Genomic DNA, 72,089 nt, shown 5'->3' on the forward strand with positions numbered 1-72,089 from the left:
AAGAATCACCGAGATCAAGAACGATCTCCTATCTATTGGGCAAACCATTACTGATAGAGAAATGGCACTCACAACTCTCGGAGGATTACCATCTGAATGGTATGTGTTCAGGACTACTCTTCTGAACAATAATGTAATTCCTAGTTTCGAGGAATTAATGGCTAGATGCATTCAAGAACAAACAAGGGTAGAATAGCAGGAAATGCCCTTGCCTAAAGGTCCTCCTGCTGCTTTTTCTTCTCATGCTAAGAAAAGAAATAATTCTGGGTCTAAATCGAAAAGAAAGGCTGGATTTAAGGGTGGAAGAAAAGGACGATGTTTCATTTGCAATAAAGCAGGTCACTATGCAAGGGAATGCCCTGATAGAAAGGACTCTCACCGTGACGATGATCAAAATCCCTCTCATGGTAATTGAAGGAATGGAAAATTCAACAACAAAGGTAAGAGGAGAGCTGGGAATCAAGGAAGAGGACAAGCATTCAAGAAGGCCAGAAATTCCAGGATGTATTAAATGCACCTGACCTCAAAAAGAACCTAGTGTCCATCTCGGGAACGGAAGACAAAGGCTACAAGGTAACCTTCAGTGATGGCAAGGTATGTATATGGAAAAATAATGTTAAAGATGCCTTTACTCTTGCGTTTAGTGTTGATTCATTATATCAGGTCGATGGAAGTCTGCTAGGTGTCATGTCTTATGACACATCTCTTCAGTCCGAACTTTGGCATTAGAGGTTTTCCCCCCTTCATTATAAAGCTATACTCGGTATAAGACAAACGGTGATAGGGATGCCTGAATTCTGAATAGAGAATGAAGGTGTATGTCCAGGATGTGCTGAAGGAAAGCTCAAAAGGGGACCATTCCCCTCAAGCCAAAGCAAGACCTCTGATATATTACAATTGGTTCACTCAGGCATACCTGAGGTTGGCATTAAGAGGGAGACTACTACACCACATACTCCTGAGCAGAATGGTGTGGTGGGAAGGAAGAACCGCACAATTATGGAAGCTGTCCGGGCCATGCTACATGATCAAAGTCTTCCTAAGTTTCTATGGGCTGAAGCTGCAAACACTGCCGTATATGTACAAAATCGATGCCCTCATCAAGCATTGGGTTCCAAGACTCCTGAAGAAAAATTCACCGGTAAGAAACCTGATGTTTCTCATTTTAAAATTTTTGGAAGCCCTGTATACTTTCATGTGCCGAAAGAGAAAAGAAATAAATTGGGAGAATCTGGAAAGAACGGAATTTTCGTGGGCTATGGTGAAAATAATAAAGGCTATAGAATCTATGTAGCTGGTCAAAGGGAAGTCATAATTAGTCATGATGTCACCTTTGACGAAGATATGGCTCTCAGCAAGGTGATCAATCTTTCGACTTTGAGGAGCTCTCAAGAAGCCAACACCAGGGAACCGAAAGAAAAGGATGATGAATCAATGCCTGATGTAGAAGAACCCATGGATCTGATAGATTCTCATCCACATGAGCCTTCCTCTTCTAGGAAGAGGCCTTCATGACTTAGGGGGATACTTGATGATGCTAAAGGACATGCTGCACCTGAGGAACCTTCCGTCAAAGTAAGAAACTTAATAGGTATCAAGGATACCTGACCATCATGAGCACGATCATACAAAATGAGCCTTCGTCATTCTTAGATGCCGTCAAGCATCAAGTATGGAAGGATGCTATGATACTTGATGATGCTAAAGGACATGCTGCACCTGAGGAACCTTCCGTCAAAGTAAGAAACTTAATAGGTATCAAGGATACCTGACCATCATGAGCACGATCATACAAAATGAGCCTTCGTCATTCTTAGATGCCGTCAAGCATCAAGTATGGAAGGATGCATCAAGGAGAATGATGTCTGGGAAGTAGTTCCCAGACCCTGGACAAGACAATTGTTACTTCAAAATGGCTTTACAAGATAAAGCATGCAGTAGATGGAAGCACGGAAAAGTATAAGGCTCGTTTTGTTGCTCGAGGTTTCTCCCAAAAGGAAGGTATAGACTATGATGAGGTATTTGCACATGTTGCTAGATATACGACCATCCGCTCAATCATAGCCCTTGCCGCTTCACAAGGATGGAACCTACATCAGATGGATGTCAAGACTGCGTTCTTGCATGGATCGATCAAAGAAGAGGTCTACGTGGAGCAACCCAAAGGATTTGAGATTTATGATCGAAAATATCATGTATACAGGTTGAAGAAAGCTCTCTATGGGCTAAAGCAAGCACCCCGAGCATGGTATGAGAGGATCGATAGCTACTTGATGAAGCTGGGATTCACTAGGAGTGAAGCCGATCCTAACCTTTACTTTAAGGTTGAAGATGACAAGCCTCTCATACTGGTATTGTATGTGGATGACCTCTTTCTAACAGGTGCAGACACTCTCATTCACAAATGTAAGAGGGAGTTGGCCTCTGAATTTGAAATGAAGGACCAAGGACTTGAAGTGTGGCAGAAGCCAAGGGAATTTTTCCTATCTCAAAGAAAATATGTGGTAAATATATTGGAAAGATTCGGTATGATCGACTGCAAGCTTGTGACTACCTCGAGGATATTAACTTTTAGAAGTTATATGGTAGTGATGTCGAACTAGACTTGGGAAATGCCTCTGAGCTTCAAAAACTCATTCGCATTGATGTTCTTGGTGAACCTCCGTCTGAACATATGTTTTGCAGTTAGCATTGTGAGCTCATATTTGGTTGAGCCTCACTGGATTGATGCCATGAATCTTCTGAGATGTCTTCAGGACACAATCTCTCATGGATTAAGATACACTGCCGGAGATGTGAGACTACTTGGATAGACTGATGTTGATTGGGCAAGCAGTGTGGTGGACCGTAAGAGCACTTCCGGGTACTGTTTCATCTTGGGATCTGCTTCGATATCCTGGATGAGCAGGAAGCAGAAGTCGGTGGCTTTGAGCACTGCCGAAGCAGGATATATTGTTGCTAGCATAACCTCGTGTGAGGCAGTCTGGTTGCGAAATCTCTTCAGTGAGCTGTTTGGATTTACATTGGATACCACTGTGATTCTCTGTAACAACCAGAGGTGGGATTCGATTATTGAGGAATCCAGTATTCGTCAATTGCTCTAGCAGATAGACATCATCTGGGATATGCTAAGTTGATGAGCAAGGAAGCTCCATCACATTAAGATGATGTATAGGTTGACACACCTTGTCAAAGCCCCGAGGAAAGATCCAATCTGTGATTTTCCAAAACGACTTGGAGTCGGCAAGAAACCTTTGTACAAGGGTCCTGCATGTTGCATACATTGAGCTCTGGGAGCTCTAAGGGCTTGCGGTTCCTACTGGAGCAACATACGACCACAGGGTGACTCGCCCTCCCCTGGTGGTGCACACTGGAACAAGATGATTCGCTCTCTTGTGGGACAAGATAATTCGCTCTCTTGTGGAATAGGATGATTCGCTCTGCTGTGTAGCAGGATGATTAGTTCTCCTGTGAGGCCTGGATTGATGTGTTCTCCATGGCGGCCTGGATTAATGTGTTCTCCATGGCAATTGTAGCAGGATTGATGTGTTCTCCTGTGAGGCCTGGATTGATGTGTTCTCCATGGCGGCCTGGATTGATGTGTTCTCCATGGCAATTGTAGCAGGATTGATGTGTTCTCCTGTGAGGCCTGGATTGATGTATTCTCCATGGCAATTGTAGCAGGATTGATGTGTTCTCCTGTGAGGACAGGATTGATTAGTTCTCCTATCGAGGCATCCTACCCATGCAGTCTGGGACTCATGGGAAGTACCTCTCATCTGATCAATGAGTAGGGAAATGAAGTTAGGGACCATAGTAGTACCGATGGACGCATCATTGTAACTACCGTACTCCCTACGCTAGGATGACCTCCATTGATCTGGGATCAATGATACTGGTCTGGAACCAGTGGTAGGAGTTGTACCATACTATGACGCTAACTTCGGGTCGGTTGAGACTGGTCTGTGATCAGTGGTACATACTCTGAGACTGCCTTTGAGTCAGTGGAGGATGATATTGGTCTGGGACCATTGGAGTTGTACTCACTATGACGCTGACTTTGGGTTGGTTGAGACTGGTCTGGGACTAGTGGTACATACTCTGAGACTAACTTTGAGTCAGTATGATACATCCTCGATCATTTCTTCTTCTTCATAATTCAGACAAAAGCAGAGTAGAACAGAACAATGCAAGAGCAGAGCAGAACAGAACAAAACAATACAGATCAGTGCAGGGCAGAACAAGACAAAGCAGAACAGGCAAAATAGAGCAGAGCAGGGCAACGGTCAGGCTGTACAAGGCAGTGCATTTGATGGATGAATAGTAACGACTGATAGACAGATTGCAGATGAAGTTCTCCATGGTTGAGAGGGAGTGTTAAAATTGGAAACCAGGGTAAAACTTCATGTGGGTCATCTTATTCATGGCTAATAATATTTTTATTAGATTCCTCTCATCGAGAGGTGTAGGATTGATATAAAGATCATCTAATTCTGATAAGTATTCATGGAGATATGAGTTTATTTTGATTATGGAATTATTATCAAGCCGACCTAAAACTCATGTAGGCTCAGAAGCCCAACAGTCGCATCTATTCACCCACCAACGTTGTGTATAAATATAAGAGGAGTTTTCCTCATTTAGACTCACTCATCTCATCACATATCTCTCTCTCTACTGCGCAGATATGAGTCTCTTCTCTACTGCGCTGAAATGGGTCTCTCTCTCTCACACATGTGAAGTCGGAAGCTGTTGAAATTGAAGCTACAACTGTAGAAGTAAAGATTGACTTGCGTGGCCTAGAAGATCTACTCATCTAAACTACACTGTAGGTTCATCTGAACCTCCTTTGAAAGCCGCAACTTTTGGTGGTGGAATGAAGTCAATTCGACGAACGGTTTGCAAGATATCGACTACCCTAGTTTGAAGCCGGAAACTGCTGAAACTGAAGCTGCAACTACAGAAGTAAAGATTGACTTGCGTGGCCTAGAATATCTCCTCATCTGAACCTCCTCTGGAAGCCGAAACTTTTGGTGGTGGAATGAAGTCAATCCGACTGTCGGTTTGTGAGATATGGTCTGCCCTAGTTTGATAATGAAGCCGCTAATGCTAATGCTACTGATCTAGGGTTTGCTACTGCTGATATGAATAAGATTTATTGTACTATTTCTCTCTGCTGAATTATTGAAGATAAAAGAAGATTTGATCAAAGGGTTTCCCCACACATTGTGGGGTTTGTCCCTGGTTAGCCGCCACATCTTGTGTCTCTTGTCTTGGCTTGTTTTCTGTCGATCGTTTAATGTTCTATCTGCACTTTACTTTATGTACATGTGATTGATAATCGGTGGAATATAATAAGAAAAAGAAGTAAACTGTTATAAGCATAGAACATACCATAACTTAACAGTTGTGTTGTTCCATTCACTGGTCATATCACCATTGGTCCATCACACCATCCACATTTGGGGTTAACGCTACCAATCCATCATGTTAGTGTCGCCGATATGTTCAAGAGAAGTCGCTCAGAGAATTCACTTGTGTCTCATCCACTACAATACATTTACGCTCCATTCTTTCATGACCGTCACCCTGAACCTTATGTCATCAGATCGTTTTCACCTCCATTAAAATCATTTTCTCCGTTCCGTGTCATTGATGTGGGATTCAATAAGGCCCTCCTATGACGGATCGATTCTTGTTGACATCAACTTATTATCCAAGAAGTCGATCTAGGAAAAACCCTTTCAGTACTTTGAAGCTTTCATGCCTCAATGGCAAGTTTCTCACTTTCGGTGACAGGTTTACATCAATGGCCTTCGACCGAAAGATTTTATGTGGTTTTTGACACCAAGTCCCTTATTCACACCACGTGAATTGTACTGTAGTACCTTGAGGGTCATCATCATTATCGGTGATTCCTCTTGCACCTGTTAACAGCGTACATCATTGGCTGGTAATTAGGTGATGTCTTTCCATGTTTGACTCCAGAACATCTCTCACATGGATCGACTTGTTTTTTGAGTGAAGGTCGAACGAGATTGAAGACCCCGGATCTAGTTTCATCCATCCGGGCTGCGATATATATTCAGGAGAATAAAGACATCAAATGTACATCATTGCTACACAGATAATCATCCAATCAAAGGGATGATGGCTCTACCAGAATCATCAGTATGCACTCAAACGATTGTCTGCTTATGTACATGTAAATTAATTTATAAAGCTGAGCATGGGAATGCCCGCCTCAGCTAGATCATGAAAATATTATGAAGATAATGTATTGTATTTTATCTTATTACAGGTCTCCTTCCAGCTTGAAAAAACTTCGGATCCTCATGATAAAGAATTTCACCTGACATCAAAAGATTAACGACCTCATGCTTTAGGGGGCAACTGTTATAGACATTTTTGGGCACTACAACCCCAATCATAAATGTCCATAAACCAAGAGCTCCTAAGTCCCTAAAAGTGTTGTTCCAACCCCTAAAAGAACAAGGTCAACTGATTACATCATCTCCCAGAAGTTCTCCATGAAAAACTACTCAGAACTGGTCAAAACTAGACCATCTCACCTGCTCCATGGTTAAAGTGCGCTGCATCCCACCTAAATGCACACGAGAGGTGTGATGCATACTAAAAAGCCCTTCTATGGGGTGCGATTAGCAAGAGTGGACAAATGGTAGAGTCAATTTGCGAGGTGGAGGATCATGGAATCTTCCAGAAACTTCTCCTGTGACACTTGCCTCTCTGTATTCGCCCAGGGATGAGTAAGAGATCATAAATCTCCAAGTGGAATCAAGAACTATCAGAGAGAGGACACTAATCAAATCTCAGAAGCTGACTCACCCCCCTTGCAAACATCTATATATGGATCCCTCATCCAGAGATCCAGAGGCTGGAATTTTGTATCTTGTAAGGAAGTGCTGCTGGTTTCTTGGTGTAACATCATAGTGTTGGGTGATCTAAGCTTTTCATGAGGTGAAGAAGGGCTTTCTTGCTGAGAGGATGACACTGGGTCAAAACAATTGGTTGTAATCCTTTTTGCTATTCTTGATATTAATAAAGATATTCAAGTTTTCCTCCACATTCTTGTATGATTGATGATATATGCATTTGTGTGGTCAATATATTTCTGGTCCTATATTGTTTATGATAGTAGATCTCTGTTCTTGGATAGTATTATGCTGCTTTGATTCCATAAGTGCTCTTTGAGGCTGGGTATACGAGGAAGTGAGTGGCAAAGATCTATCAGAAGGGAGAGGAATCAAGCAAGGAACCAAGCGCAAGACAGAGGTTGGTCTCCTTTGTTCCCCTCTCATCTACTTCTCATAAAGGAAAACAAAAGTAGTTTTAGTTTGTTTGTTTCTAAGATAGCTACCAGTCTTAGTGGGACTAGCAGCTCTGCATAGACACTAGATTTCTCGATAACAAGGACTTTACCAAACCAAGAGAGGACAACAGCATGAAAGACAATGAGGAAGAAGACAAAAAACAGGGAGCAGAAAATAAGCCATAGAAGGGGCCTTACAAACCCAAGGCTGAGGTCACTCCCAGAGTAGTTTTAAATGATCCTGCCCTACAAGCACACAAGGATCACATGCAGACCTATGCCATAATTTGTAAATTCATGGGATTATGGCCCACTAAAAAGGCACGACAAGCATGGATTAAATACCATTGGAAACCGAAAGGAAGCATAGACCTACACCTTGGGTCAAAGGGTTTCTTCGCTGTGGTCTTGACAAATATTGAGGATAAAGACCTATGCAGTAGCGGGCCTCTACATGCGGCCGTGGATGATGAATTTTTTCTTGGAGATAGAAACTTTCACTTCGGTTCTAGTCTGGGTAAGACTTTACTCCCTACTTCTTGATTACTGGCAAATAGAATTGCTAGCTTCCATAGGAAATAAACTAGGGCATTTTGTTAAAGCCTCTGAGCCCACTAGAAGGGGAAAATACACCTATCAGGGGAATATGTGTCGAGATGGACCTATTAGGAGCCCTACCAGATGAGATCATCTTGGAAGTTTTTGATGAAGAATGGGTGCAAACAGTAGATTATGAACATATTCCCTTTAGATGCCGCAGGTGCCATGAGCATGTTGCCCTTTTTAGAGATTGCCCTCTAAGAAAAACAAAGAACATAAGTAAAGCAACCACTATGAAAGACACTGAAAGCTTTCACAAAGTGGGACATAGAGGAAAAGGGGGCAAAAGGGGGCCAAAACAACAACAAACAGAAAAGCAACAGGCCAATCTGAACAGGTTCCAAGTTATTGAAGAAGAGGAAGTAATATCAAACGAAGATTAGGTAATGGAAGGAAGCCTAGGGGAAAAGGAGAAAGAAGATAGGGAACAAGCACAGGATGATACCAAATAGAAAGAAACAAGGTTGAATGATTAAGAACAGGAGATGGATCAAGATATGACTCAGAGTGAGATGGAAACTGATGATCAAGAACTGCAGGAGATTCTGGATAGAGAAAATCTAGATCTGGAGGCATTCGTGAAACAAGGAACCATGGGAGGGGTGGACTCATTACCTCAAGAAGAGTTCAATAGAGTACAACAACTGTTCCTATGGAAAACTCAGGACAAAGGGATGGAAAAGCAAAACAACAATGAAAGGCAGGGCAACAAAGGAGTGAAAAATATGAAAAACACACCAGGATTAGCTCCCAGTTACCCAGGAAAGAAAAGAGGTAGGAAAAAGCAGAACGAACTATTGTTGGAATATGGAAAGCTAATGATTGATTCAGGTAAGATGAAAGACCTATCCAGTTACTCCTTTACAAATCTTTAATAATGAAGTTCACATCTTGGAATATTAGAGGTTTAGGTAATAAAAGGAAACAAAGATTACTTAGCAATAGAATGAAACAAGAAGCTCCGGATATGATCTTTATCCAGGAAACTAAATGTTCCATTCAAAAAATCAAAGAAATTAATAGTAAATGGCTCAATAGATTTGAGTTTCTAGAAGTTAAAGCAGATAATACAACTGGAGGCATACTCACTCTTTGGAACCCCCAAAAGATTGGCATAATAGATGCTGAGGCATCTAGGAATTATTTATCAGTGGTTATACAGCCTGTGGGAGATAGCGAGACTTATTTGGTCACGAATGTCTATGGTCCACAAAGACTGGATGATAAACTAAAATTTCTAGATTCTCTTATAGAACTCATAGATAGGCATGCAGGAATTCCTTGGATAATGGGGGGGGGGGGGAGACGTCGACATGATCAAATCACTTTCGGAAAAAAAATGGGGAACAAGAACTTTAAATAAAGATTCTACAACATTTCTAATTTTCATACATAATTTGAAGCTAGTTGACACTGATATGAATAATGGCCTCTTTACATGGAACAACAAGCGAGGAGGGGAATCACAAGTAGCCTCAAAACTAGGCAGATTCATAACTTTAGAGGACCTTATTCCCACAGACAAGGAAATGATAGTGAGAATTCTCCCCTTTGGTGGATCGGACCATTGGCCTGTACAACTGGAGGTACATGGCATAGGCACCCCCAGGAACAGGCCTTTTAGATTTGAGAATATTTGGCTTACTCACCCCGCTTTCATCAGTAACATAGCAAGATGGTGGAAAGGGGATCTTCACCTTCAGGGAACAGGAATGTTTATGCTTCACAAAAGGCTAAAACACATCAAGCACAGACTCAAAGACTGGAACAAGAAGGAATTTGGCAATATTTTTGCAGCAAAAAAAGAGGTTGAAGATAAGATGAAAACACTTAATCAAACTCTTATTTCAGAGGGATTTGATAGAGTCAGAGATGAACAAGTCACCAAACTTCATCAAGAATGGGAAAACTTATGCAAACAAGAAGAAATATATTGGAGACAAAAATCTAGAGTTCAATGGCTAAAAGAAGGGGAATGGAACACCAAATTTTTCCACAGATCCACCATGGAAAATAGATCTCATAATAGGATCTCTTCAATCAAGGATGAGAGAGGTCATCTATGCAATTCCCATGAAACAATAGAATCTGTATTAGTCCAGTACTTTCAAGGTATAGCAAAGGAGACCACTGCAGACAGAGAACACTTTATCAGGGACTTAACAAGGCATATACCCAGGCTAGTATCTAGAGAGGATAATTTCAATCTCAACAAGCCAGTGACTAAAGAAGAGGTCAGTGAAGCAGTTAAGGAATTGTAGAATGGCAAGATGCCAGGCCTTGATGGTTTCAATGTGGATTTCTTCAAAGCCTGTTGGAACATTGTTAAACAAGATATTATGAATGTGGTGGAGGATTCCAGGATGAATAGAACCATTTTGAAGACGCTCAATACTTCCTTCATCTCCTTGATCCCAAAATAGGATAATGCCCAGACTCCAGACAGGTTTAGGCCCGTCGCTTTGTGCAATGTGGTGTATACAATTATATCCAAAGTTGTCGCCAATAAACTCAAACCCCTTTTCCCTACTCTTGTGTCAGTGGAGCAATCAGGATATGTGGAGGGTAGACAAATTCTCAATAATATCATTCAAGCACATGAAGTGGTGCATTCTTTGTTAAGTAATAAGAAGGCGGGAATGATTATGCAACTGGACCTTGCCAAAGCTTATGATAAGCTGAATTGGACCTATATTAGGAAGGTCCTTCTTGCCTTTGGCTTTGATCATAATTGGGTAAGATGGGTTATGGCACTGGTTACTTCTTCTAGCTTTTTAATATTGGTCAATGGTTCTCCTTCCAAGACCTTTTCTCCCTCAAGAGGTCTCAGACAAGGAGACCTGCTCTCTCACTTTCTCTTTATCCTCATGATGCAAGGAATTGGGAGATATATCAAGCATGTGAAACAAAGGGTTTATATCAAGGGTATCCAACTTTTTGAAAATGGACAAGCTTTGTCCCATCAACAATTTGTTGATGATACTATGCTGCAGGGAGTCCCAACGGTAAAAGAAGCTCTTACTTATAAGCAAATCTTACGGGACTTTGCAATGGCCATAGGTATGGAGGTAAATCTATCTAAATCCAAGATTTTTTTCTTTAATACTAATATTTCTATTCGGAGAAACATCTCCAGAATTCTAGGCTTTCAAAGCGAGGTTCTTCCTTCCAAGTACTTGGGAGTTCCTCTTACTAATAAACCTCTGCACAAAATCATATGGGAGTCGATAATCAATAAGATGCAGGATACAATCAGAAAATGGAATATCAGATCTTTAAACTTGGTAGGACGGTTGGTGCTTACAAAAGATGTTTTTCAATCTATCCCCATTTTTATGCTTTCAGCACTTCCAGCTCCAAAATGGGTATTACAACAATTGAGAACTATTCAAAGAGAATTTATTTGGGGAAAGGGGGAGGAGATAAATAAATGGGCCTTGGTTGCCTAGGATAAGCTTTGCAAACTGAAATCTCATGGGGGCCTTGGACTGGATGATCCAGATGTACTCAGCAAGGTTTTAGGGGAAAAATTATGGTGGCGTTGGGTAAAGGATCCTAAGGCTCAGTGGGCTTGTGTATGTAAAGAAAAATATGCTAGCACTTGGCAAGAGAAAGATCACATAAGGATGACGGGAATCATAAAAGGATCCCACATTTGGAATAAGGCCTGGGAGAATAGAGAATTAGTGCAGAGAAACTATTTCTGGGAAATCAGGGAAGGGGACCTTGCTCTGTTTTGGGAGGATAGATGGCAACAAGAACCTACTCTATTAAGAGAGGACTCGTTGGACCTAAAGAAAGAAACAGAAACCAAAGGGATTTTCAGGGTAAAAGATTTTTAGGAACACCCCAGTCTAGAAGACAAATGGAGAACCTGGAAGAATATAGAATTTGGGGCTGACAACCCCTTGAAAGAAAAAATAGAGGCATTAATGTGAATTTTGGAACAAAGGAAGATTTTGGCTTTAGACGGGCATGACCAACTCAAATGGGGCAACAATAAATAAGGAACCTTCAATATTAAGGAAGCAAAGAAGGTATTCCTTGAGCTGGATTCCCAAGTTTTGGACAGGGTTTGGCAGAACCTTTGGAAGCATCAAGGTTGGATGAAAATCAAACTCTTCATGTGGTTGGTTCATCACAAGAAAATTCTGACTTGGGAAAATATTAGGAAGAGGGGTGTTCTAGGACCTTCTAGATGCTAGCTCTGTGAAACCCAAGAGGAAACAATGGAGCACCTTCTCAATGACTGCACCTTTACCTCTAGGTTGTGGGACTCTTTTGCTACAATTTTCCAACAAACGGATAGGGACAAAGAAAGCATTATCAACACCCTAAATAACTGGAGATGAAACTTTTCTGAGTATGAGGTTCTTCGCTGGGCTTGGGTTTTAAGTCCAGGCTTCATAATTTGGAATGTTTGGAAAGAAAGGAACAATAGAATCTTCAAAAATATTCACAGCACCACCCAACACATTTTTGAGCAGATTTTAAGACAGCTCAAGGAGACGGTCAGCACCCTTGTGCGCAACTCCCCCAAAAATCCACCTTCAGAAAAGGAGAAGCAGATACTTTGTCAGCTGAATATGCAGGGACTTATACCATAGGGAATGGATAGGAAGGTTATGAATATGCCCAATAAACTAGATTATTGGCATCCTCCCCCTCAGGGTTTTCTGAAATTCAACATAGATGGGGCCTCTAAAGGCAACCTAGGTCTTTTTGGTTTTAGAGGAGTGTTACGAGATGATAGTGGTTTCCTTCTTTTATTTTTCCATTGCCATCTGGGAAGAGCTACAAACAATATGGCTGAATTAATGGCGCTTGAACAGTGTCTAGATTTCCTGAAACAAGACAATCTCCAAAACATTGTTATTTAAGTCGATTCTGAGCTGATCATTAACTCAGTTAAAAGAATTTGTTGTGGCACAGAGCTAGAAAAAGTCTCAAGCCATTGGAGGCTGATACAAGTCTTTCAAAGGATTCAATTTCACCTCCTAGACTTACGCACAGTGAGTTTCACTCATGTGCGGAGGACGACCAATAAACTGGCGGACGTTCTGGCCAATCAGGGAGTGGCTTGCACTAAAAACAGAGTCAAGCTGATCTGGCGAGATATGCCACAAAACAGATTAAGGGAGCAATGTCTTAGTCAGGTGGAAGAGGACTATAGGGTGTATCATAACAGGGCCATAGAAATAGATCGGGTTGACCTTTTTGCAGAGTAATGACACAAGCAAGGAAGTTTTGGGTATGCAGGTCTATGTTTGACATCAGTGTACACGAAGTTTCAGTGGATTGGCGGGAATCAGGGTGCCTCTTCTTCTTTGGGCCAAGACGTTGGAATACAGTCTTTTACGGCAACAACTATTCCCCGCTTTCTTGGTCGGCGGTAGCTTTACCGCCCTCGAAATGGTTTCCGATGTATCGCACCACTTTCAGGCTGGAAGCAGTTTTTCTTCTTCGGAAGCGATTCCACTCACCTTCCAACACGTGGCTCAGGGTGGGGAGGCAATACTGCCCTCATCGTGCAATAAGCTTCGGTAAGGTTGGGCCATGCGATATGTTTTGTGATCGTTGGATCTTCTGTGGTCATTCTACGGTCAGGATTAATCGGGCCATTTGGTGGGTCCGGAACGAAGGCTAACCTACACGCTGTTTGCGCGGTCTTTATGGTTTAGCACACATTTGGCGGTTCTCGGGAGGTGAACTAGCATGATAGTTATGTATAAAACGGACCCGATAGATTTATCAATTATGGTTTTCTGTGCTCATTGGGTCTGTTTTGCTTATTAAACAGTGTGCTTCTTAGCCACCCGAAATGTCTCTCATCCGTTGGATCCTTGGCTCAGGATCTAACGGTTAGTTGTATGTTAAGCCTTTGCACAATATTTCTTTTTCCGATTGAATAGAAGGTTCCGCTCTTGCCTCAGAAAAAAAAGAAAATTGACCACATAACAAGTGGTTTACAAGAACAAAGCCCTTTATACCATAAAAATTGATTGGTTCTAAATATGAAGATGCAATACGTACCTTTTGTAATAGTTTCACCTCATTTAGATCAAAATATTTCTCCATCTATAGTATCCAATTTACTGGATCCTTGCCATCAAACTTCCTCATATTGCCTTTTCTTGATTTTAGGAGCTCGATCTTGAAACGACTGTAACTTTGTAATTTCAGATCTCCAAGTTCTGAAATTTCATCCTGCAGTAACCCTCTAAGTCCTCTTTCTAACCCCACAAGTCTGATTGTAATTGGATTCCTGAAGAAAGAGTTATGTCCAATCTCTCGCGATGACCTAATTATAGACTAGTTCAGTAGAGTGAATTTGTATGACGTGCCACGTGTCACTGTTTTGACCTTAGGTTCTGAAACTGATACCCAACAAAATATAGTATGTCTTCTTTCTATCAATTTTTACGAACTTTGAATCAGATTCTTTGAGAGAGAGTTATGATGATTTTCCCTAGGTCACCTGTTTGGGATGTAATTTGGGAACCTACAGAAACCCTAAATGTATTAAACTGTATCTACGAGAAAATAGCGAAACAAGATATGAAATTTGGGGTTGAGCTGCACCACGATTGCGGCTCACATGGGTTTTAATTTCAGAGTCTGAACCTTCGTAGAAATTAAATTATAGTATGATGACCTGTTTGAGATTGAATTTTGGAGCTTTCAAAAACCCTAACTTCCTCAGATCATATCTCTAAAAATATAGCGAGACAAGATCTGAAATTTGGACTTGAGGTTCAAAATGATTTCGGCTCAAATGGTTTTTTGTTTTAGCTTTTGGAACTTTGTATTGAAAAAGTGATAACGAAAATTCCACGATGACCTATTTGGAGCAGCGAAACCCTAGAATCCAAAGCTCTGATACCAAATGTTATGAAACAAGCTCACAAAAAGATAGAAAAGAGAGATCAACGCTTTCAAAATAATCCTCTTCGAGGGGGAAACTTCCTTTACATTACACAAATGAATAATTCTTGGATGATACAAATGACAAGGCCTCCTTTCTATATATAGGAGTCTAAGGGGTCATAATATAATCAGATCTGACATAACAATAATAATGTAAGGGCACAATAATAACAATAGTGGGCTTCTATGGGGCACAATAATAACAATATGGGGACTACATGGACACAACAATATAATAAGGGGGTTATACTAATAAAAATAAGGGGTTACACTAGTAGTATAGGGACCTAACATCGGTGAAGCCTCCAGCTTCACTGCGATGCCTAATGCTTTGGCCTGAGATCCATTCTTATGTTGAGACAAAGGAAATCTTAAGTGTGGCAATAACGTAGCTATGTACCATTCCTTATGTTCTTCGTTTGAGATCTGAATATTAGCTTGTCTAACTAAGCACTTCAACCTCTGATCTATATCCCATGCAGACTCGTTAACCATCTCCTTTATCACCTTTATTTTAGTAACACACTAAGCTTGTGATTTCGACTTTCTAAAATCTACGTTTAGCATGGTCTTTATCTCAACCAACATAGAAATTAGATTGGTTTTACTATATTTGAAATACCATGGAAGCATTCTCTCCTGTAGTGCTGTAACCAGTTTCACTTTCTTCATGCCATCATCATTTATCTGCTGCGTCTTCCACATAGCTTCTGCTACGAACCAAAATTGATCAGGTTCTCTAATCCCTAACCCTTGAATACAAGCATTTTCACTATATTTTCCATATTGAATAATGAAAGTGGAGGTGGAGGTGGAGGTGTAGGCATAGGTGTATGACATGATGGTGGAGGTGGAGATGGAGTGGATGGATGCGGAATCATAGAAGTGCCTTGACCTTTTGTTTGCGGTGCACCTCTAGGTGTGTTGGGGTTTCCTTCTTCGTTACTTTCTGAATCCCCAAACAACAGACTATTTTCAATTTCAACATATCTTTCATGATATGCTCGGAACCTTTTGCCTCTTCGTGGTAGGTCCCTTTTGGCTGCTTTTGAGAATTAATTCAAAGGCATAACACCCTTTTCACACAACAACATTTTAATCCAAGTTTTTAGCGATTTTAGGTACTTACCTCTTAGACCCTTAAAGAATCGATGTTCAACTTTGCTATACGATACATATGTGTCAATTACAAATTTAGTGATGAAACTACCAAAAATACTATCGATCCAATAGTCGATAGCCCTTACAACCTTATAATCAGACTCTTCAAGATGCTTGATCAGTTCAGGAGTCCACACTGGATGTTCATCATGTTTCTAGGTAGGTTGTATTTCTGCTAATTTAAACAACCACTCATGTAATTCACAAGCGAATGATGCGAAAAATATCATGTTCTCTTCTGTGTAGATATATCTCTGTAACCACCTATCTTTTGACCAACACGGATTCCTATTTTCTTGAGCTGCAAACTCATGCAACTTCTAATCTACCTAATTCTGGAGTTATTTCTTAGTTGGTCTCCACGAACACCACATCACACATCCCTCAGATAGATACCGGTCTCAGAAATGGAACCATTTTTTGGCTTGAGGGGGCTTGGACCCAGGTTCAGAGTTAGCTACGCTAACAAAAAAAACCCTACACTACTGGCCCTTTCGGCAACACTCCGCAGTCTCACCCAAGGCAGTATTAAGGGATTTTAGAACTAGGTTTCTACATTGAGAAGGCTATGTGATATAGTAGCAAGGCATTTCTTTAATCTAGGGACTGATCTAACCTTTGCGAACCCTTATCTTTAGAATCACATACTTAAAGTGATTTCTACTTAAATAGATTTATGAGCTTCTCCTAATTGTTCTAACATGGATAAGTTATCATACAAAAGTAGACATCGATCTTCACAATGCAATTAAAACAATATTACAAAGAATCAATTCATAATTGAGCATAAACACATAAACATTTAAATATATAGAGAACACACATAATTGCTTCAAATAGACTTTATTACTTCAAATATTCCAAATACACCTCTTCTGACCCTGCGCACACAACTGAAGGGGCCTACACACTCAGTTGCAGACTTGTGAAGGTCTCTGTGCACTTAGCTGCAGGAGCCTTCTCCTTCATTAGAATACATAATTACAGAAAGAATAGACTCACAATCCCATTCATGCACTGAAGTTCACCTTCTAATGACTCCTAGATGACTTCCTTTTATAGCTTTTTACATTATATTACTATGGTCTGCAAACCATGGGTGGAGCTAATTACTTAATCAAAACAACCCATCCCTTTCCGAAATAAGGGGCTTTGACCTGCCTAAAAGCCCATTCGACTCTTAATGTTGTGTGCTATGCGCGCTATTCTCCTCAAAATGCGGAGAATTTACAAAATTACATCAAAATTGAGACAAAACTTAGGCCTAGGGAACCCCATCCCAATAATAAGTGTAGTGGTTCATGCACATCCTTTGATAACTTTCTGTAATATCTTGTATGTCCCAATGTGGTGCGAAGCTATCTCATTGTCTTTGGTGGAGGTAAATTCACAATAATAGCAATCTTCGTAGGATCCATCATCAATCCTTTCTTGCAAACAATATGTCCCAACAATAAACCAAAAGGTACACAGAATATACACTTCTTGATATTCATAGAAATCTGATACTGCCTACATGTGTCAAGCATCATCCTTAAGTTCACAATATGTTTCTTCAATAACCCAAATATTGTCCAATCATTGAAGTATACTTCTAAAACCTTGTGAATATATTCTTTGAAATCTACAACCACCACCCTTGAAAATATGGCAGGGGCATTATTCAGTCCAAAAGGCATCACTGTATACTGATATGAACCCCATTTTGTAGCGAAGGTGGTCTTATGTCGATCCTCTGGTGCAATTCTAATATGATGGTATGCTAAAAATCTATTTGCAAATGAATAGGTTTCCTGACTTCCTACATTGTCCAATACTTCATCAGTGAAAGGAGTAGGGAATGTGTCATGTAGACATGCATCATTTAACTTCCTTAAATCAACACAAATCCTGATTTCTCCTTGTCTTTTGGTTTTTGTACCACCATAGGACTTACCCACTCTGATTCTTCCACATGTTCAATGATTCCAGCTGCTATCATTTTTTCAAGTTATATCTTCACTTTTTCTTTGTACTTTGGATTCAGTCTATAAGGCCTTTGCTTAATTGGCTTCACATAAGGATTTAGAGGAATCTTCATAACTCCTAAATCTCCTACTATGTCTTTCATATATGAAACCTTAGTGGGAAATAACTCCTGGTATTCATGCAGAAGATCTATCGCTTTGCTGACTATTTATTCATCCCAATAATCTCTTATCATTGCAAACTTCAGTTGCTCTTCTGATTGTATATTCACCTTCTTTGTATTCAATGTATTTTTCATATAAGGCATTTCTAACTTAGGTCCATTCACTTTGCGATAACATTCATATTCTGCTATGTCAATATTGTGAGGGTCTTCATCTTCTTCTACAGGGATGTTGTAGCATTATAGTGCATTTTGTAGCTGCACAACCCAATCAAGCTGCCAAGTGAGTAGAGTTTCATTCTCAAAAATATTCTTTTTAACTATCTGAAGGGCTGAATCTATATATGGAAAATCATCTTCAAAGCTAAATGTCAATATAAACCCATCAACCATCTCTACCCAGTTCGTAGAAACATATTGAAGTTGTGTTTCCAGGTACCAGTTTTGAGGATTTATCTCCAATGTATGGATTAACCCATGCATGCATTCTTCTCGTGGAATCTCCTTCCAAGCTATCATGAAAATATGTATGTGATCTCTAGAATAAGTTTGACCATCATATTTATCTTCCAACTCTGTTTCTACCTGAGCAAACCTTATCCATATCAACCTTCGACATTCTTGCCAAGTTCCTATATTCTTCTTATGTGTACCCCAACATCTAGCCGGAGTAACTCTCAGGGCTATATCCAAAGCTAACAATCTTTGACACTTTAGTACGTGTTCTTCATATTATTCAAGAAAAGTATTTATATCACCCAAATCATCATAAAAAGGTAAGTCACATACCTCAGCTGTCATACAACGAACTGCTTTATTAACTCTTGAACATCACCTCGTAGATACTTCATGTAACCTGTTTTTCCAATTCTTCTTTTGAATTTGAAGCACATGAACTATCATGCTCCCAAATCAACTTTCCTTCAGTAGGTTTAACACAGTCTTGTTCTTTTTCTGTCATCTGATAGATGTTATCTATATTAGTTGCACTGTACTCCTCTTTAATTGGTTTATTATACCTTGCTCCTTCTAATGGATCTAAGGGAACCATCACTCTCACATTTTTGCTTTCAAATATAATTTTCCTCTTCTTTAAGTTGATTATAGCCATGTTGGAAAATGCCCAATCGAGTCCAAGTAATATAGGGTAGGGGTTACAGTCATCCAAAATCAGTAGTAGTGTACACCCCTTCAATGTCCATTGTAATGCTTGATAATATTGCTAAAGGAACAATATTTTGTTGATTCGCCATTCTTAGATGAATAGGTGACCATTGCAACTTCGGTTGACCCATTAACTCCCATGTTTCATTTGTCAGGACATTAGCTTCAGATCCCATATCTAAAATAACTTGGTCCATGTCATATTCTCCTACTTGTGCAACAAGCCTCATTTCCTTTTGAGTTCTCTTTTTTTCATGTAAATTGTTAAATTCACACATCTCACTCCGTGGTAATTCTCTAGATGTGCAGGAATTTATCAATTCTTGAAGTCCTTCTACAACTCTTTGATCTCGTAACAATTTCATACAAGTTTGAAGAAAAGATTTTAAAGTATCTACCTTATATGCTGCATCTTGTTCCTGTATTGTTAGAGCTTGGCCTTGTGTCAAAGATGATACACCACAACTATTCTTCTGATTGTATTGCACGTTGGATATCAAAGCTCCTGCATCCATAAAGCTTCGCTTCACTTCCATAAAGACTTCTTTTTTGTTTTGAATATCAAACACAAGGGATTTTTTAGTAGTATTTCTAACGCATGTAGCTTCAAATTCCTTCTTTCCATCTGCTTTATCACGTCCAGTCATAATTCCACTCCTTGTTACAATACTAATGCGAGGTTCATCGATCGTCGCTTCTGCAGTCATCATTTGGATATTTTGTGTCAGTTTCTGGTTTGTTTTTTCTTGCATCTTTGCTATAAGTATAGGACAATATTCAATTACATGATCAAAATATTTTCAATACTTACATGTCGTGGTAGGATTCTGACAATCTCTTGCAAAATGACTTGCCTGGCCATAGTTATAGCAGATAATTTGTCCTCGTCCTCAACCAGCTCCACCACTTCGACCAGCACCTTGACCTCGACCTTGATAACCACCTAGACCACTGTGTTATCCATGTTCCTTATGTCCATGTTCTTCAGCTTGATTTCTATAGGCATCAATACTGCGCTTCATCATCAATTCATAAGATCGACGATTGTTCTCATCATGCTCTACTGATTTGCAGAATTTGCAATATAAGTTTCTTGGAGTCTAGATATACTTCCACAATAGGTAGCAATCTTCTGAGTAATGTTCACCTCTAGTTTTACATATCTCACACCATAAGATGGATCCATGATTTAAAGGATTTGGTGCTCCACTAGCCATGCAATTTCTAAAGAGAGGGCATTGTTCTTTAGGATGGTCTTCTGCTTTACACTTTGTACACCACACTTCTTCTCTGACTTCCATAATTTTATTAATATCTTGTATATGCAGAGTCAAATTTGTCAGCTGACTCTCGATCTGTTGCATACCTGCATTGATATCCCCTATAGGTGAAGCTTCAAATTTCATTGCAAGTTCTAAAGCTTTGGATTGAGTTTCTATCTTCTGTTACGACAAAGGAAATCTTATATGTGGAAGAAACGCAACTATAAACCATTATTTATGTTGCTAGCTATTTCGAATCTCACCTGATCCAATAATATCTTGAATCTTTGATCAAATCCCCAAATAGACTCAGTAGGTTTTTGTTTGATTTCTTTTAATTTTGTGATACACTATGACTCAAACTTCAACGTCTTAAATTATTTTACTAGCGTTGTTTTAATGTTTTCAAATGATCTAATTTGATTGCTCGAATACTTCATGTACCACGTCAATTCTCTATCTCAGAATGTCGTGACAAGCTTCAATTTCTTTATATATTCATCATGGACCTGCTTCAATGTCCATACGGCTTCACATAAGAACCATAACTGCTCTAGATCCTCTGATCTAGTCCCTTTAAAGATAGGTAGTTTAATATCATTGACCATAGTTCTTCTCAGAGGGTGAGGGGGATTAGTAAGGGGAGGGGGATGGGGGGTGGGGGGGTAGGTGGATGGGGAAAAAAAGCACCCTGATTACTACTTGGTTATGGCTTCAACAAACTTTCAGGATGGAAGGGTGAATACTACAAAGTTACTTCAGGGTCCTTAGGGCAGTTTTCTTCACTTTTAGACTCACTTAACATAGGACTATAGTCAGTTTCTATAAAAGTATTTGGATCTTGGCCACAAAATCTATTTCTAGTGTCTATTCTATATCTTTTTCCACTTATCATTGTTCTAGTTTCTTCTAAGGATCTTCTTCCAAACATAAGTAACTAATGATCTGTCTACATTCGTAAAATTCCGTTTTCACACAAAAGCATCTTAATCCAAAGCTTTATGGATCTCAAGAACTTCCCTCGCGGTCCTTTGAAAAATTTTCATTCAAATTTTCTATAAGATACAATCGAGTCTACCACGAACTCAGTAATGGATCCTCCCAATATGCTATCAATCTAGAAATAAATAGCTCTTAAGATCCCATCAATGTTCTTGAGTCACTGTATCAGTTCAGGAGTCCACTCCTTAGGTTTGTCTCCTTTAAAATAATCCTTTCTCTGAGTCAACCTTGATATCCACTCATATAGCTCAACATGGAATGAACCGAATAATATTTTGTATTTATCTTCAAAGATATACTTCTCCAACCACATTTTAGATGACAGATGAGGGCTTCTATTCTCTTTTTTTGTAAATTCTCATTCCTTCTGTTCTACCCAACCTTGAATTTCTTTCTTCGACAGATGCCACATAAACATATCCCTTAAACAGATCCTGATCCCAGCAACGAAACCATTTTTTGGCTTAGGATGGGATGACCCAGGTTTGATTCTTTACTGCGCACCAACAAAACCCTCAATCACTGACCCTTTTGGTAATGACCTGTAAGCAAGTCATAGTCTCATCCGAAGTGACTATGGGAGGTTGCAGAACTAGGTATTTGCAGCCTTAAGGGATATTGTGATGTGGTAATGTGGTGTTTTCTTACGTTTTAACACTTATAAACTACTTCACCTTCATCAACTATTTTCCACCTTATATATTAATTCACAAAATTACATTCATCACTTAAACATATCATAAACATCCATAAACTTCACAGTACTAGAATAAAGTGGAGATAATAAGAAATCAACACATGAAGACACATTTTTTACCATGGTTCATCTTAATGTGGGACTGCGTCCACAAGAAATGTTGCCTATAATAGATAATTTGGTACAACAAATAGTTCTTCACCTGCGAACACAACTACAGGTTATTTGCGCACTAAGCTGAAGACCCAGGTCTCCAAAGTACAGATCACAAAAATACAACCATAAACATAGATCTAGATCCAATTGATACGTTCCTTATTTATTATTCATCCCTATATATACTATTACATTGAGGGATTACATCGCTACATTACCATGGAACCAATACCATGGTTTCCAAAATACAAGCGACTATGGTCCAAAACCATTCAACTTTTACAATATTATATGCTTTTACAAAAAGGGTGGGGCTTTGCCATGCAGTCCTTATACTGCGTGGTGAGTTTGTTGTGTGGTCCTCGTTGTGCTTCGCTGCTTTGCTGTGTAGTCTACTTCACTCTCTGTGTCATCCTTTCTAATGCGCATTCTACCCACAGGATTCCTTGCCCAAAATCTGGCCAAGTTGGGATGCACCCAACAAAGATGGAACCTCATCCAAGCATGATAATGAGGAGAACTGTGCCTTGGATGGAAAGACAAAGAAAGGGAAAGGGAAGAATCCCAATCCAAAGGATATTTTGGTCAGGTGGGAAAGAAGAAATACTTGTCGAAGATTAAATGTTTTCACTGTCATGAGCTGGGACACTATGCCATGAAGTGTCCGCACAAGAAGGTTAGTAAGAATCCCTCAGGAGGAGTGGTAGGTGAAGCTCTAACTTCACAATTCGAGTTGGATTTCACACTCATTGCATGCATGGTGACATTAGTGATGGGTAGTGTGTGGTATCTGGATAGTGGAGCCTCATTCCATATGACGAGAAACAAAGAGTTTTTCAACGACTTGGAGGGGAACGACCTCCAGATGCACATCGAAATGGGAGATGATGAAAGGTATAGTGCGTTCAATATCGGTACATTTACTTTTCATAGGGAATTTGGTTCTCCTTTCACATTAAAAGATGTCATGTATATTCTGTGTTTGAAGAAGAATTAGTTTGAGTTTCTATGTTGGAAGAAAATGGCTACGATGTGATATTTAGAAAAGGAAAGGCTTTCCTTAGACATATTGCAACGGGACAAGTGAAGCATATCAGGGTTTGGGTGAAGAACCTCTACAAATTGGATGTATAAGATTGTGCTACCTTGAGCATGAAAGTAGAGAAGGTGCAGAGATGAGACATCGGTGAATTATGGAAAGAGACATGAACATTTGCACCATGGAGCTTTGAATTTCATGCAACATATTTATACAAGACTTCCCAAGGGTGCACTAGAGCAACGAGATACATGGAAAGGGTGTACACTAGGTAAGTACACTAAAGCCACATTTCATGAAAAGGATAGTAGAGCACAAGCAGTCCTTGAAAGAGTTCACTCAAATGTGTTTGGACCCTTATCGATAGCCTCCATGGCTCAACACATGTATTATGTTATATTTGTGAATGATTTCTCACATAAGTGTTGGATTTTCTTCATGCAGAAGAAAGATCAGATAATCTCTAAATTTTGTGAATTTAAAGCACTTTTTGAGAAAGACACTAGCAAGAAATTGAAGGCTCTCAGGAGAGATAATGATGGTGAATATGTGTCGAATAAGTTCAAGAACTTCCATGCATCAAAAGGAATTTGATGACAACTAATAGAAACCATTAACCCACAACATAATGGGTGTTGGGCACAACCCAAATTGGTCCAGGTTTGTTCAAAGACTCCACATTTTGAGGAGCAGAGCTCGCGAAGTTCTATTCATCTCGCAGTGTATGGGGGATTTGGGGTGGGTCAAAGCCCTTTGTTTTGTAATGGGCATCAAGTGTTAGTTCATTTTTTTGTCAAATCCATAGCATGTGGACCATAGTTTTGTAGTAATGTAGTCTGTATAAGGAGATGTAATAATTTGTCAAGGATAGTGGAAGTCAAATCTGATGTTGATGAATTAGTCGTATTTTTTTGCCTCTAGTCTATATTTTGGGCCTTAAGGGAAGGCTCTGCAGCTGAGTGTGCAGAGGCATGGAAGAGTCTGCAACTGAGTGCACAGACCTCCTGCAGCTCGGTGCACAAGTCGAAGAAGTGTATGTATTGAAAGATCCATCTTAATAGAGAAGAAGCGAATTTGCCGAAGTCTTGTGTATCTGTGTTCATTATTTGTGTTTATACATACTGTTATGCATGATTTTTACTAAATTATGTGAAAGAATACATGTCATACTATTCTCTGATATGTTTATGTGATAAGTGAAAATTCGTGAAGTAAATCATTAGTGCGAAGTTATTTATGTATGTGAATTTGTAGATAGGTATAAAACATAAGTAAACACACAAATGCCAACGTGCACATATCCCTTTGGCTGCAGAAACCTGTTTCTGCAAACTCCCATAACCACTTCAGGTGAGACCGTGATATGCTTGCAGGTCATTGCCGAAAGGGCCAATGGTTGAGGGTTTTGTTGTGCGTAGTACACTTTGAACCTAGGTAAAAGCCCCTTAAGCCAACAATGGGGTGGCTGAGAAGATGAACATAAGTATTGTGGGAGCTGGACAGGTGATGTTGCATGATTAGGTCCTACCATTGCGCTTGTGGCCTGAAGCATGCAACACAATAGTATATGTGTGGTACAAGAGTCCTCATCAGATTCTCGGGATGAGTACACCAAAAGAATATTTTTCAGGGAAGAAACCATATTTGTCACAGTTCAGGATATTTGGTTCATAAGTTTACTATCATGTTACCAAAGATGTAAGGAAAAATCTAGATATGACAACTAAGTTGGGAATATTTGTGGGGTACACTTATACACCTCACAACTGTCGGGTGTACCTGCCATCTCATAAGATGACAATTGTTCCTAGAGATGTGAATTTCGGTGAAGAGAAGGCCATGAGATGTTCTTTTGAGAGGGAGCTTCAGTTGCATGCAGATGAGGATATTTGGGCTCCAAAGGAAGAACCTCAGGATGTTGTGGAGTAGTTGCAAGCATAAGAGTAGAGAGTGGAAGCACCCACTCATGCAGAGACATCTAGAGATGGAAGGAAGTGCACCAGGGAAGCTGACATATTATTGCATGATACTAGAGAGAATGTGAGAGCCCCCACATCACAATGCAGGTAGAGGAGGTCTCCAGATAGGTACACTGCGTACATGGCTATGATGGGTGAGATAGTTGAGGAAGAAACATCCTTATTCGAGGAAATAGTGAAAAAGCCAATATGGGTTGATGCCATGGTAGAGGAATATGATTCCATAGTTAGAAACGATGTTTGGGAAGTTGTCCCAAGACTAGAGAATACGTTACTTGTAGGTTCCAAGTGGATCGACAAGGTGAAGCAAGCAACATATGGAAGAATCAAGAAACACAAGTGTTACACTAAAAAATGTCACCATGACTATTTACAGTTAGTATGGCTCAATCAACAGTCATGCTACCCTCTTAGGCAAGTCTTATGCCTCTGCTCTCCATGTCAAACTCCAAAAAGAGAGAAAGTCTTGTATAAATGTATTTATCTCTGGGGACGCAGGTTCTCTCAAACTTACCTGCGGGGACGCTCCCAATTTTCACAAAAGCTGCGTCCGAAGACGCTCTGTATGTAAAGGGACAGGTGCGTCCCCCTGTAAAAGTTAGAATGTGCAAGTTTCATCTTTAAAAAGTTACTTGTGGTCATTTCTAGAGCATTCTAGAAGGTTGTTCGACGTGTATTGGGCGCCTCCAGATGGTTCATGCACTCCTATCAAAGAGGAACTTATCCCATCAATAAGGGAGTGATCCCATCCAAAGAGGGGACTATCCCATTGATGGTGGACCTGATTAACCTCCTCTTGAGTACTATAAATACAGGCATTGGGCCAGAAGGAGGAGAGGTTGAAGCTATACATTTTCTTTGGGTAAATGCTGCAGGAATTAGGACTCCCATTTAGAACCTTGTGAGGAGAGATTGTCTTTGCTTGATTCTACTTGGAAGTGGGTGAGCTTTGTCAAAGTAGAGGAAAACCCTTGATGGACCCTGGGAGGAACTTGCACAACACCAAGGCCAGGTTGTAAGAGTTTCTTTGTTTCGTTATTAATACAAACTGGTTCATTTTTCTCAATAGCTTGTGTTAATGAGTTATTTCATGTGTTCCTTGGTCTGCATGTTGAATATATGTTTTATTATATGAGATGCAAGTGCTTGGTAATTGTTTGATTGTTTGTGGTTGCAGGAATTGATGTGAAGGAGGAGCTCATCCGGATCGGCAAGGACAGACTACAACAACAGCGTTTTGGAATAAGGTAAGCCTAAACACTTTGTAGTTTTCATGTTTTAAAAGGTGCATTTAGAGAAAGATCGTTCCATTTTGTCTTGTTTGTCGCTAGAGAGTTTAGACTCCTAGGGAGGTCAGTTGTGTCCGCACAAACGACTTTTTCCACCTCGACAAATTGGCGACTCCACTGGGGATTCCATTGATGAGAAAAATATTTTCCTTTGTGTGAACTTTGCTTTGAGAAAATTGATTTATTTTTCTGGTTTTGGCTCTGTGATTCTGTCTCTGGGTGGGTTAGCTTAGGATTAGTTTTATTTTGGTTTTTCTCGAGTTTTTCAGTAGGACGCACCCTCTGAGTGCTGCACAGTGCGTCCCTGGACGCACTTTTGCTGTGTGCATAGAGCGGGCCCGCACCTGTGCTAACTGGTTGCCTGCGTCCCCTGCCAAAATTTGAGAAAATTCCATTTTTTACACATTTTTCTCTTAGATTTTGTTTTTTCTTAGTTTTTTCTGCCCAGATTCATTAGTCCCTTGCCAAGAATCTTCACCTGAACTTGTTTCATTAGCATTTCTGCTCTAAGCTTTCATCAATTGGGTGTTTTGAGTCTCTTTCTTGAGAAATTCTTGATTTGATTTGATTTTATTTTTGATCTTTGGAACTCTCACCCAATTTTCTCGACTTGCACTTGATTGGTTCTTAGATCACATTAGAATCGTCTTGTGTTTGAGAATTCTCTTGCATAGATCACATTTGCATAATTAGAATTCTCATTTTCGGAATATGAATGAAAAATGTGCATAGATTACATTTGCATACTTTTCAAGTGAATTGTGCATAGATTACAATTGCATAGTTTACATTCTGAAAAATCAATTGTAGATTTAGATCAGTTTTCTTTGATTTGGATTTACACAAAAAAAAAATAAAAAAAAAATGGTTTGGAATTGATTTGCATTAGTTTTTCTTGATAAAATTAGTGCATTAGAGAATTTGTTATATTTTCTCTTAATGATCAATTTTTTGCATCGTTGGAAGTGAATGGAAACTCTCTCCTTACTTTAGTTAGGATTCATCGAATTGAAAAGATTACATTATCATATTCGATTGCATTCAGTTGAGTCGGGTCATAACACCATTGGTTTCATCTCCATTTACCCATTTGAGTAATAACAGCCTTAATAACACAGCGCTTAATTAAAATTCATCTAGTAATTTTCACATTTCTAGGGCTCTGAAACACCAACATAGCTTAGGCTAGTGTCTTGGAGTAGGAGAGTACTTAACTCTCCAAGACAGTAAAACCAAACAAGTAGCTGATCTTGTGATAGAATCAAATCCAATTGTTACATTTACACTCTGGGAAAGCTCCTCTTAAAGGAGAAGCACGAGCTCGTGTCCAAACCAGTGAGGGGATCCATCCTCCCTCGTTAGGAACGACGCCAGACAGTACGTATTACAAACGGTAAACCTCGGATTAATCATTGTCGAGGAGCCAGGGGTCACTTATCGGTAAACCTTGGATTACTGTCAAGGAGCCGGTAAGGGGATTGAGCTTGCTACTCTGCCCTTGCGTGCTGTCGGAGTTTAGACTGTTCCCCCAGGTGTACTTGTGGCCGTTGGTAACCTTAGTGACCATAATCTTTAGGATTCTACCCAAGGTGACGGTGGAGGGAAGATCCCACTGTACCTGGAGCAGACGTCGGCTATACTCACTTGGATTTTCTGGGGGGTTCACTTCACTCGAGACGGTTAAAGTGGAGGAACTTGGTCCAGTCTATTCATTAAGCAGGTTGTCGGGGTAACTGTTCCACCCACCATTTCTGTACTGAATTCTGCGAGGTTGGGCTTCATCACCAACTAGTGTTTTCGGTCCGGAGAGCTTACTGTTTGTGTGTGGTTTGACTCCTAGATTTGATAGCACGTGTTAATTTGTTTGTTTTTTCTTTTAGAGACCATAGGTGTGAATTTTAATTGTTAGGTGTGAATTGTGAATTGTTAATTTTAGTTTTAAATTGTTAATAAAATTCACTGAAGTTGAATATAATGGCAAATGTTCCGGAATTTATCAACCTAGGAACCCCTCCTAACGAGAATCCTAGTACTTTTCCTTACTTTGGAAATGTTGGTCCTCCTTATATGGCTACTTTGTCATTACCTGGATTTACAATAGGTTTACCGATATGGTTATTTTCAACTTCGTTGGCCCAAAATACTCAAATTGTTCCATCTCAACCGGATGCTTCACCTCAACAGAGTTCACCATCTCAACATCACCAACCTTCTGTTGACCCTTTACCTTCTTCGCCTAATTTTTCTTCCTCCATTTCTTCCTCTTCGCCTGGTAAAAGCCTTGATACTAGTAACCAGGAGGCTAAGAAGAAGAAGAAAGGGAAGAAGAAGAAGAAGAAGAAGAAGCAAGATAAGAAAGAAGTCAACCAACCAACCATGGCTGTAAGTGTTAGTTGTGTTGAGGAAAATTCCGACATGCACCGTAAACCCAAATACCCTTGCAGGCTTTGTAAGGGTGACCACTTCAATGTCAATTGTCCTGGTATTCCAAAGGTCCTGGAAGTATGGTCAGAAAAATCTCATCAACTTTCCATTGATCCGTCAACCAGTGATAGTCAGGTTCCTGGGAAAAAGGGTAAAGTTAGGTTTCCTTGTAAGTTATGCAAAGGGAGTCATCAAACTCACATTTGCCCTCACATGGATGAAGCCTCAAAATTGTTGGAAAACCTTACTGTTCCACAGCAAGAATTTCCAACTGGTTACCGTAAACTTTCTCCCAACCTACCGTCAACTGACGGAGTGATTGATCTAAATTCAAGTACAGTCGATCACACTCTTTCATTGGAGAGTGAAACTCATGTCACTCAGGTTGATGATCCATTAGTTGATCAAGTGGTCGATTCAATTTCACATTCGGTCGATCACACTCTCCCTTTCGAGAGTAAATTTCATACCGTTGATGTTCTTCTTGTTACATCGGATTCTTCTATGCCGGGGGGCATTTCACCTGTTTCTACAGAACCCCCTCCAAGTACTGAGGTCTTTTCCTTTGATTGGAATAGACTGACAGAACCTCGTCTTCCTTCCTCCATCCCTTTCCAAATCATTGTCAAGGCTGGTGGTAGGGACATACATCGTACTCAGGTAGATGAAGGTGCTTCTGTTAGTATTTTATCCTCAACTATTTGGAAAGCTTTGGGTTCCCCTCAGCTTGCGCCTATTACGCAGAATCTGAAAGCTTTTAACAGAACCATTAGTGAACCTTTAGGGATCCTTCCTAAGTTTTCTATTACCTTGGAAGGTAAAACTGTCTGTATTGATCTTATGGTAGTTCGAGGTCCCTTGGATTTCAATTTACTCCTTGGGCGAGACTATGTTTATGCAATGAAAGCTGTCGTATCGACACTCTTTCGTGTGATGTCTTTCCCTCACAATGGCAGTATTGTGACTGTAGACCAGCTTTCGTTCCCTAGTCTTGTTTCAACTACCAATAATATGACACCCCTAAATGTTCCTGATTCTAAAGTGGTATCTACCCTGCCACGGGTTAATTATGTGGCAACTGGTCCCATGCTTTCAGTTACCGATGTAAGTGAGCCTCTCACTGTGTGCTCATCTTCCTTTGATTTAGATTCGGTAATTGACATGGAAAACTCTATGGGATTACTTGAACACGATGTTCTTATCCCTTTTGAGTCCCTTGACATGTGTTCCTTCCAGAGAACTATTCTTCCTTCTGATGAAGACCTCTTGGAAGCCATGATCAAGGTGTGTCCATTGACATGTCTTTCTTCCAGTTGGAAGCCATGATCAATGTAGCCGAGGATAGTTTGTTCCTCTCTCAACCTCGTTAAAAAATGAAATTGGAAGTAACGAGGAAAGTTCCTTTTACTGTGTCGACCTCGTTAAAAAATGAATCAGTGAGTACGAGGATAGTTTTTTCCTGTATCAACCTCGTTAAAAAATGAAATAGGCTGTAGTGAGGAAAGTTCCTTTTACTGTGTCGACCTCGTTAAAAAACGAATCAGTGAGCACGAGGATAGTTTTTTCCTGTATCAACCTCGTTAAAAAATGAAACAGGCTAGCATGAGGATAGTTCTTTTACTGAGTCAACCTCATTAAAAAATGAATCAGCTAGATTTTAGGATATGTAGTTAGATTGTAGAAAGTAGGGTTATGAGGATAGTTCCTGTTACTGAGTCAACCTCGTTAAAAAATGAATCAGGTTTGAGGATAGTTCCTGTTACTGAGTCAACCTCGTTAAAAAATGAATCAGGTATGAGGATAGTTCTTTTCTTGTGTCAACCTCCTTAAAAATGAAACAACTCCCTTTTTCAAGTTAAATATTGAAAGTAAACCTTCATTCCATCCATCTGGTTGAATGCAATGAAGCCTGGGGGGCATGCACCTCGCTTTGCATCATTATACTGGGGGCATGCGAACTTTTTGAGCATAGTTCCTTGTCTTGTGTCAAGCTCATTAAAAAATGAAACAAGGGTAGGTTAAGTAGGTAGATTGTAGAGAGTAGTCATGAGCATAGTTCCTTGTCTTGTGTCAAGCTCATTAAAAAATGAATCAAGGATTTTAGAGCATAGTTCCTTGTCTTGTGTCAAGATCGTTAAAAAATGAATCAAGGTTTTTAGAGTAGTTATGAGCATAGTTCTTTATCTTGTGTCAAGCTCGTTTAAAAAATGAAACAACTCCCACAAGTCTTTCCAAGATCTTGAAAGTAAAGCTTCATTCCATCCACCTCATTGAATGCAATGAAGATTGGGGGGCATGTACCTCGTTTTGCGTCATTATGCTGGGGGCATGTGAACTTATAACAAGCATAGTTTTTCGTTTCAAGCTTGCGTAAACATGAAACCAAATCCGAGCATAGTTCTTTTCCTGTGTCAAGCTCGTTAAAAAATGAAACAAATCCTCCTCTAATTGAGTCGAGAGTTTGACTAGACCTCATAGATGTTAGGTTGTATGTTTAGGTTAGTTATTTCAGTGTTTTGTATAATTTTTTTACAGTTTTAGGTCGAGTCTTTCAAATGATCTCGTAACTCAACCTTCATTTCATCCAACTGGTTGAATGAAATGAAGCTGGGGGGCATGCGCTCTAGCAATTATGCTTAGGGGGCATCAAGCACAGTTTTCTCTCTGTTTCAAGCTTGTGAAAAAATGAAACTACTAAGAAGCATAGTTTTTCTCTGTTTCAAGATTTTGTAAAAATGAAACCTATGTCGAGTCAATTTCAGTTATTTTCAAGACTCGTTGAACTCATGAAAATACCGAGATTATTTTGCTATTTTTCATTCTCGTAAAACAAATGAAAATGCCGAGTTCTTTCCGTCTTTTCCTGCTCGTAAATTAAATTGAAAGTCGGCCATATGAGTACATTTTTATCATTTTTTCGAACTCGTTAAAACTTACGAAAAAGTGAAACCTCAGAGTCATCTTTTAAGCCCTTTTCTGACTCCTAAAAAATGAAAAGATTGCCAAGAATTTCTTTTACACTCGTTAAAACAGAATTAAAAGACGGTCCCCTTATAGCTCTTTTCTGACCGTAAAATCAGGAAAAGATTGCCGGGTTTTTGTCGTTTCAAACTCGATACGGAAATAAAACGACGTGTCCTTGATCGCTTTTTACTTTTCAGGTCAGTGGCACTAATTATGAAAGTACTCCTTGGTCGCAAGATCAAGCGGTTCTCTCAAGTATTATTTTATACTTTTTCGGGCTTGGGAGACACAAATATACGAAAAAGTTCAACTTGGAGTCTTCTTAAGTTTTTTCAGACTCTCTAAAATTGAAAAACACCGAGTTTCTCCTATACTAGGCTCGTTAAACATTTCACAGTAAAGGACCTGTTCAATTACAAACAGGAACGAACCACTCCTTCCTAGGGTTCGAATCAAAACTAGGTTGGACTCATCTGAAGGATGAGCTTATAATCAAGCATATGTTATCCTCCTCAAGCTTGTTAAAAATAAAGAGGTACTTGCCAGAAATGGTGGGGGAAAAGAGAGAAGAATGAGCCTATTTGTTACCTTTTGTCTCAGAAGAAGCTTTACTACCACTCTTGAACACGACACTTTTCATTCACCTGGGTTGGGAAATTCTTTACCTCACAGTTGATCAAACCACTTTGAAAGTCTTCAGCCGGGTTCCGGGGATTAACTTTGAGTCGTTTATCACCAAGCCATTTGTTGTGTCGTTATGTGTTCAAGAGGCCTGCAAGCAAAACTTTCATCTGCAAAATACTTGTCATCCATTTGACCATCCCTGAGTCAGTCCTTACAGCAACATTTCTTCAACTTGAACAATGATTTCGTGTTGCGGGCTTGCCTGCAACGGGTCGCTTTCTATCGACATCAGCACATTATCTAGAGAGATGACTTAGAAATCGTCAGTACCTTGAAGTCTGCATGCATCAATGGCAGGTTTCTCGCCTTTGACGTCAGTTTACATCATTGACTTTCGATCGAAGGATTCCGTGAAATGTTCGACATCAACTCATTCATTCACATCTCATGGATTGTACTGGGTACTTTGAGAACCATTGACATTACTGGTGGTCTCTCTCACGCTTGTTAACAGTTTACATCATTGACTGGTAATCAAGTGGTTTCTACCATGTTCGACATCAACTCATTTATTCGCATGGCTAGAATCGTACCAATTCGGGAAGTAGAAATGAAGACCCTGGATCTAGTTTCCACCATCCAGGCTGCGAGGAGTTTTGTATTCATTATCTAGGTAGACTAATCATAAACAGATGGCTGCATCCATACTGTGTCTACAAAAGTCTATGATTGTGATGTACTGCAAAATCATTCCTGTATCAGAATAGTTAGTCTGTTAGTTAAAGTTTTGATCTGAGTATGGGAATGCCTACCTCAGTGATGATATAATCTTATACATGTATTTTGTGTTGAAAATTGCAGGTTCTGACCAGGCTCTCCACGGGATAATCCTTGAAATGATAAAGCGCTTCACCCTTCTTAGATATTACAAACCCTAATCTATTCCAGGCTTCGCACTTTAGGGGGCAATCTGTTACACTAAAAAATGTCACCATGACTATTTACAGTTAGTATGGCTCAATCAACAGTCATGCTACCCTCTTAGGCAAGTCTTATGCCTCTGCTCTCCATGTCAAACTCCAAAAAGAGAGAAAGTCTTGTATAAATGTATTTATCTCTGGGGACGCAGGTTCTCTCAAACTTACCTGCGGGGACGCTCCCAATGTTCACAAAAGCTGCGTCCGAAGACGCTCTGTATGTAAAGGGACAGGTGCGTCCCCCTGTAAAAGTTAGAATGTGCAAGTTTCATCTTTAAAAAGTTACTTGTGGTCATTTCTAGAGCATTCTAGAAGGTTGTTCGACGTGTATTGGGCGCCTCCAGATGGTTCATGCACTCCTATCAAAGAGGAACTTATCCCATCAATAAGGGAGTGATCCCATCCAAAGAGGGGACTATCCCATTGATGGTGGACCTGATTAAAGTCCATTGATGATGATTCCTGCAATAAATCATCAACCTTCCCTGGATGCCCTAAGAGCATGCGGGTTATACAAATACTGGACCATACCGGGCATGAGGGGCCAGGTAAGATTCTTGGAATGGCTGGTTGAGCGATGGAACGTTCAAGAACAATGCTTTTACATAGGAGGGCACCAGCTCGAGATAGAGCCCTCGGATGTATACTTTCTTACTGGCTTGCCGAACAGAGGCGAGCAACTCAGTCTTGCGGGGACTAGGCCGGGTGGCCAATCCCTTGATAGTCTCCGTGACGAGTGGTGCACACCTGGGGCTCACCATTCGAAAGGCATAGAGATAAAACACATCACTCTGCGTGAACTCAAAGTCATAGCGTTCACGGTTACCAGAATTTGTGGCGTGGCCGCTTTACACATTGCTTCCGGATCCCAAATGCGGATGGCAATTGACTGTTACCAAGGCACCATTTTCAACTGGTGTGAAGCTGTGTCGGCTCATATGAAGAGCCAACTGACCAAGGCAAAGAACGGACGACTAAAGACTTTTGGATATGGGCCTCTAGTCGTGAGCTTTGCCTTGGAGAGAGTTCCAATGCTGATCCCTCAGCAACTCATTGTTGATATCTTGGGTCCTCGGGAGCCAAAGCTGATACGATGGGTTGCGGTGATGGCCCGGCATCCTGACGAGGGCACGGTGGTGGTTCGATTCTCAGATAGTTACTTTCACTGGTTAGAGGACCAGGTTTTTTCGATACAGGACTTTCCGTATGCCGGAGTGGATTTTAGAGGTGATCCGGACATGGTTCTTCCACCAGGAGAACAATGGGATGACAGAGGTACTTTATTTTTCACAAGTTTTCTAATTATGTATTTTTTTATTTTTCATATATATCGTCTCAAAACTAACAGTAAAATTTTCAAAATGCAGATGTTGGTCCACAACGTCCAGCCAACCTCCGGCCTTTTGATAGACTACATCCAGCTGCACCGGTACCGGCCCCACAGGACGCGGCTGCAGAAGTACTAGCTGAGTTGGAGCATGATCTAGAGCGTCTCACGGCAGATATACCTGAGACTACTATGGACGACATTCCTATCAGGCTTCAGCGCTTCGTAGTCGCGGTCCCTGGACCGTTTAGGAGATTTTTGCGTAAGGTAGCCCGCGCAGTGGTGTCATACAGAGAGCACCACCAGTGATTGACTAGTCACTTTTGTAGTCACATGTGACATTTTGACTTTTTGTACTATCATTTTGCCGATCATAAGGTGTTTTCAACCTATGATCGAAGACGATGTATATATTTTTTGACACACTTCTATCTATATATATCACTATTACCGGCTTATCCTGTTTAACATATGTGATGAAATGTTTTTAAATTTACTTGCATGATTATCGTAAATGTCTGTCCAACATTCAAGAAGCAATTGCATCTGCTAATGTATTCAAAGACCTTGGAATATGTTGATATTCAATGTAATCAAATTCACGTTCCAAGAGACGCACTCTCAAAAACAACCTTAATAACACAAGATTTCTAATGGCATAAACTCTATTAAGCTGTAATACAACAAGTTCAGAATCTAACCTCACTATCAAACGTCGAATTCCAAATGAAATAGATTCGGATAATAATTCGATCACTGCACTGTATTCTGCAATGTTGTTCGTTGTTTGACCGAGGCTTACCCCATGCATAGAAACTAACTCGTCAGAGGGCGAATAGATAACCCAAGCTGCGGAAGAGATATTCCGTGTACTACGACAAGCACCATCAGCAAATCCAATGTATGTTTGGAGAGGCGTCGACATCTGCAATATTAAGAGTAAAACCAAGGTAAGCCAGAATAACGACGAAAAACCACACTCTCTAAGCTAAGCACACTGACTAAACTAACACACTCGCTAGCTAGAAAGAAAATCTAACCTATCTAAAAATTTCTCCATACCCATCATTTAAGCATAATACCTCTTTAGGTAAAGTCCATTTCTGGGTTTACCCAAAGAGTCCCCATCAAAGTCAACTAGCTCATAAGCCCCTTTTGCTAGCTTTCGCTTTACAATGTAGGGCCCATGCCACATGGGAACGAATTTTCCGGCACCTAGCTTATCGTTAGCTTGATCATATAATAGTACTAGGTCTCCTTCCAAAAAACTTCGAGGGGTTACATTTTTATCATACTGAGCTTTCATTCGTTTCGCGTGAGTCTCGATAGCTAATGTAGCGTCACGTCGAGTCTCATCTAATTTAGCTAAGTACAATAACCGTTTCTCCTCTTCGGAAGTAGCTGGAAGTAATTCGACAGCCATTTGAAGTGATGGGATTTCGCATTCAATGGGTAACACAGCTTCTAAGCCATAAACTAGTTGGAAAGTAGTGAACCCTGTTGAATTTTTTACTGAGGTTCGATATGCCCATAGTGCCGAAAATAACATGTTGTGCCAATTCGTTCGATGGATACCAATGATCCATCGAATCATGATGACTAGAACTTTGTTGATAGACTCAACCAAACCGTTGGCTTGCGGATAATAAGGAGTAGAGCTATCGTGGCGCAAACCAAGCTGGCTTGTAAGCTCAGTCATCATGACGTTTCGAAAATGGCTCCCATGGTCAGTAATGATTGCTTGTGGGACACCAAACCTAGTTATGATATGATTGAATACGAAAACTGCAGCTGTCTTGCCGCTTGCGTCGAATGTAGGCATCGCCTCGGCCCATTTAGTAAAATAATCAACCACGAGGATGATATACGCATGCCCCCCGGCCGAGTGAGGGTTACAAGTAATAAAGTCGATACCCCATTTGGCGAATGGACCAGCGACAATTATAGGGTGGAGAGGAGCAGGTGGAGCGCGGATCTTGCGATCAAACACTTGACAGTTGTGGCATTTCCTGACGGCAATGATACAATCCTTAAACATAGACGACCAGAAATAGCCAGCGCGCAACACCTTCTAAGCTGTGGCATACCCAGACATATGACCGCCACATGCTCCAGAGTGACAATCATTCAAAACTCTCTCAGCCTCTTCGTGTGTTAAACAACGTCGAAAAACTAAGTCTGCCCCCCGGCGATATAGTGTATCTCCAATAATTTTAAATTGCTGGGATTGAAACCGAATTTTTCGACGTTCTTCTTCAGGCCGAAAGGTTTGGGTTTGGAGATAGATGATGATATCCCCGTACCACGGATCTAAAGTACTGATAAGAAACAAAGATTCGTCTGCAGTGGACTCCTCTGCCACGGTTTCTGTGTCAGTACTCGGGAAATCACACATCAACTCCGCAAAAACTAAGGATTTCTTAGACTTAGACTTCTCGAACTCCAAGTCGAACTCTTGCAGGATGACAATCCATTTAGAGTACTTGCCCCCTAGCAATTGTTTTGTCAAGATATAAATCATAGGGTTGCAATCCGAAATAACTGTAGTTTTACGGAGGAGAATGTAGTGACGAAAACGCTGGACAACTTGAACGGCTGCCAGGGCCAATTTCTCCACATGCGAATATTTTAACTCAGTGGGATTTAAGGTCCTACTAAGATAATATATCACATGTTCCACTCTGAACTCATCTTTTTGAACTAACACCATTCCTATGGTGGAATGCGAAGCTGCGAGGTATAAGAAGTAGTCCTGGTTGTAGTTGGGAGGATGCAACAACGGTGCATGGGTCAATGCGTGTTTAAGTGCATCAAAAGATTGTTGAGCAATCTCGTCCCAAAAGAATTGTGCGTTCTGTTTCAACAACCGTGTAAAACCTTTAGTGACCTCGGCGTAGTTTGGGATGAATCGGCGTAAAAAGTTCGCTTTCCCTTGCAAACTTTGGAGTTGGCGCAAACTCGAAGGAGGAGGCAATTTGATGATAGCTTCGACCTTCGAGGGATCGACGCGAATGCCGGTTTTTGAAACAACAAATCCCAGCAATCGACCTATTTCTATACAGAAAACACACTTGTGGGGATTCAACCGAATTCGATAATGCCTACACCTCATGAAGATTGCTCGTAAATGGACAAGGTGATCAGCTCGATGTAAAGAATGAGCAGGCAAATCATCGAGATAGGGTTGCACAATGTGCTTGATGTCATGAAATGCATAAGACATCGCCCGTTGAAAAGTGGCCCCGGCATTCTTAAGCCCAAAAGGTAACTTGCAATAAGAAAATGTCCCCCATGGACAAATGAATGCCGTTTTTGGTTGGTCGGCAGGTAGAATATTGATTTGATTATAGCCTGAAAAGCCATCCATAAAGGAAAACAGCTCACTTCCGGCACAATCATCAATAATTTGATCGATATAAGGCGTAGGATAGTTGTCTTTTGGACAAGCTCGATTTATATCCCTATAGTCGATACAGATTCTTATTGTTCCTTGTTTCTTGTTAACCGGAACAATATTCGATACCCAATCCGTTAATGGGATCGGATAAATGAAACCTGCTTTCAACAGCTTTTCGACTTCTGCTTTAATCGCAGCCGCTTTTCGAGGGTGAATTTGACGCAACCGTTGCCGGACAGGTTTAGCATCCGGGTAGGTCTTTATTTCATGAACAACAATGGCAGGATCAATTCCCGGCATTTCCTCGTAAGACCAGGCAAACACGTCGTGGAATGAGGATAGTCCCTGTTACTGAGTCAACCTCGTTAAAAAATGAATCAGGTTTGAGGATAGTTCCTGTTACTGAGTCAACCTCGTTAAAAAATGAATCAGGTATGAGGATAGTTCTTTTCTTGTGTCAACCTCCTTAAAAATGAAACAACTCCCTTTTTCAAGTTAAATATTGAAAGTAAACCTTCATTCCATCCATCTGGTTGAATGCAATGAAGCCTGGGGGGCATGCACCTCGCTTTGCATCATTATACTGGGGGCATGCGAACTTTTTGAGCATAGTTCCTTGTCTTGTGTCAAGCTCATTAAAAAATGAAACAAGGGTAGGTTAAGTAGGTAGATTGTAGAGAGTAGTCATGAGCATAGTTCCTTGTCTTGTGTCAAGCTCATTAAAAAATGAATCAAGGATTTTAGAGCATAGTTCCTTGTCTTGTGTCAAGATCGTTAAAAAATGAATCAAGGTTTTTAGAGTAGTTATGAGCATAGTTCTTTATCTTGTGTCAAGCTCGTTTAAAAAATGAAACAACTCCCACAAGTCTTTCCAAGATCTTGAAAGTAAAGCTTCATTCCATCCACCTCATTGAATGCAATGAAGATTGGGGGGCATGTACCTCGTTTTGCGTCATTATGCTGGGGGCATGTGAACTTATAACAAGCATAGTTTTTCGTTTCAAGCTTGCGTAAACATGAAACCAAATCCGAGCATAGTTCTTTTCCTGTGTCAAGCTCGTTAAAAAATGAAACAAATCCTCCTCTAATTGAGTCGAGAGTTTGACTAGACCTCATAGATGTTAGGTTGTATGTTTAGGTTAGTTATTTCAGTGTTTTGTATAATTTTTTTACAGTTTTAGGTCGAGTCTTTCAAATGATCTCGTAACTCAACCTTCATTTCATCCAACTGGTTGAATGAAATGAAGCTGGGGGGCATGCGCTCTAGCAATTATGCTTAGGGGGCATCAAGCACAGTTTTCTCTCTGTTTCAAGCTTGTGAAAAAATGAAACTACTAAGAAGCATAGTTTTTCTCTGTTTCAAGATTTTGTAAAAATGAAACCTATGTCGAGTCAATTTCAGTTATTTTCAAGACTCGTTGAACTCATGAAAATACCGAGATTATTTTGCTATTTTTCATTCTCGTAAAACAAATGAAAATGCCGAGTTCTTTCCGTCTTTTCCTGCTCGTAAATTAAATTGAAAGTCGGCCATATGAGTACATTTTTATCATTTTTTCGAACTCGTTAAAACTTACGAAAAAGTGAAACCTCAGAGTCATCTTTTAAGCCCTTTTCTGACTCCTAAAAAATGAAAAGATTGCCAAGAATTTCTTTTACACTCGTTAAAACAGAATTAAAAGACGGTCCCCTTATAGCTCTTTTCTGACCGTAAAATCAGGAAAAGATTGCCGGGTTTTTGTCGTTTCAAACTCGATACGGAAATAAAACGACGTGTCCTTGATCGCTTTTTACTTTTCAGGTCAGTGGCACTAATTATGAAAGTACTCCTTGGTCGCAAGATCAAGCGGTTCTCTCAAGTATTATTTTATACTTTTTCGGGCTTGGGAGACACAAATATACGAAAAAGTTCAACTTGGAGTCTTCTTAAGTTTTTTCAGACTCTCTAAAATTGAAAAACACCGAGTTTCTCCTATACTAGGCTCGTTAAACATTTCACAGTAAAGGACCTGTTCAATTACAAACAGGAACGAACCACTCCTTCCTAGGGTTCGAATCAAAACTAGGTTGGACTCATCTGAAGGATGAGCTTATAATCAAGCATATGTTATCCTCCTCAAGCTTGTTAAAAATAAAGAGGTACTTGCCAGAAATGGTGGGGGAAAAGAGAGAAGAATGAGCCTATTTGTTACCTTTTGTCTCAGAAGAAGCTTTACTACCACTCTTGAACACGACACTTTTCATTCACCTGGGTTGGGAAATTCTTTACCTCACAGTTGATCAAACCACTTTGAAAGTCTTCAGCCGGGTTCCGGGGATTAACTTTGAGTCGTTTATCACCAAGCCATTTGTTGTGTCGTTATGTGTTCAAGAGGCCTGCAAGCAAAACTTTCATCTGCAAAATACTTGTCATCCATTTGACCATCCCTGAGTCAGTCCTTACAGCAACATTTCTTCAACTTGAACAATGATTTCGTGTTGCGGGCTTGCCTGCAACGGGTCGCTTTCTATCGACATCAGCACATTATCTAGAGAGATGACTTAGAAATCGTCAGTACCTTGAAGTCTGCATGCATCAATGGCAGGTTTCTCGCCTTTGACGTCAGTTTACATCATTGACTTTCGATCGAAGGATTCCGTGAAATGTTCGACATCAACTCATTCATTCACATCTCATGGATTGTACTGGGTACTTTGAGAACCATTGACATTACTGGTGGTCTCTCTCACGCTTGTTAACAGTTTACATCATTGACTGGTAATCAAGTGGTTTCTACCATGTTCGACATCAACTCATTTATTCGCATGGCTAGAATCGTACCAATTCGGGAAGTAGAAATGAAGACCCTGGATCTAGTTTCCACCATCCAGGCTGCGAGGAGTTTTGTATGCATTATCTAAGTAGACTAATCATAAACAGATGGCTGCGTCCATACTGTGTCTACAAAAGTCTATGATTGTGATGTACTACAAAATCATTCCTGTATCAGAATAGTTAGTCTGTTAGTTAAAGTTTTGATCTGAGTATGGGAATGCCTACCTCAGTGATGATATAATCTTATACATGTATTTTGTGTTGAAAATTGTAGGTTCTGACCAGGCTCTCCACGGGATAATCCTTGAAATGATAAAGCGCTTCACCCTTCCTAGATATTACAAACCCTAATCTATTCCAGGCTTCGCACTTTAGGGGGCAATCTGTTACACTAAAAAATGTCACCATGACTATTTACAGTTAGTATGGCTCAATCAACAGTCATGCTACACTCTTAGGCAAGTCTTATGCCTCTGCTCTCCATGTCAAACTCCAAAAAGAGAGAAAGTCTTGTATAAATGTATTTATCTCTGGGGACGCAAGTTCTCTCAAACTTACCTGCGGGGACGCTCCCAATGTTCACAAAAGCTGCGTCCGAAGACGCTCTGTATGTAAAGGGATAGGTGCGTCCCCCTGTAAAAGTTAGAATGTGCAAGTTTCATCTTTAAAAAGTTACTTGTGGTCATTTCTAGAGCATTCTAGAAGGTTGTTCGACGTGTATTGGGCGCCTCCAGATGGTTCATGCACTCCTATCAAAGAGGAACTTATCCCATCAATAAGGGAGTGATCCCATCCAAAGAGGGGACTATCCCATTGATGGTGGACCTGATTAACCTCCTCTTGAGTACTATAAATACAGGCATTGGGCCAGAAGGAGGAGAGGTTGAAGCTATACATTTTCTTTGGGTAAATGCTGTAGGAATTAGGACTCCCATTTAGAACCTTGTGAGGAGAGATTGTCTTTGCTTGATTCTACTTGGAAGTGGGTGAGCTTTGTCAAAGTAGAGGAAAACCCTTGATGGACCCTGGGAGGAACTTGCACAACACCAAGGCCAGGTTGTAAGAGTTTCTTTGTTTCGTTATTAATACAAACTGGTTCATTTTTCTCAATAGCTTGTGTTAATGAGTTATTTCATGTGTTCCTTGGTCTGCATGTTGAATATATGTTTTATTATATGAGATGCAAGTGCTTGGTAATTGTTTGATTGTTTGTGGTTGCAGGAATTGATGTGAAGGAGGAGCTCATCCGGATCGGCAAGGACGGACTACAACAACAGCGTTTTGGAATAAGGTAAGCCTAAACACTTTGTAGTTTTCATGTTTTAAAAGGTGCATTTAGAGAAAGATCGTTCCATTTTGTCTTGTTTGTCGCTAGAGAGTTTAGACTCCTAGGGAGGTCAGTTGTGTCCGCACAAACGACTTTTTCCGCCTCGACAACAAGGCCAAATTTGTGGTCAATGGGTTCACTCGGGTGGAGGGAATTGATTACGAGGATACCTTTTCTCTAGTAGCAAGTTACTCTTCTATGAGATCAATTCTAGCACTTGCAGCGCAGATGGGTTGGAAGATCCATTAGATGGATGTGAAGACAACATTCCTCAATGGAGTGATTGAGGAGGAGGTGTACATTGGGTGACCAAAAGGATTTGAGACCTTCGGCAGAGAGTCACATGTATGTAGAATCAAGCGAGCATTACATTGATTGAAATGAACACCCCGTGCTTGGTACACCAGGATCAACAAATAATTCCCTGGTTGGGCTTCACCAAAAGTGAATCAAATGAAAATGTTTACCGTATTGTGGTTTAAGGTAAATTATTTATTATAGTATTACATGTCGATGATTTTATTTTAACTGACGATGAGAAGCTGATCAAGTCTTGTAAAGAGGATCTTGCAAGAGAATTCATGATGAATGAAATGGGACTCATACATTATTTCCTCGGTATGGAAGTATGGCAAGGAGATGGGGAACTATTTGTCTCTTAGGGAAAATATGCCAACGAGATACCGAAGAAGTTCCGCATGGAGAGTAGCAAACTTGTGGACACTCCTCTAGCATGTAGTTGGAGGAAAGAGGATGCCACTTCAGGTCAGGAGGTGGAGGCCACTATTTATAAGCAACTTGTAGGTTCACTTATGTATTTGGTGAACACATAACCAAATATGTGTTATGCATTTAACCCTCTTAGTCAAGCTATGGTTAAGCTAACCAAACTATATTGGAAGGAAACCAAACATGTGTTGAGATACCTCAAAGGCACTACTCAATATGGTCTTTGGTATAGGCGGAAAAAGGGAGTGAAGCTACAAGGCTTCACAGATGCAGATTGGGCAGGTAGTCCATCAGAAAGGAAGAGCACATCAGGAGGCATCTTCAGTATTGGGTCAACAACAATTTCTTGGTACAACAGGAAGCAGAGATCAGTTGCACTCAGTTCAACAGAAGCAGAGTACATGGCTGCTAGTCAAGCAGCTTGTGAAGCTATCTAGATGAGGAAGATTCTTGTTGGGTTATTTGGTCAGATGATGGATCCCACCGTGATTTACTGTGACAATCAGAGTTGTATTAAACTCTTTGAAAATATAATTTTTCATGATCGATCCAAGCATATTGACATCCGGTATCACCATCTACAAGATTGTGTGAAGAGGCGGATCATGTTGTTAAAGTACATTCCTACAGAGGAACACGATGTAGATATTTTGACAAGGGCATTGTTAAGAGGAAAATTCAAGTTCCATAGAGACAAGATTGGGGTATTTGATAATCCCTTTATTGTTGAGAGGGAGTGTTGAAAATGACAACAATAAAATCTTGATTTAATTTTCCCTTGAATTAAATTAGGAGAAAATTGTAATTCCACATCACAAGACAACAAGAAAGAATTAAGTAAGTTAATTTCACTTAGTTGCCTCAGTTAATATGAGTTTAGGGCCTAACTTGAGTCATGTAGAGTGGTTCCTAAATTTTAGGAGCCTAGGTTGAGTTTAATTTTAGTTGCAATAGTTTAATTTAGTTAAACTAAGTTAATATGAGTTAAACTAGTTCCAAATGTTGGAGGAACTAGTAGGAGCTATAGTAGTGGGGTGTAACTTCATGTGTTCAACCATTTAAATGATAAATCAACCATAATTAACTTATGCATGCATGAAATTTAAGTTACCCAGTTGAGATTGGAGTTCAAGGGTGCATGCAGTCGGAGAAGGGCCTATAGGGATTGCACAATTTAGGATGGAGGTTTCCCTAATTAATAGGGGGCTAATTCTTTGAGAAACAACATATGGAAATAGGAGTTTGCAAAGCAGCAAATTTGGCTAAGTATTGGCTAGAGTTAGTTTGTGAGGTAGTGATATATATTATACTTGTGCAAAGATTGTTCAAGCTTGAACAAGCATTGTATTTCTTCTCTATTTTTATGATCTAATGCAATACAGACATGAAGGGGTTTAGATTAGCAAGATTTCCCCTTAGATAAATATTTGAGGATACGTGATTGAAACTTGTCTCATGTTTATGTTGTGATTTCTCGATCGATTAATTGTTTCCATTGATGAGTACAGTAGATTCAAGTATTTTGTTTTAGCATATTACATAAGCAGTTTGAATCTACGAGGAATTTATACATGAACAATCCCTTATTCATACAAGACAAATAGTCCAATTCTAAGAAATAGTTCCAATAAACAAGAATAATCCATAGAATCATATCTCTCGTAGATACAAGAAGGTTGAAATCTCTAAGAGGGCCCAATTCAATTCCAAGTGATGATGATAAAATAGAATGAGCCTCTCCTCTATTTATATGAGGAGTAGGACTTAACATTAGCCTGATGAAACCATTAAAACAAGTTTGATCATAAAATATGCTAGGGTTACAATCCAAATGACTAGATTTAACATAATATGTCCTAATTATCCCACACATATGAGATGCTCACTCTCTATGGATGACATCATGCAATAAATTAGATCCAAATGGCATGTGCAAGTGAAATTTGGTGCCCAAGATGACCCGTAAGCATATAAAAATTAGGATTTAAGGGTTGTACCTCAATTCAACCTCATTTCCTCTTATGAGATCCCAAGATCTATCTAGGGCACCACAAAGGGGTCTCCATGGGTCTTCAACTGCTCAAAGTGGCCTCTTATGCTCTAGCGTTGAGGGCTTATTAGGTGCAAATAGCCCTCTGTAGTATTTGAAGGTGAGACCATCCTTATCTAGGATTTGAACTATATGCCATCCATCAATGGAAGTCAAGGCCAGCCTGGGGGCATGCTGGGGTCAGTTGTGTCATCCTGAAGAAACATCAAATCTGGTACAAAATGGTACAACATCTTGGGTGCAAGAGGTGCCCTGGAACATATGTCATATGATGCTAATGCTCAGAGGCCTAAGAGTCTCAAAATTTCACATGTTTGTGCCAATATAATTATCTAAGGGAATGGGTACCTGTGGAGAAGGAGCCCAAGACCTAGGTTGTTGAATCACATGACAATCATAACAAACATTCTAGTGAAAGTAATCAATCATTAGGGACAAGGATCATTATTGCATCTAAGTGAACCAAACTTAAATATCATGGGATATATAATATTTCAAATAAGGACCCCCTTACAAAATAAATACCTTGAAATAATAATGGAATTTTCTCCCTAGGTAGGAATGGCTAAAGGTCAACCCTATTATGTGTTTCCAACCATTGAGGGTAAGTAACATTTCCTTGGTCCACCCTTAAATTGATAGCTTTTAGTGAATAATAATGATGCTAATGGAGGGGATAAGATTTCATGGCCAGGTTCCATGGTCAAAGGGACCAATTGATGGGGGGGGGGGTTCCATATCCTGAGTGTATAGATGTGACTAGGGAGAATTTGTGGATGCATGAGTTACCAACTCGACCTTTATTTTTTCACCCCTCTTATCAACCTTCTTCTTGACTTTTCTTTGTATTATTGTTCATAGCTCAAGGGTTAGAGCTTAATTTGAATGATGTGGGTAGTTGTATTACCCTGTCCCTGCCCAGGTATGTAGACATAGGGGTGCCAAATCCTAAAGAACTCATGACAGGTTGAACCCAAAGAATGGAGGTGAGATAAGGGCTTATAATGTGAGATTGAAAGTGTTAAGTATGACATAGGGGCAAAAAAAACTGTTGGCTTATAGGGGTCTGACCCAGGTTCAGAGTTAAGTTAGCCAAAAAAATCCCTGTACTACTGGCCCTTTCAGTAACAGTCCACGAAGCACAGACTGAGGTCTCACCCGAAGTAGTATGGGAGGGTGCTAGAACTAGGTTTTCGCACCCTGGATATGTTTGATGAGTTCAAGTGGTCCGCAGGTCGACCCAGCGCACACATCGCTACGTGCACTTTCTCGTACCTCGCAGCCTGAGATGCTGCCTTCGCGCAGCCCTACTTGGGGGCTGAACAATATTATTACTCAAGTCCTTACTAGTATTCCAATGTTAGTTGATTATTTTAGCCTACTGGCATGATTTAAGTTATACTTAACAACACGAATTAGTCATGCAAGTGCGCAAAGTAATTAAACAGTACATGTGAAAATTATATTAAACATGCATTGACCCAAGAACAGATACAAAGAATTATGGTAAAATTTCTCTTTACTAATTTCTTACTTGGTTACAGACTCAACTCCGCCCTACGTACTCAGCTGCAGGGATCTGCGCACTCATCTGCGGAGTATTAGGCCTTTGCACACTCAACTGCAGAGCCTTCTCTTTCTCTACGACCCAAAGACACACTTTACCCTTGTGACTCAATCCCTTAGACCTATTCTATTATTCCATGTCCCTTTATACTTAGAGCCTCACTCTATTTATACAATCCCATGATCCACGGACCATGGGTAGGTCTATCCAACCAACATTACATTACAAAACTAGGGTGGAAAACCCTGTGACTGTATCATACATTTCGCACTCCGTGCCTGCAATTTGTGGAGTCTTTACAACAATATTGGGTCAAAAATTGGGCTTTAAGCCCCAAAACATGCCTTGGGGGGGATTCCATGCCCAACAGGCCCCCAAAAAAAACATCGTGACTCGCCCTCGAGTCACTTTGGCAGTGCGGCGATCTTTGCACAGAGTCCCTCCAACTGTTCTCGAACCGCGCGAAGGTCAGCAACGCACTGAGCTGCTGCTTGTTGGATCCATTGCATGTGTTGTTTCGAGGCCTCTGTGTTTGGGGTGATTCTCTACATTTGTACAAGTATTTGCTACATATATTTGTAGTCCCGCACATGTGTCCGGATTCTTGGAGTGCGAAGACTGTGCTTCTGCCGATTAGTCAGATAATTGAGCCACCCATTTAGGGCTTCAAGCGGCTTCCATTCACCTTGCCTGGGAAAGGTTCTCCATTTAGTTTGAGCAACTGTACTACACCTCTGTCTGTGACCTCCTTAACCACGTATGGTCCTAACCAATGCATTTTGAAATTTCCTGGGAATTTTTCAAACTTAATATCATATAGCAGCACTAAGTCATTTACCTTGAAGATGCAAAACTTAATATGGCGATCGTGCCAGGCCTTTACACACTGCTTTTGTACCTGCTGATGAAAACCAGTCAGGAACCGTTCCTCCTCAAGTTCTTCCAATTGTGTGAGCCTTTCTTCAAGAGCTTCGTGATCCGTCATACCTGTGAGTGCGAATGTTCGTAGACTAGGTACAATATACTCCATCAGCATGACAGCTTCCACGCCATAAACTAACCGGAAAGGTGTTTGTCCCATCAGTTTTTTGCATGTTGTCCTATAAGCCCATAGTACTGTAGGTACGCATAGGTCCCAATCATTTTGCTGCGCGTTTCACACTTTGGTTAGTGCAGTCTCCAGTATTTTGTTAAATGCTTCTACTATCCCATTGGCTTGTGGGTGATACAGTGTGCTTTTCTGATGATACACCTAGAACTCTTCTGTAAATACGCTCATGGTTTCATTCAAGAAATGTGTACCACGATCACTCATTAAGATCTTTGGATAGCAAAATTGGGTTAACACGTGTTCAAACAAAAACTTCACATCCGTAGTAGCCGTGGAGTCTTTGACCGGCTGTGCTTCCGCCCAACGCGTCAGGTACTCCGTCGTGGTGATGATGTACCGTGCGCTCATTTTTCCTTGGGGTTTGATAGGTCCCACAAAGTCGATTGCCCACTTTTATAAGGGTTGTAACATCATTTTTGGATGCAAAGGCATCTCATCCCTTCGTGATGGTTTACCAGTCCTTTGACAGATATCGTAGGCCTTACAATGTGCTTTTGAATCCTGATGAAGGGTTGGCCACCACAACCTTGCGTGGAGAATCTTTTGTGTTGTTTCTTGTCCTACATAGTGTCCTCCTGCAGCGCCCCCATGTGCTTCCATGAGGATCTGAATTTGTTCAAATTCAGGTACATACCTTCGCAATATCTCATCATTTCCCATTTTGTATAGGTGTCCCGCGATGACAGAAAAATCTGCCACACGCACCACCAATTCCTTCTTCTGTTGAACGACGTATTCCTTCGGCACTGTCCCTGTTGTTAGAAAGTGGATTATATCTTCGAAGTGTCCGTCCGTGATGCGCACAACAAAGAGCTGTGCGTCAGGAAATACTTCCTCCAAACTAGTAGGTTCCTCGCTTGTCTCAATACTGACAAGTGATCCAGTCCTGCATTAAGTTTTCCAGGCTTTACCATGACCTCAAAGTCATATTCTTGGAACACTAAGAGCCACCTACATATGCGCCCCCCTAACAAGGGCTTATTGACCAAGTATTTTAGTGTAGAATGGTCTGTATACATCTTGAAATGTCCTTTCAGTAAATAGTGCTAGTATTTTTAGAGGATGTACACCATAGCCAACCCCTCACATTCAGTTGTGGAATAGTTCTTTTCTGCTTTATCAAACCCGTGACTTGCGAATGCGATAGGGTGATCCAAGCCCTCCCCACCCTCCTATGTTAGCACTTCTCCCAGTGCTATACATGACTGGTAGGCTCCAGTATTGCAGCAATAGTGCTGCAACTCCTGGGACTCCCTTCTTTACTTTTATCAACCCGGTAGTTCGTAGCAAACTTGGGAGCAACGGTGCTATATGCACAAGTACTAGCTCTTGCCACAACTGTCACTCGATCAGCTGGCACAAGTCTGCTAGGAACTTAAGCCAAATTCTATGAGCTCTCAGAAGAAGCTTTTAATAGTGATGGACGAAAGCTAACTCAAAGGAAGCTAGTCTACTTGCAGAAAGAAGCTGAAAGTGAAAAAGGAATGCAACCCTAGCAAACCCTAGTTCTACCTACTAACCCTACTGATGCAAGTAAAAGGATTAAAGCTACAGAAATGGATGCCATTGACTTCTTAAAAGGTAAAATTCATGTGACTAAGCTACTTCTGAAGAGAAATACGAAGAAAACATCTTTTGAATTTTTGAGTAAATTATCAGAATTATTTTGCATGTGCTTTAACTGTTTTTGACTGTGCAGAGGTTGATTGGCAAAAGGAAATGGAGTAGGCACTTGCAGGAGGTTGGGAAGGTTAGAAGAGGGCCTAAGCAGTCCCTAGCACCCTTCCAGAGAGTTTCACAATGCTTGGATCTCAAGAAACCGCTTTCGTGAGCTTCTACAGGAAGTCTATAGGGGTTCTACAAGATGTTCTGTGGCTTCTACAAGATGTTCCGAAAGGGAGTTTTGAAGGGCCAATGGTGAAAAAGGTGGAGGAGTGGGTATGGAGGTGAGATGAGGGTGTGATGAGGTCTAGGAATTGGTGAAAGAAGTGGGTGAGTGATAAGGATGGCTGGATTTGTTCAAGGAGGGTTAGAGCAATGTTGCACAAAATATTGAAATTAGGTCAATGTGAGGGAGCGTGGCAAATGCGAGGCAAGAATCAGAGTTGGAGGATGGAGTAGGCAGTATTGAGGGAGTAGGGGTAGGCAAAGAGGTATTACAGGTGCTCTGCAAGTTATTTTCCAAACTATTCAAACAAAGACTCAGAAAAACCAAAGACCTAGCTACTTTAACCTAATCTGACCTAAATATCAGCAAAGAAAATGAGCAGATGTTTATTGCAATGCAATCATGTGAAATAGCTATGCAAACTAAGCAATCATGAACCTGAACATGTAACCACAACTAGTATCAACTTCTGCAAATGAGAATTTAACACTAACAATTGCATGATGAAGCAAAGACAGTGTTTTTGGGGGCAGCAAGGACACCTTGGTCTCAGCTCATGGTCCCACAGAGGGAGAGGTGAGATCAGGGGTGCTTGATGGCATTTTTCTGAAGATCTTCTTTTTTATTAACCTATCAAGTCAATCTAAACATGAAAATCCTTTCTAATCATCAACAATGATCTAGGTAATCAAGCAAGATTGTAATCTACTTAACAGAAATTATTTTGCAAAAACATTAAAAGCATATAACAGTACATGAAGGAGGCCTTGGCACTTGGGTTGGGCCCAACCCCAAGAGCTGTAGGCTCCTAAGAAAATCTCAAAACTGATGCCAATTGAAACTTCTTTCCATTATTCAAAAATAACCATGTCATAAAGAAAGTTGTACAGCAAAAGCTACAAAATGAGCTGAGAAACTAGCAGCACTAAAGTGCAGAATACAATTGTTCAAAAAGTAACCTACGAAGGCTAGAAGCCTTCCTATTTATGCACCATGAGGGTCTCCAATAGCCCTCCTTAACTCGAGGGGCTCGGCTGCTTGAACTGCCAGTGATTAGACACTTTACACAAAACTGCTCGGCTGCCTTTGGGAATCCTTTTCGATGGCCTGCTGAACTCCGAACTGAGGGTGGAGAATTCGAGGAAGGGGAAATTTAGTGCAGGAGATACCCTTCCTATGAATCCTCACCCTTGTTCCTTCATTCTTGGCTATCATCTGGCTCATAAATGCTTGGCCTTGGTCCAAAATTTGTCCAAAAATCTTCAATAACCACGTGTTAGCCTTCTTGGTCAAGTGACTATCCTCATTCGTTCAACTAACATAAATATACTCAAAAAACATGCATAAACTATGAAAAATGGTGGATTGATGAAGAACAATAGGCAGAATGAGCCCAAAAAGTTACCCATTTTTGGGGCTCATCATCACCCCCCTGCTAAATGGGTTGCTCATCCTCTGAGCAACTAATCTAGCTCATCCTCCTTGAAAGCTTTTACTACCTCTCTCACGTCCCAGGCCTCCGAGGTGATGTCTTCTTCTTGGTCATAAAATCCTGCTTTTCTTTCCACTTCCTCCCACTACCTATTTTCCTCTTCTTCCTTAACTCCTTCCAGCAATCCGAAAAGCAAGGGAGGACTAAACTTTAGGACGGTCCAATTGGCCTGTAGATTTTTCATTGACTGTTTATAGAGGGGTACCCTTGCCAAGGCCTCCCTCATCTTGGTTGGAGAGTGGTATTCCCTTATCTTCAAACTGTGGGGCAGTGTGTTCCACCTCCTTGTGCAAGCATGGAGGCAGTTATCCCCCAACAGTCTCTCCATGTCCTCAAAGTGGGCAATAGCTTGAGCTTGTCGCTCAATGTAATCTGGTAACTCCTGAGGGTTGTTGGCCAAGTGCTGGTGGGCACTTATCAATGCTGAGGGATCCTCCGACTCTGCTCTGATCATTAGTGGTTCACTAAGTTCCCTGTTCATAATATCTTGGACCTCTGCTGCCCTTTTTTCCTCATGATTCAGCCAAGAGGCCATGGCCATAAGTTGGACATCTCCTACCACAGTGTTGGGGTCTCATGAATTTATATTTGGAAGGGCCAAGTTGTGCAAATAAACTCAGATAATTTAGCCTTGTCCTTTGATGAGCTACTATCACATAAAGCCATAAATTGATGATAGTTTTGAAATGGAGTAGTGCCCCTTTGGGCCAAGGTGTTGATCTGGAATTGCAACTATTGATCTTTAAGGTACAAAGCGTATGACTTGGCAGGCTGCCTACACTTTACAACCTCTGCATGGCCAGCTGGGATTCCTTCTCATGTACCTATTTCCTTAGAGATTGTATCTCTTATGTTGCCTACAACTCCTTTTCTTGTAGCTGTTTTGTTAGTGCCTCGATCTTAGCCTGCAGCCCATCCTTTCTTTGTTGTTCATCCAAGGTTTCTTCGTCTGTTGGAGGCTTTTCCCACTGTTGTTGTTCTCCTAGAATGGAGGGTCTGTCTTCCCTATGGATTCCCTGTAGTTGTAGCTGCTATTTAGCAGCTCGTTCTCTTCCTATAGTTTGGCCCTCTTAATGCTTTCCACATGCTTCACCATGGCCAATTCTTTCCTTGACTCTCTAAGTTGTTCTTCTAGGGGGCCTATTTCTGCCACACCCTTGGACTTGGCAATCCTCATCCAAGTATGAGTCCTAATCCTTTCTTCCTCTAGTGCAAAAAATAGTGGCACTGCAAATTTCTAGGGAATTATTTTCCCAGTTTCTGACAAGTTATAGTATGTGCCCAAACTAGGTTGAGGATTTCGTTCCAATATTTCCTCTGTCCTTTCTTCTTCCTGTGGTTGTATGGTCACCTTTTCCTCCAACTTCTCGGTCTCCTTTAGCTTAGCCCGAGTTTCCTGTAGAGCTTTCTCATCTTCCTGTAGAACAATCTTTGTGTCCATTGTCTTCAGTCTTTCTCTCCAGGTGGAAGTTTTTGGGCTTCCTCGCTCATAGGTGACGAAAATCTTTGAGGGAGACCATTCCTTTGGCTTAGGGGTTGTGTCCTCAATAATAATTGGCTCCTTTGACTGCAGCTAGGGTCTGCCTACTTTGATCCGAGTGCTCCTTCTTGCTTTAAAGTACATGGAGGTTTGCCTTTTTCACTTCCCTTTTTGTTTCGGAGGTGTTTTTAAGAAAGCCAACACAGTTGCTGCCTCTCTTGCCAATATTTATGGTGATTTCCCTCTTGGTTGTTTTTTTTCCATGCTTCCTGTAGAAGCCTTTGTGTCAACTGTTTTTGCCTGTATTGAGGTCATTTTCTGATCTATCTTTGCCTTTTGTTTTGGTGTGACCGTTGTGGCTATGCCAACCTTTACTTGGGATGTTTCTACCTTCTCTGCTCTCCTCTGCAGTCTCTTTTCCCTTGGTGTTTGTGCTGCAATTTCTTGCTCTGTTTTAGGCTCAGCAATTTGGCCCTCCCCCTCTTTCTCTTTTTGTCCTACTTGTGCTTGTTTATCCTGTGTTTCTTTACCACTGGTTTTCTCTCCTGATTCAGTGTGTTCCCCTTCTTCACTGTTGGATGAGGTGAGCTCCTTAGCCAGAATTCTAATATCGTCATCTTTGGTCATGTTTCGGAAAATTTCCCAAGAGAGGGGAACAATGTAGGTGTGGAGGGCATCTTCCACTAGAAGTTTGATGAGTCCATGATGGGCTAACTGATCCAGTGTCCCTTCTTTCAATTTTATGCCACATTCACTTAATGATTGCAGAAGAAAATAAGGGATGTTCAACTTCTCTTCCAGAGGTAAATCCATTCCATGTCTTAGTTCATTCAACAACCTAAAATGATAGTCATAGACAATGCTGAACCTCCCTTCATAGGTAATGTATTTCATGATTTGGAAGCTAACTTCGCTCCAAAGAGGAGGTAAGCTGGTTCTCTGGACCCTGTTTTTTTCTTCTACAGGATGTTCTTCAGGCAGGAAGAATGCTTTCTTGGCTGCCTGGCCTAATGACCTTTCTTCTTTGCTCCAAGGGAGCCCTAATGGGAGACTAGTAACACGATTGATGAGCTCAGGGGTAACTTCTAGGGTCAAACCCCTAAAAATCATTGTAGCCAGTGTATTTGATTCAGGTTTTAGGGACATTAAGAATTCCTCGGTTATTTCATCGTCATGACCTTGAATTTTGTCACAAAAGGTCATCTAATTGGCATGGGTGAAGAGGTCTACCACCTCTAGATGCTCATGTAGCTTGCTGGGTTCCGAAAGTTCTTTCCTGATAAACCCTCCTGGCATGGTGAGAGTGCTCCCCCCTTTTTTTATGCTTTGGTCAGAAAAGGAGGTGCTGCTTATGGTTTCCCCCCTGGACTCAAGGAATAATTCTTCGGCTGTTTAATATTAATGAGCAACAATTCCCTGGTTTCAAGCCTGCTGTGACTCAGCTCTCAGCTATCTGGTTATGAAAGGAAGAGTTTTTGCTTCTACAGACAGAGGACAGAGACCAAGTTTTCTTCTCAGGACACATTCAGATATGCAAATTTTAAAATTTTCATCCACAGGCTAGCTCTCATAGCTACATATGCCTTCCTTATAAGAGAATTTTAGCAACAGGAAATGTGGAGAAGAATTTCGATGCAGAAAAATTGAGGAATATCATTCAACACACAGGCATTATGCTATTTTCAACTCACAAGTGGATTTTTCTCGGTCTCCCCAATTTGAAACAGTTCAATTCACCACCTTTTTGAAACATACCATGCATGGAAGAGTGTTTTCAAGCCTACCTCTATCGGAACTCCATATTCGATGAAGAAAAATCCAGGCTTCTCTACTCCAGAAAGCTGTGCCAGACTTCTTGTAAAACTGCTTCCTGTAGAATTCTTACTGGCTTCTGTAGGATGTCACTGCCCTCTAAACGAGCTTAGTATGTGGGAGATTTTTTTGAACAGGCCGAAAAACTCGGTGGAGGACGACGGGTTAACAGATTTCAGAGGCAGAGGTTGAGTACTTCGGCCGAGGACGTTGCAAGTGCAAATGAATAGTGGGTGGTGAGAGTCTTCAACCGAGTATCTTTTAACTGCGGCGCAATTCGTGGTGAGGGGATGAGGTGGCCGGACCGAACCGTTGATTCAACATCACGGCCACCATTTTTCTGCATGTCTCTGACCGTCATCACCTCCCCTCTACCATTAACTGCCGCCACCACTACCAGTCCCGCTGATTTTCCCTGACTGGACAGTCCACATGTGTCGGCTGCACATCTCGGTGGAAAATTTGAATGTAACTGAGCTTGTTCAGATCCCATGAAGCTTTGTAACTGGCTGAGGGTGGCCAGTTGACTGGCCACCGATCCCGTCCAATTCGAACCATTTTCACAGTCATGCGGTTTTTGAAATATAGTTTATGCAATTGACGAATGAGGTTAGACACTTACCTGTGCGGCCGTGGACGCGTTATGAAGACTTAAGGCCTTGGAGCCAGTGCTTCACTTGCTGCTACCTCGTGCACGGGTGTTAGAACCCATTCCTTCATTTTTTGATGCTGTATGCATGGGTTTTGGAACCCGATCCTTCGGTTATCAATGCTACATGCACAGGTTTTGCTGGGTTTCGGCTGCCAAGGATGTTTTCACGTCCAAGAGGAGCCTTTTGCATGTTCTCTTTGTTGATCTCGGCTGTCCTTGCCTCCAGAGTATGTCTTCCAGAGGGATTAGCTGCTACAGGATTCCTGTAGGATATCCTGTAGCTGCTTCTCCTCCTAGGATGCAGGCTAAACGAGCAGGGCTATATTGCGGACGATGGATCTAGATGGAGTTTGGACAGGCAGGGTGAGTGAGACTTTGTTACTTGACTTGTCACTAAAAATTCTTGCTGTCAATCTGAGGAAAACAGGGTTTCTTGTATGACTGTGCAGGAACACATAACCAGGTGGGTGACGGAGGTGTAAAGAGATGGAACAGGGTGCCATATGGTGATGGGTGGAAATAGGGGTGTCTGTAGGCCTAACAAACAGATTCCAACCTTCAGATTCCCCTCCCAGATTGATTTTGGCTTGCCTGAAGGTTCTATAGGATGTTTCCTGTAGAAGACATAAACTGCCTGTAGAATAGGCAGAACATCCTGTAGAAGGTGAAATCTGCCCCCGAATGTGATCAAATCCTAGGAGAGGCGAGTGGTCATGGAGGAAGTGTCTATGAGGGTGTCCTATAGCCTGGTGTGGACCCCTGTCCTTGTTTTGCACGACCTTCCTAACCTGCAATATATTCCCTGCAACCTGCAATTATTCCACAGAGATTAGGCCTGTTTTTTTTTTTTTGAGAGAGAGACAGTTGGGGCGCCTCCATGAGGTTTTCACCCTCACTGTCTGCCCCGGGCGCTTCTAAGAAGTTTTCACCCAAGGATCTTTTTATTTCATTTCTCTGTTTTTTTTTTTTGATGCTCAAGGTGTGGGTGGAGTAGAGACAGGGCCCTACTCCATTACCAGCAATGATTTGTCCAAAGTTTCAATGAACTCCTGCCTCAAAAGGGGTTTCCTATAGATTTTCAATCGATGCCCATTGACGAGCATGGGGATGGCTTCCTCATTAATGGTCTTGATGAGGACTAAACCATTGTCATTGCATTTCTCCACTGTATATGGTCCTAACCATCTTGTCCTCAGTTTCCCTTTGAAATCCTTGTATCTTGAGTCATACAGCAGCGCCCAATCTCCTGGCTGGAATTGCTTTTCATTAAGGTGTCGATCATGCGATATCTTCCTCTGGAATTGAACTACTTCTGAGTGGGGGAGGGCCTTCATTCTCTGTTCATCTAATCCATTCAGCTACAATAATATTTCCCATTGTGCATGGTTGAGATCTAGGTCCAGCTGAGCTACCATCCTCAATGTGTTGTACTCAAATTCTATGGACAGCAGAGCCTTCTTCCCGTAGACCAGCTCATAAGGGGTGAAACCTGTTGTAGTTTTCCAAGTGGTGTTGTAGGCCCAGGTGGCCTCAACCAAGCGATCTACCCAATCCTTCTTGATGCTACTTACCACTTTAGTCAAAATCTATTCCAACGATCTATTAGTAACTTCCACCTGCCCAGTAGCTTGTGGATGATAAGGGGTGGAAGTTCTGTGCTTGATCTTGTGATGAGCGAGTATGTCTTAAATTAGGTTAGAGGTGAATTGACTTCCTTGATTGGTGACCAGCTCTCTTGGGTAGCCAAATTTGTAGAAGATAACTCAGCCACTTTTCCTTCTGTTGCTTCCTTGATTGCCCTGGTTTCTGCCCACTTTGTCAGGTAGTCTGTGCAGACTATGATGTAAGACCTTTGCTTTGAAGGAGGGTTGATAGGACCCACAAAATTCATGCCCCACTTCTCAAATGGCTCGAAGATCACTTGAGGTTGGAGGGGAATTTCATCCCTTGGAGTCGGTTTCCCCATCTTTTGACACTGGTCACATTGGCTGATGTATCTTCTGACATCTTGATGGAGAGTGGGCCAATAGTAGCCTGCCTATATAATTTTGAAGGCAGTCCTCTTCGCTGCAAAGTGACCTCCACAGGGCCCATCATGACAGGTCAGGAGGATGTCAAAAACTTCCTCCTTTCTAACACAATGCCTCAAAATCTAATTTGGACCAAGTTTAAACAGGTTGTCCCCGATCCAAGTGAATGGGGCACTTTTCCTCACAATTTTTCTCTTCTCTCTTGAGGATAGGTGTGGATGGAACTGTGCTGAGACCAAGTAATTTTCTATATCAGCAAACCATGGAGAGAGTACTAAAATAACAAACAGGTGCTCATCTGGCATCTGGTCATCCACTGTCCCTTCTTCATCTGCAGGCAAATCCAATCTAGACAGAAAGTCAACAACAACATTTTCCTTTCGTGGCTTGTCCACAATGGTAAATTAAATTGCTGCAACAAAAGTAACCATCTAATGATACGAGCATTTACATCAGGATTATTCATTAAATATCTAATCGCAGCATGATCAATGTGTACGAATGTTTGATAATCAGTGATGTAGTGTCTGAACTTGTTTAGGGAATGGACTACAACCAGGAACTCTTTTTCGGTTACAGTTTAGTTCATCTCTGCCTTGGACAAGTTTTTTCTGACAAAGTATATGGCATATGAGAGTTTCTCCTCAACTTGTCCTAAGGCTACCCCTATGGCTCTGTTCGAGGCATTGGTATGGATGTGGAAAGGTAGGGCCCAGTTTGGACCTCTCAAGATCGGGGTAGACACCAGCTTATCCTTCAACTCATCCAGAGCCCCTTGACAATCGTTAGTCCATTTAAACTCAACATCTTTCCCTAAGAGGCCAAACAATGGCGAGGCTAGCTTATTGAAATATTTAATGAATCTTCTATAGTATCCTGCTAAGCCTAGAAAACTCCGAACATCCCTTACCTTTTGAGGAGGTGGAACCTTTTCGATGATAGCAATTTTGTTAGGATCCACCTGTAATCCTTGCTGAGAAATGGTATGACCTAACACGGTCCCTTCAATCATCAGGAATTCACATTTTTCAGGACTGAGGGACAGGTTCATTTCAATGCACTTAGTTAGAACTTTTCCCAGGTTAGACAATGCTTCTTGGAAGTTAGACCCATACGGAGTAAAGTCATCCATATAGATTTCCACCGAATCTTGAACCAGCTCAACAAATATGCTCAATATTTCTCTCTGGAAATGGCGGGAGCATTGCATAGCCTAAAGGGAAGGACTGGGTAGGCAAAGGTTCCCCAAGGGCAAGTGAAGGTGGTCTTATCTTGGTCTTTCGGACTGATTTGGATTTGATTGTACCCGCTGAACCCATCTAGGAAAGAAAAGAACTTCTTCCCTGCCAGGCCATCTAGCACTTGATCTATGAACGGTAAAGGGAAATGGTCCTTCTTGGTGGCTTTGTTAATTTCTCGATAATCTACAAAGATTCTCCACTTCCCATTTTTCTTAGGTACAAGCACCAGAGGAGAAACCTATTCGTTGTCCGAGATGGGGTAGATGAATCCTGCATCCAACAACTTTTGCAATTCTTCTTTAACGATGTCGTTAAGGGCTGGATTCATTCTCCTCTGAGGTTGCCTGACTGGTTTACAATCCTCTTTAATGTAAATGTGATGGGTACAGACCAACGGATGGACTCCTTTCATTTCCTTATAGCTCCAGGCAAAAGCATCCAAATGGTGGCTTAATAAGCTACAAAGCTCCTTTTCCTGTGAGGAAGATAGGGATGAGTTGATCTTTAAGGTTCTTTCAGGGCAAAATTCCACATTTTTAACTCTAGGTGAGGTCAGATTGGCCACAGAGAGGTCCACTAAAGCACTGACTTGGGTACCTTCCACTAACTCCTCTAATGATAGTGCACTGGGAGGCAGATTTTGAATCAAATTCTCGATCAAGTCATCCTCGGTCAGAGGACCTCCCTTGGTGGCTTCTATTGTGCACAATGGTGCAGAGTAGACTTCACCCTCATCTTCCTCCTCCAACCAGAGTGGTAAGTCGTGTTCTAACAGAGGTTGGGCAAGAGGGTATACGACTAGTTGTTTGGACATAGGCCCATTCTTGATGGTCATGCTTCCAACTCGACAACTGATGTAAGCATCTGCAGTAGCTAACCAAGGCCTTCCCAAAATGAGGGGGTATCCAATGATTTTTGCCTTTGGTTGAAGGACCAAGAAGTCTGCAGGGTACTCCCAAGAATCAATAGAGACCAGGACATCCTCCACAATTCCTTCGGGAGTCACGGTGGAGCGATCTGCCAACTGCAGTACTGTCGAGGTCTTTCTTAAGGAACTCTAAAGGTTAAGTTAAGGCATAGTGTCCCTGGTCATCACATTAATGGCAGCCCCTAGATCAATCAAGGTGTGGGGGATTATGGTGCCATTGATGTGGACATCAACTACAGGACTCCCAGGGTCCAAATATTTTGGACAGATTACTTGTCCCAACATCAGATCAGACAGTTGTCCTATGACATTGATAGTCGGGGCATATCTCTTGCGCCTGCCTGGGTGCCTAAAACACTTCTCCTTGATCAATTTTTTGTAGATTGGTACATCTTTTATGGTCTGGAGAAGTGGGATTTTCACACACAACTGTTTAAGTTCTCCCAGAAGTTCAGTCTCCTCTAGGTTTGGTTGCGTGGCTACTGTTAGTCTCTCAGGAAAGGGTGGAATGGCTTTGGGTTCACTTCCCTATTTCTCTTCCTCTTCCTTTGGAGGCTGGCGATCTGGAAGGACCTTTCCAGATTGTAGGTTGATCTCCTGAATCTCCACATCATAGGTAGGGCATGTTGTCTCCCCAGTGTATACCTGCTGGCCTGTTTATTGTTGGGGTTCGGGTTCGGTTGAGCAGGCATCTGGGGTTGTCTTGGAGGAGCAGGAGGTAATGGTTGTGGTTGAGGAGGAGGTGGAGGCAAAATAGCGGGAGGAGAGTTGTATTGGGGCCTCCACCCCGGTTGAGGTACATTCCACTGAGGGTGTGGCTGGACATGAGAGTGAAACGAATGAGCAGTAGGTTGAGTATGGTATTGAGATGGATAAGACCAAGGAGGAGGCGTGGACCAGGAAGGATGAGCAGGGGGCCCCTAAGAAGGCATGTGAGTATATTGGTTGGGGTTGTAATAAGTTTGGGATGTTCCTTGCATCCCCTGCTGGTAAGGTCTGGACCCATGCAGCCTCCTTTGGTTGAGGAAGTAGAGTGGCTCAGTGGCCCCTTCAGCCCCTTGGTACATGGCTTTAAGTCTAGGTAAGGTTGGGCACTGGTTCGTGGGGTGGTCTTCCTCACAAATGAAACATACCTCCACTGAGTGCAATGGACACTGGTTCTTAGGATGCTTCCTGGTACATCTGGGACAAAAAATGGCCAAAGCCCTCTCAGCTTCCTCTTTCTTTTGTTGGATTCGGAAGGTATCCAGTTGCATAGCAATGGTCTGTCTCATCTCACTTTTGAGATCTTCCATCTGATTAGAAAACTCATGCTTAGAGAAGGTGGTACTAGCTGAGAGTGAATTCCCCCTACCTCATTTCTGGGTTGCTCTAGAGTGGTTTCTAAACACAGTCTTTATGTCCTCATAAGGTAGTTGGTAGATGTATCCTCCAGCTACCAGATGGAGGGTATCTAGAAGGTCTTCGGGGACTCCTCGAAGCAGAACCAGCTTCAGAGATTCAGGGTCAAGCGTGCACCTGGCCCGTTTATAGCTAAGTTGGAACCTTTCCTCGTAGTCTTCTAAAGACTCATCACTTCCCATGGTCATCCGAAAGATCTCTCCCTTTGTTTCCTTTGACCTACAGTAGTCCCGATATTTGTTGTTAAAGGCTTGCTACATCTGAGCCCAAGTTGTGATACTGTTTCCAGGTAGCCCCATGAACTAGCGTAGTGCTGCATCCTTGAGGGTAGAGGGAAAGAGTTTCAACTTTTGCTCGTCTTCTGCATAGTCATAAGTTCGACAAAGGACAACAAACTCAAACAGGAAGGTATCAGGGTCTTTAGTGGTCAATCCATGGAAATGAGGTAAGGCTGAGGGACTTATGTTTTTCATCTTCATGTCCCCATTGGTCTCTCAGATGGGAAAGGCACCTTCTATTCTCTCTTCATTTTCTCTACCGTTTCTGTTTTCAGCCATGGTCTCAAAAGGAATGGTTTCTTGCTCTTCTTCTGTTATAGGATCTTCGTATATCTCAGGAGGTTCACCTATAGGTTCTTCTGGATCACTGCCACCAAAGAAGAGAGAAGGGTGACTCAGTGATGTGGTGGGGGTGTTGGGTAGGAATTTTCCGGTATTGTCTCTATTCCTACAAGGCATGAAAATGGAATATTTTTGTTTGCTTTTGTGCTTTTTTTTTTGCTTGTACTTGCAAAACTGAAAGAGATTGAATAGCAACTAGCTAAAATCTATCTTGCTAAAATGAAAATGCGGAATTGAAATGAAAGCGGGAAAGGACTAATCTATTTTGCTGAAATGAAATTGCAGAATTGAAATGCTAATCTACGCTCTTAGAAATGAAATTGCGGAATTGAAATGCTAATCTATGCTTGCAGAATTGAAATGCTAATCTATGAAAGCAGGAAATGTTTGATCTACTTTTGCAGGAATGAAATTGTAGAATGGAAATGAAATAAACTACTTAGCAGAAGGTTGTAGTATAAAATAGAAGAAAAGCAGCAATCACAAATACTCTGACGCTTCCCCGACAACGACGCCAAAAAGAATGGTGGGCTCCATTATTGCAACAATAATGCTGCAACTCCTAGGACTCCCTTCTTTACTTTTATCAACCCGGTAGTTCGTAGCAAACTTGGAAGCGACAGTGCTATATGCACAAGTACTAGCTCTTGCCGCAGCTATCACTGGATCAGCTGGCACAAGTCCGCTAGGAACTTAAGCCAAATTCTATGAGCTCTCAGAAGAAGATTTTAATAGTGATGGATGAAAGCTAACTCAAAGGAAGATAGTCTACTTACAGAAAGAAACTGAAAGTGAAAAAGGAACGCAACCCTAGCAAACCCTAGTTCTACTGACTAACCCTACTAATGCAAGTAAAAGGATGAAAGCTACAGAAATGGACGTCATTGACTTATAAAAAGGTAAAACGCATGTGAGTAAGCTAATTCTGAAGAGAAATACGAAGAAAACATATTTTTCATTTTTGAGTAATTTATCAGAATTATTTTGCATGTGCTTTAACTGTTTTTGACTGTGCAGAGGTTGATTGGCGAAAGGAAATGGAGTAGGTGCTTGCAGGAGGTTGGGAAGGTTAGAAGAGGGCATAAGGGGTCCCTAGCACCCTTCCATAGAGTTTCACAGTGCTCAGATCTCAAGAAACCACTTTCATGAGCTTCTACAGGAAGTCTGCACGGGTTCTACAGGATGTTCTATGGCTTCTACATGATGTTTCTATAGGATGTTCCGAAAGGGAGTTTTGAAGGGCTGATGGTGAAAAAAGGTGGAGAAGTGGGTATGGAGGTGAGATGAGGGTGTGATGAGGTCTAGGACTTGGCGAACGAAGCGGGTGAGTGATAAGGATGGCTGGATTTGTTCAAGGAGGGTTAGAGCAATGTTGCACAAAAATATGGAAATTAGGTCAACGTGAGGGAATGTGGCAAATGTGAGGCAAGGATTAGAGTTGGAGGATGGGGCAGGCAATATTGAGGGAGTAGGGGTAGGCAAAGAGGTATTGCAGGTGCTCTGCAAGTTATTTTCCAAATTATTCAAACAAAGACTCGGAAAAACCAAAGACCTAGCTACTTTAACCTAATCTGACCTAAATATCAGCAAAGAAAATGAGCATATGTTTATTGAAACGCAATCATGTGAAATAGCTATGCAAACTAAGGAATCATGAACCTAAACATGTAACCACAACTGGTATCAATTTTTTGCAAATGAGAAGTTAACACTAACAATTGCATGATGAAGCAAAGACAATGTTTTTGGGGGCAGCAAGGACACCTTGGTCTCAGCTCATGGTCCCATAGAGGGAGAGGTGAGATCAGGGATGCTTGATGGCCTTTTTCTAAATATCTTCTCTGTTATTAGCCTATCAAGTCAATCTGAACATGAAAAGCCTTTCTAATCATCAACAATGATCTAGGTAATCAAGCAAGATTGTAATCTACTTAACATAAATTATTTTGAAAAAGCATTAAAAGCATATAAAGGTACATGAAGGAGGCCTTGGCACTTGGGTTGGGCCCAACCCCAAGAGCTGTAGGCTCCTAATAAAAGCTCAGAACTGATGCCAAATGAAACTGCTTTCCATTATTCAAAAATAACCATGTCACAAAGAAAGTTGTACAACAGAAGCTACAAAATGAGCTGAGAAACTAGCAGCACTATAGTGCAGAATACAACTGTTCAAAAAGTAACCTATAGGGGCTGGAAGCCTTCCTATTTATGCACCATGAGGGTCTCCAATAGCCCTCCTTAACTTGAGGGGCTTGGCTGCTTGAACTGCTAGTGATCAGACACTTTACACAAAACTGCTCGGCTGCCTTTGGGAATCCTTTTTGGTGGCCTGCTGAACTCCGAGCCGAGGGTGGAGAATTCGAGGAAGGGGTCATTTAGTGCAGGAGACACCCTTCCTATGAATCCTCACCCTTGTTTCTTCATGCTTTGCTGTCATCTGGCTCATAAATTCTTGGCATTGGTCCAAAATTTGTCCAAAAATCTGCAATAACCACGTGTTAGCCTTCTTGGTCAAGTGACTATCCTCATTCGTTCAACTAACATAAATATACTCAAAAAACACGCATAAACTATGAAAAATAGTGGATTGATGAAGAACAATAGGAAAAATGAGCCCAATAAGTTACCCATTTTTGGGGCTCATCAATGACACGTCAACATGGAAATGAAAGTCCACATCCCATTTTGGGAAGACCAGGATTGGCACGGAGGCCAATTTCTCTTTTAGTACATCTCGAATCTTCATGCAATCATCATTTCAGTAGAATTTGACATCCTTTTTCAACAGTTTCTCCATTGGTGTGATGATCTAGGCATAGATTTTGATAAACTTCCTGTAGTATCCTGTGTGTCCCAAGGTAGTGCGCAACTGTTTCACACTTCGCGACGCTTCCAAATTACGAATTACTGCATTCTTCACGGGGTCTACCATTAGTCCCTGTTTGCAGACCACATGCCCTAGTAGGTTCCCAAAGGGAACGAGGAATGTACACTCCTTAAGGTTCAACATAATCTGGTGTCATCAGCAATTATCCAACATCAAGCGTAAGCTTGCTACATGGTGCTTAACCAATCCAAAGACAATTCAATCATCTAGATAGACCTCCAGGAACTTGTGAATGTATTATTTGAATGTGGCAACAACTATGCGCGAAAATGTGGCTGACATGTTCTTCAATCCAAACGGCATAATGGTGTATTAAAAGCATCCCCATTCAGTTACAAAGGTGGTCTTTCTCCTGTCTTCTGACAAAATTTTGATCTGGTGGTACCCTGAGAACCCTTCGGTGAAAGAATATGCTTCTTTCCTGTCAACATTTTCCAATACTTCATTTGTGAACGGGGTCGGCAATGGGTATTGTACGCAGGCATCATTCAACTTCCTGAGGTCCACGCATATTCTTATCTTGCCCTTATGCTTTTTCTCTTGTACAACCATAGGGCTTACCCAGTTGGATTCTTCCACTGGCTCAATAATTCCGACTGCGAGAATTTTGTCTAATTCTACGCGGACCTTTTCCTTGTACTTCGAATTCAAGCGGTAAGGCCTCTGGTTAATCGGCTTTGTGTCAGGTTTGAGGGTGATCCTAATCATCCTTAAATTGCCAACGATCCCTTTTAAGTCTGTGTCTACTGTGGCATCATCCAAGTAGTCACCAAGAGTTGCATACTTCGGTTTAGCCTCCATCCCAATGTTTACCTACTTTGTTTTTATTGGCATGGTGATGTTAGGATCTTCAATCATTGGTCCTTGAACCTCGCGATATCCTTCAGTTTCTAGAATGTTTATTTTTCATGGATCTTAATCATCCTCCTCAATGTTTACATTGTAGCACTCTAGTGCATAGATCAGCTGGGTCCCCCATTCCAGCTGCAACACTTCCATTGGTTCCTGAGGTATTTTGAAGATAGTTGCTTTTACTGCTTGTAGCGCATCATCAACAGTATCCCACCAATGATCCTCAAACGTGAAGGTTATCAGGAAGCCTTCGTGCAAGATATCCCATTCACTTGTGCCATGGTGGAGCTCCATCTCAATATACCAATCCATGGGTATGATATCCAGGGTGTGACAGAACAAGTGCACCCATTTAGGTTATGGCTCTTCCCTGTAGACCTTGGTCCATTTCGCGAGGTGTGTACGTGGATCATCCCATCCATCATATTTGTCTATTAGCTGTATCTGAGGCTTTCCAAACCACATGCACATCATTCTTCTATAGTCGCGCCAGTTCTCAAAAATTCTTTGATTCGTACCCCACCATCTTGCGGGCATAACACGCAGTGCCCATTTCAGAGTGTCGAAATGCTACTGTTATGGTACTTTTCTTTCAAATTTGTTCAAGAAATCCTCCACCTCGGTCAATCCATCATACATAGGCAGATCTATTACCTCCGTTGTCACGCAATGTAGTGATCTTGTCATCATGTTGCAGTTGAGCATGGTTACCTCATGTAACCAATTCTGCCATCGTTCTATCTCCTCATCTGAAACTGAGGTGCAAGAACTTCCATGCTCCCACGAAATCCTGCCATCCATTGTTGGATTCAGTCCTACTCCTAAGCGGTTATCTTTTAGATACATTCTAGATCGTTGTTGCTCTCGTAGTCTTGCAATGGCTCTAAGTAGCGCGTTCCTTCCGCAGGGTCTAAAGGTACCACTATGCGTAGTGACTTTTTCTTGAAAATCATCTTGCGCTTCTTTAGATTTATCACTCCAATCTTGTCAATGGCCCAATCTATTGCCAGTAGTGCGGGATTGGGATTGCTGTCATCAACAATATCTATCACTTCGAAATCTGCAAGTGCGCTCGCACCTTCGATATCCACCATTATTCCTTGCAATCTTCCCATGGGTAGGATCTTTTTTTGATTCAACATTCGTAATTGAATCAAAGACCATTGCAACACGGGTGTTCGGTAGCAGAAGCCCCGCGTAACGGTTTTTGTGCTTAAAGCCCGCAATTTTGGGTAAAGGTATGGTAAAGGCTCCGTGAGATGCGCGGAGCGCGAATGGTAACAAGTCAAGTAAAATGGTTTTCCGCCCAAAGATAATGTAAAATAATTTGGCCCGCCCATGGTCCGTGGACCATGGAAACGTATAAATAGAGCAAGGCACTAGAGTTAGGAGTCAGTTTTTGATATGTACTTTTGGATCTGGAATGTAATGGGTTTTTTAAGAAAGAAGTCTTGAAGTGTTTATAAGTCTGATTCGAGGGTGTTGGTTGGTAGATAGAGGCTCTGCAGTTGTGTGCGTAGAGGCCTAGTAGAGTCTGCAACTGTGTGTGTGGACCATTGCAACTGAGTGTGTAGGACAAATCTGGTTGTATTAGCAAAAGAATTGAATAAAGATAAGTTTGTTCTGAAGTATTGTGTTGAATCTGAATTATTGCGAATCTGGTTAATTTATGGTTGGTATATCTATTTGATTTGGGAACTTATGTTTACATATTGAATTTATGCAAATTTGTATCTTTTCTGGTTGCGCAAATTGGTTATCTCTGTCAAATGTTTGATTAAAGACTGTACGAAGTAGATCTAATTTGTAACAAACTCAGTAATAATAAATATCAAGGAATTGCCCTGTTCCGGATTTACATGGAAGCAGAGCAGCGCGAGGCCATGGAATGGCATGCAAACCTTCCAGACCACATCAAGACATCCCTAGGGTGCGGAAACCTGGTTCTAGCACCTTCCTCTGCTACCTCGGATGAGACCTCAGTCCACGCTCCGCATGCTATTGTCGAAAGGGCCGGTAGTTGCAGGATTTGTTTGGCTAAATAACTCTTTTGAACCTAGGTCAGGCCCATATAAGCCAAAAAAAGGTTCTGTTGTCAGGACCGAGATCTGCCTAAGGGATGTCTGATGTCGGAACATTGGAACCCTACGAAGAAAGAGCTTGAAGATTGGCTAGATCAGAAGCTTCACGAGTTCGTGGTTCAAGAAAACAGAAATCTGTGGATATCAGAAGAACAGTGGTTGGATTGTTACATATACACAGACATTCACGAGATCTTCTTCGTGTCATTCTCAATGGAGTTGTATGAGTGGATCGCGAGGTTAATTGAAGACATAGGAAGGTGCAGATTAGATCAACCTATTGTGTGGACTCTGGAATTGGTGCGCAAGTTAGAGGCATCTGAAGACAAAATCTCACGCGCAGTAAATCACTGGTTGGATTGGGTAATAGGAGGGTTTATGACTAAGTTCGTGATAGACACAATTGTGGGTTATAGTGAAGAAGAAAGGCACTTTCTCCAAGGACCACGAGGTAAGTATATCAAATCATTGAACACTTGGATTAAGATGTTGTTGTGTGAAAAACAAATTATGCACGTTTATTGATGTTTGGCATAACGCGAAGTGGAAGAGGCTACTGAGGAATAGAAGGATTAGAGAACATCCCTCTGATTTCCATTTCGCGCGAAAGCAAGGAATAACTCACAGGGTTATCGCCAAGAAGTGCAGTTCGGTTGATTGGGAAACTCATTATGCTGATACCACCATCGACCACGCCATCACCTACTACACCAACATCAAATCCATCTTCACCGACTCCACCTCTACCTCCGCCACCACCTAGGGTTGGGGTGGCGAGCGCAGTCAAGTTGCCGGTATTTAAGGGAGTAGGAAATGAGGAACCAGGTCACTTCTAGTTTGTGGTAAGGGCTGTATGGGAAGCCCAAGGCATAACAGATGATAACATAAAAAAGGCTACTCTAGTTAGCGTGCTGCAGGACCGAGCGTTGACATGGTATATTGAACAAGGAATTTGGTTGGCCAAAATCAGAGACATAGTCGATCATTGGGTTCAAGGAGATCGTAATGTTACCTGGTGAAACCCCATGGGACTTGGATCAGAGATTGAAAAGCACAATCCACGAGGCTAACATGACATTGTCAGATGCGTAGCACTGCACATGGTTTGTGTCATCTTTGACACCACATCTGAGGATGATACTATCACAACGAAAGATCTCAACCTAGGCTGAAGCATTAGAGACAACGATGAGGTTGCATGAAACTCCAATCCAGGATCCGGGGTTGGGAGTTCAGCAAATCCACACACAAATACAAAACCTATGCTTAGAGATGTGAAGTTTGAAGCAAGGACAGGCACCTTGGTCAGAAGTGCGCGAAGAGGTGTGGTGTATCAAATGTAAGGGCTAGGGGCACGATAAGGATCATTGTCCGGTCTTTGCGAACTATATGATGGCGGGGGGGCCAATACCATTGCGACCAGAGGTTCAGGTAGGGCCAAGCGTGGTGCCCGCACTCTGGTGCATGATATGTCAGGTGGGCAGAAAGCATGCCACAGACAACTGTCATCTATTACAGAACCTGAGACAACCCCCCCCAGTAGTTATTCTACAACTTTTGTAGGACAGTTGGCCACGATGAAAGAAACTGCCGAAGTTATGAGTTATTGATGGATCGAACACCTACTTACAGGATGCAGATGGAGGCATGCGGGTAGGATCCCGCCACAACAATAGCACGGGGTGGATTCCAAGGACGCAGACGAGGACGAGGGGGAATGGGACCTAGACATGGACGGGGACAATTAATCTGCTATAATTGTGGAGGACCAGGGCATTATGTGCGTGATTGCACAAACCCTACCAGAGCCTGTTTCTCGTACTGTTACTAGTTTGATCACAAAGCAGTCGATTGCCCCATGCTAATTGCTCATATGTGGGAAAAAGGGGTGCTTATGGCTATGTGCACTTAGAACATTCAAATGATGAAGGCTAAGTCACGCAAGGAAGATCATAACGTAAACATGATGCTCAGAAGTGGTGCAAGTACAGGAGAAGATAAGGGGAAGCAACCAGAGGAGGATGCATGGGTTCGTAAGGCCCCTGCAAAGCAACTGGAATTTGATTTAGAGCGTGTGAAGGAAACTTTTTTGGAAGCCAAGAAGAACTTCGCAGAAGCTTCTACGTCGGGTAGCAAGGAGCGAACGAAGCCGGAAAGGGACACTTCTATGCTAACTATGTTCTTGGAAACTTGCATGAAGCTACTAAGGGATACTAACGTGGTGAAGGGATTGCAAGAGTTGATAACCAGGTGCATAGGATCAGATGAACCTCGAATGGTCCGGAAGCTAGGCAAGCACGTGTTGCGCACTGGAAGGGAAATGCGATTGACTACCTAGATTGGGGACTATGAGATGGATCAGGTTGTTCTGGACTTAGGGTTGGATGCAAATGTCCTACCTAAATAGATGTGGGAGCGCATGGGCAGGCCTGCACTACAATGGTCTCCTATCCAATTACGGATGGTGAATCAACAGAAAATCTTGCCAATGGGAAGACTGCAAGGAGTTACAGTAGATATTGACGGTGTAAGTACACAAACCGATTTTGAGGTCATAGAAATTGTGGATGACAGTAACCCATATCCCGCATTGTTAGGAATAGACTGGGCAATAGATATGAATGGAGTCATCAACCTAAAGAAACGAAAAATGATCTTCGAGAAAAAATCTCTCCATGTGGTGGTTCCGCTGGACCCAGCCGAAGGGGCGCGTTATACCGAACCAGTGCGTGACGAGGGCAATGATGATGAATTGGACTGTATCTACCAGATCACAACACAGGATCAGGACCAAGTGAATCCAACAGTAGACGAAAGAATCTCATGGGACCGTGATAGTTCCTGCACCTCGGACTCAGATGAAGAGATTGAGTGATGGCAGAACCGACTGCATGAGGTAACAACACTAAACTGTAACAGGATGGTTAGGGAGTGACCCGTTGATGAGGATGCCATGAAGGAGGAGGAGCTAGTTGACCCATGTGAACCGACAAATCTGAAGGATGGACCCGCGAAGACACCGTGCATGACAATTGTTCACAAATGGAATACATGCCCAAGGATTCGGTGCGGATGTCAGAGGCAGGTGCATGTACAGGTTAGAGGGCAATCCAGTTTACCAGTGGTCCGTGATAAAGTCAGGAGGGGAACAGGGGGGAGCACGCTCAGCGTCCATTCGAGAAAGCGACCTACTGGGAAGTTGCAGATACCACGGGTGCGCTGGGCCTATAATAGAAGAAAGGCACAGATGAGAGTGTCAATAATTAAACAGAAGGAAGCCCAGAACAAGCGGGGTAGGAGCAGGCCTCATGAAGTTAAAGCACTATGGGCACGGCTAAGAAAGAAAACCATGCTAGTTAGAGAGGGAATCAGCAGTATGAGAAGTAGCGACACCCACGAAGGCCATGTGGGTCTGCACCTAAGGGAATCAGGCTTGGTCGGGTATCCCACAGAATGGGAATGAGCCGCAACCCTGCTATCATGGCTGCACCTGCACCTATGGAGGGGTACACCCCACACCATGGCGCACGAAGAACTAATGGCTACAAAGACACTCGGGAGGTGCTCGTAGCCCGGGCTAGCAGGAAAAAATCGCACCAGGGGTGCGACCACCTGACTAGTTGAAGACAACACAGTCTCAGCGCCCCGAGCAGTTGAAAGAAGGCGTGGGACTATAAACAAGTCTGCGGAAGGCCGACGCGGAAAAAGGGATCGGTACAGAGTCATTTGGTCCACAAGCTCGCGGCTGTGGCCGACAAACAATGCTACCGTGCGGAAAGGACAAGAGGTGACCGTTGACACCACTGTTCCTGACAAGAAAGTCGAGTTACGTCAGGGAGGAGCGGGCGGCGGGCCATTAAGACGAAAGTTCCGAGCTAGATACGAAAAGATCTGCCGCCTAGACAGTGTTAATAACCTGGAAAGGGAGGGAAGAGATCCATTCAAAATTACATGTTCCTCTAACAACCTATGGACGACACCAGGCTCTCTGAGATTTGAACTAGTAATGACCAGCAAGCACTCGGCTACCAGGTATTCCATGAGTACCATGGCGAGAACTCGAGCACGGTTCGTGGAAGAACTATACTCCACCCAAGAGGAGTTAGATGAAGCCACCACGATCCCCGAACTCCCAAAATCTCCACGCACTCTGCGGCCTCGGAAAAACAAGCAGACCATGGGGCCAGTCAGGATATTGTCGAGATTCAATAATTTATCAGGCGTTGAGAAGGGCAAAGCAATCACCACCAAACTTGAGGAGGATGACAAAGATTTGCAAACTTTGATCAATCAGATTGATGCACAATATGAGGACGAAGAATATCTTTTCAAATCCCTGCATGACCCCCATATCTCTCCCCGTGGACCAGGATGGCCAAGATACCAAAGGATTTTGACTCTATAAAGAATACACTCTAGACCCCGCTTCTTTCGGATGAAATAAGGTTTGATGGGTTGCCATTGGGCCAAGTTTCGAGCATCAAGTTTGAAGATTGGGACCTTGCAAACAACGACAAGTTCACCGAGTTGGACGAAGACCAATTACTACCACAGAAGTGGTTACTAGGTGTGGAACGGGTGGGCCTACTTAATCTAAGGTGGATACCTCACTATCACCGCATGGCCATCACCATATTTGTTATTCGATAGCTACTATTTCTGGTACATGATGGGTA

This window comes from Pinus tabuliformis, chromosome X (assembly GCF_031772625.1).
Source record: "Pinus tabuliformis cultivar Carrire ecotype Pingquan chromosome X, CPIR1, whole genome shotgun sequence".
In the NCBI taxonomy this organism is placed as follows: domain Eukaryota; kingdom Viridiplantae; phylum Streptophyta; class Pinopsida; order Pinales; family Pinaceae; genus Pinus; species Pinus tabuliformis.